The 66,548-nt window shown below is 45.7% G+C and overlaps 1 protein-coding gene across 1 annotated transcript; it reads left to right on the top strand.

The window, feature by feature from the left end:
- The first annotated feature begins 12,489 nt into the window (after positions 1-12,489).
- On the top strand, positions 12,490-60,661 carry LHX4 (LIM homeobox 4). The gene is made up of 6 exons (XM_006876427.1): positions 12,490-12,792; positions 31,361-31,532; positions 52,864-53,066; positions 57,087-57,241; positions 57,524-57,695; positions 59,844-60,661. The coding sequence occupies exons 1-6, from the start codon at positions 12,717-12,719 to the stop codon at positions 60,236-60,238; spliced, it is 1,173 nt and encodes a 390-aa protein (XP_006876489.1). The 5' UTR covers positions 12,490-12,716; the 3' UTR covers positions 60,239-60,661.
- The last annotated feature ends 5,887 nt before the right edge of the window (positions 60,662-66,548 follow it).

Genomic DNA, 66,548 nt, shown 5'->3' on the forward strand with positions numbered 1-66,548 from the left:
CAGTAACATACCTAAGTTTACGTTTTCTAGTAGCCACATTAAACAAATGAAAAGAAACATAAAAATAAATTGTATTTGACCCAATAATATATACAAAACATTTTAATTTCAACATGTATCATTTTTTTAAATCTTAAGCAAACTATTTTTTAGAACAGTTTTAGATTTATATAAAAATGTCAAGATAGTATAGACAATTTCCATATACTCTTATTATTAATATCAGATTAGTTCATTAACTCTCAGGAGTCCTGTTGTAGAGCTGTGGGTTAATGGATGGACTGCAAAGTCATTTGAACTGCAAGGTCAGTGGTTCAAGCTCACTAGCTGCTCCTCGGAAACTCTACACAGGGTCACTATATGTTGGAATTAACTTGACGGCACTTAACAACAACAACCTGCTCTTAGTGCAGAACATTTGTTTCAATTAATAAAACAACATTGTGATATGTTGTTATTGTTAAAATTCTAACGAGATATCTTACATTCTTTTTTTTTTTCATTTATTTAAATAAGCCATGGAAATTCAGTGTGTCATTTGCATTTCTAGTACATCTTCACTCATTTCTTTGTTTTAAAAAAATATTTTATTATAGTTTGGGTAAAAGTTTACAGAGCAAATAAGTTTTCCATTCAACAATTTATACACATTTTGTTTCATGACATTAGTTGCAATTGTCTCAATATAACAGCACTCTACCTACCAGCCACATCTCAGGTGCTCAGCAATCACAAGTGGCTAGTGGCTGCTATGTTGGTCAGCATCAGCTGACCAGACTCCAGAGACATTGTAGCCACAGACCAGCAGCCTCCACATCAACTGGCAACTTGTTAGAAACAAAGACTATCAGGCCCCATCCGAATCTGAATCTGAATCTGTCTTTTAACAACCTCTGGGTGATGTATCTGCATAGTCACTTATGTCTGAGAAGTTTGTATACAGGGACAGGGACAAGAGTATCATTTATGGAGCATTTGCCTTAAGGTCCTTTCCATATTAGATCTCATGTGAGTCCCAGGTTCATAAAGCACAGATGTAGATTAGAGCCAGGATTTGCATCTTCACCAGAGGTTTTGAGGGAATTCTTTACCCCTGGTCCCCAAACTCTCAATATTTCTTGTTTGATCTTCAAAAGTGGCCCACAGTCCCAGGGTTCTGGTCCCTTCTCTGAAGGTCAATGTTACCAAGCAGAAAAATTTAATGGTTAAAGTCAGACCCTTTCCAAGTGAGCCAGTGTTGTAGAGAGAACAAACAAGCAGTTAGAGACCCAAAAGGCATGAGTTCTCCTCAGGACTTTGACCTAGTTCATTCTTGTTCCATCCTTTGCTGAAAAGTTGCATTTCCACCCCAGATAGATGGAATCTGAAACTACATTTGAACAACATGTATATATAAGAATCACCTGGGTATCTTATTAAGCTGTAATGTAGATTCAGAGTCATTCTATCTGGGGAGGGAAATTCAAATCCTCAGCAGGGGTGGAACAGGAATGAACTGGTTTGAAGCTCTGGTCCACTAAAAATCTTTCACCAACATGATGGCAGAGATGTTTTATATGAGGGTGAGTCAAAAATTATCCACACTCTCACTGTAGCGTTCATTTTAATCAACATTTAGAAAAGACAAATGCATAATTTTTGACATAATCTCCTTGCTTTTCAATACATTTTGTCCATCTGTCAATAAGCTTTCATATTCCCTTATTTAAAAATGTTTTAGGCTTAGCTGAGAGCCACAAATGCACTGCTGTCTTCACTTCTTCATCAGAGGGGAATCTTCAGCCTCAAAGGACTACTTTCAGGTGACCAAACAGGTGAAAGTCCGATGGAGCAAGATTAGGACTGTAGGGAGGATGCTTTAATACCTCAAAACGAAGTTTTGCAGAGTGTCAACATTGTGGGCAGAGGTGTGTGGACATGCATTGTCATATAAGATCACAAGTTCCTTGGATAGTAGTCTTCTACATCTAATCCGAAGTTTAGGCTTCAGTTCTTCAGTGAGTATCTCACTGTAATGAGCACTGTTGTTTGTTAGAACTTTTTTCCTGATAGTGTTCCAGTACTGGCCCTTGAGAATCCCAGGAAACTGTAAGCATCAATTTTCTGGCTGATGGTTGACTTTTGAACTTTTTCTTGGTTGGCGATTGAGGATGTTTCCATTCCACATTCTGCCATTTACTCTCAGGCTCATAGTGATGAATCCATGTCTCATCACTAGTAACAATTTTTTTTTGAAGAAACTTTTACCTTCCTTCAAGTATTGGTCCAATTTTTTTTTTTTTTTTTGTTGTTGCAGATGTCCAAACACTTCTGTTTATGCTCTTTGGTGAGTTTTTTCTATACCCATCTCGCATGAACTTTTTAAAACTCAGTCTGTCATGGATTATTTCATAGGCAGAATCATGGCTGAATTGCCACATAATCAATGTCACTTGTCTGTTCAACAGAATCATTTACCATGCACACTCAATGTTGTCATTAGCTGTGGACATGCATGTTGTTGTTGTTGTTAAGTGCCTTCGAGTCGGTTCCGACCCATAGCGACCCTGTACAGGGTTTCCGAGGGTGTAAATCTTTACAGGAGTAGAAAGCCTCATCTTTCTCCCACGGAGCAGCTAGTAGTTTCGAACCGCTGACCTTAAGGTTCGCAGCCCAACTCATAACCACTACGCTATCAGAGCTCCTTGTGGACATGCATGAGCGTTTTAAAATAACCAGAGTGCGTACAATTTTTGACTCACCAAAGATTAACTTTGACACCTGAGAGGCAGCATAGACTTTCTACCCTTAACCTTTCCCATTTGTAGCCTCATTTTTTAGAATCTGTAAAAATGGACCATCCAGTTAGGAGCTCTGAGATTGAGTCCTTGTATGGTAGTTCTGAATTTCAATTTCCTCATCAGTAAAGATGGTCACTATATAATATGCCTTCCCTAGCCTGTGAGGCTTAGGTGAGAACAGGTATGGGAAGGTACTTAAAATATAAAACCAGTTGCTATAGAATTGATTCTAACTTATAGCAACTCCACGAGTATCAGAGTAGAAGTGGGTTTTTGGTTGAATTCCACCCCCCCCCCGCCCCCCGCCGAAGTAGATCACCAGGTCTTTCTTTTGAGGCACATCAGGTGAACTGGAAACTCCAACCTTTTTAACAGCTGAGTGTGTTCACCATTTGCACTACTCAGGGCTCCTGAACAAAGTATAAAGCACTTTAAAAATGTTTGTTAAGGTCATTATGAGAATTAAAGATACCTCTGCATGTGTGGGGATGGCAGGGAAGATGGGGAAGAAGGATCAGCATCTGCAATGTAGTACCTGAAAGCCAGCTTCTTTCTTTTGTGCAAACAAACACAAAGATTAAGCCAAATTAAAAGCAAAACGTCAAAGGGCCTAATTGCAAGGCTATATGATACAGAGTGGCTTTCAAAGAGAAGGTACAGGATTCAGTACCTGAGTATGCCTTGGAGAGACTGTTTAGTAGGTAGAAGGTGTTGCTACTGAGGTTATCATTAACCACGACCACTATGACAGCTATGGCCCAGGCTGTGTTTCTGATGTAGATGCATTGTCCCTCATGCAACAACCACCCTACAATATGAGCAGCTGGCAGTTTTGAACTGCTGACTCTGCGGTTCACAGCCCGATTCGTAACCACTACACTACCAGAGCTCCCTACAATGTAGGGGTAGGCAAGAGTAAATCACTTGGTCTAGGTGTCAGGGCTGGAGTTTGAGCCTCATTGGCTCTGACTTCTTGTACCACAAGGATATTTACAGGAAAACCTCTCTCAAATGCCACTTAGCTGTATCTCCTGTTAGCCTCCTGTCAAGCAAAGGTTTCCTTGCTGGAGTGGAGCTTTTCACAAGTCTGCTAACATTTTAAACAAGGAGTTATTTTAGCACATTGACTTCAGCTTGGGACTGAAACAAATTATAGAAACAAAGTCTCCGTCATCAAAGGGAAGAAATAAAGAATAATCCATGACCACAGGCTTCCCTCTATCTCATCTGCATTTATAGGAAAGAAGAGCTCTGAAGTTTAAGTCCTTGTGTGAAAACATCCAAGAGAGTTTCTTGTCTCCTGCAGAAAAAATGAAACAGGCAAAATACTACAGAACCAAACCCACTGCCATCAAGTTGATTCTGACTAATAATGACCCTATAGAGGAGGTACAATAATGATAACAATCAACATTTACTATGTCCTTTAGCTGACAATTGGTGGGTCCTATTGTTATTGCCATTTAGCTGTTAAAAAAAAAAAAAAAGCTTGCCAAAGGTTACACTAATTAGAATGTATCTAAACTGGGATTTGACACAGGTACTTTGGACCTAGAATGCAAATGTTTGCTAATCCAATTCCCTGACTTCCCCTCAGTACCAGGAAGACAAATGTACATGGAGAACTTTGCTGACACTATTTCACAGGAATGCTGGGAGTCACTGGAGCAAAGAAAGCTATGGACTGTCTGCATTTGGCACTCCAAGTCAGTTGCCTTCCAGGGTCTAACATAGAGCTTAATGAAGTGCTTAATGAATGCATGAATTAAGAAATGGTCTACAGTACTGTAGACTTTTGACAGGAGAAAAAGAGAGAAAAACCCTGTGTTTTAGGTCGGGTTTTCTAGAGAAGCAAAACCAGTGAAACATATATTTGTATGAGTCCCAGGTCCCCAGCCGAAGAGAGAGAGAGAGTCCCTCTGGTGTGTCCATTATGTTGGGAGGAGGCCACACCCCCAAGGACACATCCCTTTAATTGATTGGCTGTTCATAGCTACTCACATCAGAGTCTAACCATGTTTGCATTAGGTTTCATCACCATGGGAATAAGCCTATCACAACTGCTAAACCTCCAGAAATCCTGGCCTAGTCGAGTTGACACAAAACCCTAACCATCACACCCTGAAGTTAGAACAGAACCAAATTCTATAATTCATTCTCTAGTCCCCCTACCCCTTCACACAAAACATTGGGTGTGAAGGCTACACAGAAGAATCCCAGAGGATTTGGCCTGGCTGCTTAATGTCCATTTGACTATGCCCAACCAAAAAACCAAGTCCACTGCCACTGACTCAAATCTTATTCATAGTGACCCCATAGGACAGAGTAGAACTTCTCCATAGGGTTTCTAAAACTATAGCTCTATGTGGGAGTATACTGCCTCATCCTGTTCTGTGGTGTGGCTGGTGGGTTCTAACCGCTGACCTTTTAGTTTGCAGCCTAATGGTTAATCCACGGTACCACCAGGGATCCTTTGGCTTAGCCCAGAGACCTCCACATTAAGAATCATTTGATGATGCTGGTGATGTTGGCAGAGGCAGATAGAGCTAGGCTACTTGTGACCATATCCTGGCTCCATTACTTACTACCTACTACTTAGTGCTTCTGTAAATAACCTTGGACACATGACTTTACCTCTCTGCACCTCAGTTTCCTCATTTGTACATTGGGGATAATAATAGTACCTTCATCAAAAGAAGTGTGAGGATTAAATAAATTAATGCATAAGGGACACTTAGGACAATGCTTGGCAACGTAGGTGTTAGCTGTTGCTACTTTCCTTCTTCCTCTAAGAGTCCCACAGCCCTTTTTGGCACACAAATGATCTTGCCCTATTTCTCAGCCACATAATGAATCAGAATCTGATCTTGACAGTCAGATATCCAGTTGCAGGACTGTCTGTTTTCCATGCCTCTTACATTCATGTATCAAGGACATGGGGCAGGTTTAAGATGAGCAATACGTTCTTTCTGATCAGCATCCTGGTGGGAGAGATCCCTGGAAGGTTCTGGGAAGAGTAGACAAATGACAAAGTGATGGGCTCATGCAAGGGGCCCATGACAAATGACTGGAGGGACTGGGTGGACAGATGGAGAAGAGCAAAGGCCCCTGTCCTTTTATTGGAGAACTCCTTGTGGCTCCCTGAACAAGACAGTGGCTCCCAAGGGGCTGGGTTGAGGGTTGGTCTGCTTGGTTCTCTCTGCTGGGATGAGTAATATGGACCAGGGCAGAGGGTCTATATCACTCTAGCCCAGCAGAAAAATGAATGAAAATTGAATCCCCAGGGAGAATCAGGGAGCTGTTATCTAGACAGAGATAAATCAAAGGATGCCACAGAGATGGGCGAGAGCAGGTTTCTAACAGCAGGAGAATAATTAAGGAAAACAGTTTCAAAATGCAAATGATGAAAGAGGGCTTGAGAGGAATGAAGACAAGGAAAAGATGATTACAGATGGGGTGACGGGAGCAGGGACAGTGGGATTTGTCCCTGAGTAGAAGAAAGAAGCTGGGTATTCAATAGTGAACTTGCCCACTCTGTGAACCTCTTAAAATGTAAGGGTTAGAAGACACAGACCCCTGTGGCCAACTGGAAAGAGCACACCAGATTGAGAGTCAAGAGTCTGGATTTAATTTCCAGTTAGCTGTGTGACCTTAGGCAAGCCACTTAACCTCACAGTTTCCTGATAATCATATCCAAGCCCAGACATAATTATGAAGATCAAATGAGGTAACATGTGGAGGAAGTTTGTGAAAAGTCAAGTGTTGGAGAAATGCAAGCTGTAATTATTTTCCTAAATTCGATCTCTGGAAATTCTTTCTTTAGAATTGGGTCCATTTATAATGTGTGTTTGGTTCTCAGGATTGCAATAGGTGTCTAGAAAGTACTAGATACTTTCAATCAGCTATTGACCAACTGCCGTGATAGATAGAACTTGTTGTTGTTAAGTGCTGTCAAGTTGGTTCTGACTCACAGTGACTCTGTATAGGGTTTTTGAGGAGTGGCTGGTGTGTTTGAACCTCCGACCTTGCAGTTCAAACTGACCTTATAGTCCAGTTCTTATCCTATAGTGCCAAACCAGGACTCCTTGTTGTTGTTGTTGTTAGGTGCCATCGAGTCAGTACCAACTCATAGCAACCCTATGCACAACAGAATGAAACACGGCCTGGTCCTGGGCCAACTTCACAATTGTTGCCATGCTTGAGCCCACTGATGCTGCCACTTGGGCAATCCATCTCACTGGGTGTCTTCCTCTTTTTCTCTGACCCTCCACCTTACCAAACATGATATCCTTCTCTAGCAACTGGTCCCTCCTGACAATATGTCCTAAGTATGAGAGATGACGTTTGGCCATCCTGGCCTCCAAGGAGCACTCTGGCTGCACTTCTTCCAACACAGATCTGTTTGTTCTTTTGGCAGCCCATGGCACTTTCAATATTCTCCTCCAACACCGTAACTCAAAAGCACCAATTCTTCTACGGTCTTTCGCATGCATATGAGGTGGTTGAAAATACCATGGCTTGGGTCAGGCACACCTTAGTCTTCAAGTTGATATCTTTGCTGTTCAACATTTTCAGAAGGTCTTGTGCAGCAGATTTACCTAATGCAATACATCATTTGATTTCTTGACTGCTGCTTCCATGAGTGTTGTTGGTTGATCCAAGAAGAATGAAGTCCTTAACAACTTCAGTCTTTTCACCGTTGATAAGAATGTTGTTTATTGGTTAAGTGGTGAGGATTTTTGCTTTCTTTACATTGAGATGCAATCCATACCGAAGGCTGTGCTCTTTGATCTTCATCAGTAAATACTTTAAGTCCTCTTCACTTTCAGCAATCAAGGTCGTATCATCTGCATATCGCAGGTTGTTAATGAGAGGACTCCTTAGACCTAGGGAAAGACACACATCATCAGTGGTAGTGCCCACCCTTCAACCAGGTAGTAGCCCAAGAAAGAGGTCTGAGGTCAGCTTTGAGGACTGTTGCTCTTGGAGGACACCTGCCAGCCCTGGTTGTCATTGGTTAAAAAGCCACACTCACTTCATAAGCTTGGAAATTTAAACTCAAACTTTGTCCCACTTTAAGGGTCTTCCTAGACCATTCTACAGCAACATCTGTGGGATTCAACCATCTCTCATTTTCTGGGGATAAAGATATAACGTAGCCTTTGTTTTTGTTGTTAGCCTAAGTCTTTTTCATACTATAATAATGTTGTTGTTGTTGTTAAGTGCCATCGAGTCGGATCCGACCCATAGCGACCCTGTACAGGGTTTCCGAGGCTGTAAATCTTTACGGGAGCAGAACGCCTCATCTTTCTCCCGCGGAGCGGCTGGTAGTTTCGAACTGCTGGCCTTAAGGTTTGCAGCCCGATTCGTAACCACTACGCTACCAGAGCTCCTTTAATAATACTAATTATTAAATTTTTGTGATAAATAGCTGAAATAACATAGGTAGAAGCATGTAACTTGGTGCCTAATATAGTTGCAAACTTTCAATACATGTTAGTGGTTCTTACTGTTATCACCATATTATATTGTTGTTACTATCAGTAGATGAGAAAGCTGAGGTCCTAGCAGGGAAATGAAATGACATGGTATAAATGTTAGTGGAGGACTTTGGGAATGGAACCTAGTTCATACCAGGGGGCAAATAACTTCAGAAAAGTCTCAACATGTGGAAAGGGCATTTATCAACTGAGCTGCATTGTATATATGTGGGTTCGGGAGCAGAGGGGTACTGGGGAACTGCTGTCTACACATTCAAGAACAGAGAGTCAAAGGTCTTCCCAGAACTCTTCTGCCATTGGGTGGAGGTGAAAGTTTTCATTGTCATCTCCCATTGAGTTGGTTTGGACTCTTAGTGACCCTGTATAGTGTTTCCAAGGAATGACTTATTGGTGAGTTTGAACTGCAGACCTTGTGGTTAGCAGTCCTGTGCTTCTTCTACAATGCCACACCAGGAGGTAAAAGTATCATCTCCTGAATCAGTCCCCACCACAGTAATGTTGCCCCTGTCCCCTAGTGACAGGCTAGTGACATGCAATGGGAGGAGGGCAGGGGAACAAGAGCTGCAGAGAGCATTTTAAAAATCTAATTATAAATTATAAACCAATCACCACATTTGCTTCACATTTCACTGCATGTAAGTATCTCATCTTTTATTAATCCTCTCTAAAAAAATAACCACTTTACAGAAAACCTGAAAAAAGAGGAAAATATTTCATAGTGTTGCTGTTGTTATGTGCTGTGGAGTTGGTTCTAATTCATAGCGACCCTGTACAGGGTTTCTGAGGCTGTAAATCTTTACGGGAGCAGAAAGCCTCATCTTTCTCCCGCGGGAACAGCTGGTAGTTTCGAACTGCTGACCTGAAGGTTCACAGCCTGATTCTAACCACTACACTGCCAGAGCTCCTTATCTCCCAAAAGTCCTTTTGCAGCACTTCCCATAGAGTCTATCAGTTAGAATTCCTGGTTTTCACTCAGGTAGCCTGGGTTCAACTCCTGGTATGAAAAAGTTGTGACTTTTTTTGAATCATAGTGTGGTGCTGTTGGATAAGCACTGGACTGCTAACCACAAGGGTGGCAGTTCAAACCTACCAGCCGCTCCTTGGAAAACCTATACAGGGTCACTATGAGTCAGAATTGACTCAATGACATTAACAACAAAATACTTTTGAATGCTATGTTCATCTGTCTCCTCCCAGTCTTTCCCAATGTTAAAGAACACTTTTCATTAGTTTTGTTTTGGGGTGGAGGTTGCTTTATAAACTATTGTGCTCATTGAGAAAACAAAAAAAGAAGAAAATAAAAATGCTCACTGTATAGGTAGCCACTTTTACAGTTTTGGATATTTTTTTCAAAATAATGTAATCTTTTTTTTTTTTTTTTTTAAATGTGATCCTAAAATTCATACTTGCTTCATATCCTTGTTTTTTCCACTTGCTAACAAATCTCAAACACCTTTCTCCACCATTAAATATACTTCTGTTGTATTCTTTCAGTGCCTTCAAGAATATTCCGTTTATTAGAATTTATTGAATAATCCCCTATTGTTGTACATGTAGGTTATTCTCTTAAAAAAAAAAAAATATATATATATATATATATAAACATGTCGGGGACTGGCCTCGACATAAACATCCTTGCAACTACATCTTTACTAATGTGATTATTTTCACAGGGTACATTTCTAGATTAATTGTTGGGCCCAAGGGAGTACACATTTTTAGGTTATTTAAATGTCCCCAGAAGACAATGTCCCTTTTCCATCCCCACCAAAAAATTGTGTTCACATTTCCCCACACTATAGCCAACAATGGGTATTATCACTACTTTGATCTTTGTCTAACATGTTTACATTCTTTTAAGTATACAATATTGCAGCCTGTGTTAAAAAAAAGTATTTCACAAGCATTTCCATGCTTCTAGAGCTCATAATTTCATTAATTGTATGATATACTAACAAGTAAATTTAGTATACTTCACTAGATCATTTTTCTATTGCTAGATATCTAGTTTATTTTTCTCAAAACATGCTGTAATAAACATCTTCACACATGAAACTTTCCCCAAAATTTAGATTAATTCCATGGAACTGATACTCAGAATGGAATTACATGAGTAAGGTGTATGAACAATTTTATGGGTTTTGATATATATTGCCAAATTGCTTTCCAAACGGATGTAAGAGTTTATAAGCTCACCAGCAATATTTATGAGAATATCAATTTCTTAGCAGCTTCACTAGCAAAGAATTCTAGGATTCCCGCCCCCTCCCCAGTTCATCATTAGCAGGCATAATGAGGTACTGTTGTTTAGTTTTACATGTGTTTGATTGCTAAACACAGGCATTTCCCCTGTGTTTGTTTACTAGTCACATTTCTCTAAAAACCATTTTGGTAAACACTGGAATTATCACCAGGTTCCTCGCCTTTTTTTCTAGCATATATTTTCTGTTTCGTGCACTGAAGCCACCTTGCAGGTAAACAGGGGAAGAGATAGTGTTGATTCTATATCAAGACACCTAGAAGTCACCGTGACCTCACTGGAGAGAAATTCTGAGCTCCAACAGCCAAGACATTTTTCTCTACTCGTGTACGTCCCTCAGTAACTCTAGAAGGTGGGCAGGGACACTTTGGGGTGCATTCCGTCTTTTTAGGAAGCGACCTAGAAGGATAGGGAAAGCAAACTATGTCCCTTCTCACTTAGGACCCCACTAGGCTGGGAGGCAGGGGCGGATTACCTAATAAGCAAGGTAAATACGGGTTCACTTGTGTCTATTTACTAATCCGTAGTGAACAATTCTATATTCACTTGTGTGAAATTGTTCATTACAGCCTAATAAGTAAGCCCGTGTTTACCTTGCTTATTGAACAATCTGACATTGCTGGAAAGACGTGCCTGCCCTCACCCGAGTTACGAAATTCCGGGGTGGGGATGGTGCAGGGACTGGGATCCCCAGGAAGGCCGGTCTTGGGGTGGCAGGGTGGGCTTCCTGCGCCTGCAAGCGGGTGGCATCAAGTATCTGAGGAAGCGCCTTTGGGGGCGTAAGAGGCCTCTATGGAAAACTCACCCCACGACTGGGCCTTGTTTATTCCCACGTGGAACTCTCCTTTGAGGAGAATTTGTTTTAAGTGTTTTTGCGTGTCTTGTAAATACAACCCTTTCGCTGGTTTACATGGAGGTCCGAGTGCGCCGGCGATCGGAAAAGGTTCAAAGCGCCAGTAGTCGAAGCCTGCGTGGCAGAACTGTCTCAGAGGTTTGAGGGCAGGACGGAGGTGGGCAGACTCGGGCGGAGGGGCAGGTGAGGCCCCGCGAAGAGACGCAGAGCCCCTATGGAACTAGGGGTAGGGTGGGGATGCGAACTCCGAGCTTCAGGCCTCAGTGCTCGGGGGTAAGCGTGAGGGGCCAGTGCGCCGCCACCTCCGCTAATGACCCTGGCAGCCTTCACCTCTCTGCCCGTCGCCAGCTGCGTGACTCGCGCGTCCCGGACTGAGTACGGGCTGTCCCTGGCTCAGCCTCAGCCAGACGCGGGAGGAGAGAGCCAGGACTGGGGAAGTGCCGGCGGGAAAATGCTTGGCCAGAGGAAAGGAGGAGGAAGGATGGAGTCACCGGTTACTTAGCACTCTCGGCCTGGCGAAGAGAAGTCGGAAACGAGAGCACGCTAGGGGAAGACACAGCCAGGCGGCCCCTGGCCTCTGAGAGGGTCTGCATCTACAGGGTCTGGCCCGCTTCGACACTTTGTCCGATCGTCTCCGGGGCCCGGAACCCCCGCAAGACGCGTGGAAAGCCAGGAGCCTCTGTGCTCCGCGGTGGACCACCTGCTGGTGCTGACAACCAGCCGCAGTATTTATACCTCCGGTGCGAGCCCACAAGGCGGGGCTCGGGGGCTACCCACTAGGCCCCGCCCCGCCCCATGCAGCCCCGCCCCCCTGCGGTCCGGTCTTCCTTGGGGCGACCCGACCCCTACTCCGGCCAGGGTCGGCCGTCTGCCTCCGGGTAGCCGTTTCGACTGAAGGGCGGGCCTCCCTGCGGAAAGCTACGTCACGGCCGCTCCTGCAGTGTGAATGAATCAAAATGCCTTGGTGACCGCGGCCTCCCAGGCGGCCGGCACGCGAAGGGTGGAAGGGGAGGGGGAGGGGAGAGGGCGGGGGAGGGAGGAGGGGAAAAAAGCCAGAGCTGCAGCAACAGCGTCTTCTCAACCCGGGATGTGCTTCAACCCCGGAGAGCCAGATCAAAGGGATTTGAAACAGACTGAAGACTGGCTGGGGGAGGGGGCTGGCCAGTCTGTGGAGTCCTCCCAGAGACGTGGAGAGCCGGGCTTTGCCCGTGACTTCGGCAGCTTCGTTGGGATTTTATTATTATTTTCAAATTTCTGAATCCAGCTGGAGCGAGAGAACAAGACATCTCCGTAGACTGCGACTTACTGGCTCTCGCTCCGATATGATGCAGAGCGCAGCTGTCCCCGCCGAGGGAGCTGTCAAGGGGCTCCCGGAGATGCTCGGTGTGCCAATGCAACGTAAGATACCCTTTCTCTTTGGTTTAATTTCCTAACACGGCAGCTAGCAGCCTCAGCCGGTGCGGGCCGGGCCGGGCCGGGCCGGGTGCCGTGAGAAGCAAGGGCGGAGGGACCGGGCGGGGCAAGGAGCCGGCGACCAGGGAGCAGAGGCGGTCATAGGGCAGGGGTATTGGCCAGGGTGCGTTTGAAGCTCTAACTTCCTGGCTTTTGAGATTGAATGTGGAAATCTCTCAAGCCATGTTCGAGTCGAGTCGAGGAGACCGAATCCTGCATCCCCAGTCTATGGCTTTTCTGGGAACGTTTGAGAGAATGTTGTTTGCCGACATTAGTGGAGTGTGCGGCAGGCCAGGCCTGAGGGGAGAGGGTGGGCCTTTAAAATCGCCCTCCCCCAGGACGACAGTCAAAGCTTGCGTGCAGCTAGTGCAACTTTACCCTAGCTGGCGAGAAGTTGGAGCGTGCGCCTGCTGCCCCCCAGATCCGGCTGCGCAGAGAGGCCGGGGCCACACGCTCGGTCCCGGCGATCTGCGTGCAGAGCGTGCGCGCCTCGTGCGTCCTCGGCCACTGCCGCCCGCGGCGCCCGCCTGAGGACCAACTGCTTCAAGTGAGGGAATCTGTTCACCACATTCCAGCTAGCAGAGGAATGCAGGGAAAGGAAAGGCAGCGGAAAGAAGTTGCGAACTCTGGGTTGAACCTTTGCGCAGGCGAGGGCAGGAGCCCAGGTGGCTCGGACTTGGAAGTGAAGAGGCTAGGGTCTTGTGGGCGCTTTGCTTGCCTGCAGAGTCTGAAATTAACAAGGCAGCCGTAACTCCAGCAGTGTTTGTTCACAGGTCTATGTATGTGTAAGGTGCGTGCGCAGTGACTTTCTTGGAGGATGCTTGGCTCTGTCCCTCACTCTCAAGTGGAGAGTTACGATGGAGAATCTTTGCGGAGCCTAAACAGATTCTAGGGCGCCGCGCGCGCGCTCTCGTGATGGGTTCCGCGTGAGTCCTTCCCCGCAGGCTCGCGCGCTCTGCAGGACCCCTCAGGGCACTGTGAAGACGCCGAGGATTCCCTCACTTCTCTTGCCAAGATTTTGTGCTTCCGACAGCGGCTTCTTTAGTGGTGCCATTGCTATGTTCTCGTAGTTTGTTTTAAGTAAGTTTTTGGCCGCTTTATCCACGGACGGTACCTATCTACAAACCAAGCACGCCTTCCTGCGCCCAGGTTATCCACCGCAGGGTTTTTGTCTTCGCCTTACCTCAAAGGGCAGGCGGATTCCTTTTGAGAAGGAGCTAGAAGATAGCTTCACTCAAACCTACTTCGGTTGTTCTGTATCCTACAGTTATCCTTTGTCTCTTTTTTGTGTCAGTTGTTGGCAAACAGTTCCACGTTTGTGCTGTCCCTTGGGGAGTTTAATGATAACTGAAATATATCTGTAGAAAGTGCTGGGGGTTTGCTGCCCTCGTTATTGCCCCTCACTCCACCACAGTCTCCTGAATAAATAGAAACACAAACCCTAGTAAAAGTACTACTCCAAATCCTTAATCTGATTGTAGTTTATGTAGAGTGTAGGGAGTATGTGTGACTCGAGTCCGTATTATCGGGCACATATGTGCTCTAATAGCTAAAGTCGGTAGGTGGCCTGCCTGTTAAGACAGCAAAGAAAAACGGAGGTGGACTCATCTCTGACAGCTTTTCTTGGGTTGCACAACTCTTTTTCTCAAACGGCCCCACTTTTTGTTGATCTTACTCAGAAACAGCTCTGATGTTCCATGTCAAGAGCTGCTTTTCTTAAATGACCGGGATTTGCCTCCAGAGCTACAGTGTGTGCCCCCGCCCCCCATGGCCTGAATCTGGGTACAAACTGGAAAACTTTAAAAAGTACAGAAAAAGACTCTCATCCCAGGACAGCCCTACATGGCATGGCAGTGCCAAGCCCGGAGGGGGTGGTCTGCCCTTCCTTTTGTTTTGACACAATGCTGAGGCACCAACCCAAACTGAGAGGCCCAATCCCTGAAGACTTTCTCTTGGGATGTGTGTGTGGATTATACTACCCCCCTTGAACCTTGGGGATGCGCAGGCTGTGAGCCTCTCACACATACACAAAAATTCCTGTTCCTTAGTCTTGGGGCCCAGTGGCTGGGGTCTCCAGTCTTTCATCCTGGAGGGAGGGAATGTTGACGACAAACCCTTGGGCACTAGGGAACCAGAAAGAGAATCCTTCAAGCAGTAGGTTCTCAACCCCTGGGGAAAGGGAGAGAACAGAAGGCTCACCCAACCAAGTCCCTCTAACCTGATAACTAGGTTTGGTTAACCCCCTCATATACACCCATACACACATATTTCACTGTATCATCCAAATGGTCACAAATGGAGCACATGGGGGGGACAGGTCTACGGATCCCCTAAACTGGACCTTTCCAATGCTTTCACTTTTAGGGGAGCTTCATCAGAAAGTTTAATTCAGCTGGCTTCCACAGCAGTCGGAATATTTTTTTGTTGTTGCTTATTTTGGGTGTGGGTGAGGTGCATTCTCTTTAGGAAAACGTTCCCAAGTAATGTAACAATTCATCTTTCTACGTGAGTCCATTACCCTCTTCCTTACCCCTCTACTCCTGCCTCCCGCCTCTGCTCGCTCCTGGGCGCGCTGATCCTCAGCACTATCTCCCTCCTCCTGCTCCTCGGTTCCGAGGTCCTGTGCCCGGGTGCCTCGCCGCTGAGGCAGGCCCAGGACGGCGCTTTCGTACTGGCGCACGATGTGGACTTCTCGGGATAATCTCCGACGTCGTCAACCGAGGAACCACGTGCTGGAGAAGGCTAGGAGCGATTTGTAGAGCAGTTTGGTGTGGAAAAGTAGACCTTGCCCTTTAATCTCATCTGGGGCAGCCTTACTCCCGCCTCTGGTTAGTTGTTTTCTAAGAAACTCAGAACATCAGCCTGAGGGTCTGGGCTCCCTCTGGCAGGAAGTGGCTCCCTCCAGCACGCGCCGAGGGATCTTTTCAAAGGACTCGATGTCTTTTTGTGTGGTTGGACGAGGAGGATGGGTTCAGATAGGAACCTTGTCCTAAACTGACGGTCCTGGCTACTTAGACCCGCGCTTTAGTAGGTCTAGAGTCTCTTTCTCACCCCTGAGCACAACCCACCTAGGTCTGCCGCCACCGTTGGGGCTGAAATGCCCGTCTAGTTCTTACATAGCTGGATCCCTGGGCACCTCCCGAGCCCTCGAATTTCTGCTCCCCAAATTCAACGTAGCCCACAGACACAGTCATCTGGATGCTGGTGCCCGCGCTCTCCCTCCTATAGGCAGGTGGACCATTTCACCCGCCCCTTGCCCTTGTTTTTTGACCCATTTCCCATGTAGTCCCCACCGCTTGGAGGAAGGAGCGACCCGCACCTCCTTGGCTGAGGATGGTAGAGCGGGAGCAGTCTGGAGACGTTTCCTGTTTCTTGCCGCTCTGCCTGTTCTCCTTAAAATTTCTGCTTCCTGCAGTTCTTGCGAACCCCAAAGTGTGGGAAAAGGATATTTCAGTTTGTACTTGGTAAGATCTGATGGACTTCTCCAAGATGTGCCATTACCATTTCTTCCCTTCCCTGGGAGACACGTGGTGTGTAGGGTGAATGAATCTGCCTTCACAGGTCGCACCACGAATCCTTGTCAAGACATTGTGTATCACCCTCGTTCTAGGCTATTTCTTAACAGGTAGAGTAGTCTCACTTCCCGGGCTAGCAGGCTCTCAAACTTAAGGGCAGGTTCACTTTCCAAGCCTACCTCTTCTGATAGGGGAGGGGAAGACAGTGTAGATAGGTAACCAGATTGTGATACAGAAAGTCAGACAGCACCGCAGACTTCCCTCCCGGTTTCACAAAAATATTCTCAAATGCGAGCCAAATTTTAAAGGGTAGCCGGCGGCGGGGACAGCCGATTAGTGCATTCAGGGTTGAGGGTCGCATTCTGCAGCAGCGAGTCTGCTGAGGTCTCCAGTCTTGTCTCAGGTCACAGCTGTGCAACATCAAGAAGAGACTTTGGGAAAACCCGGGTGACCGCGGTGCCCTTCACTTGGGGTAGCGGGTGGCACAGATTGCCCGAAGGGTCGGAGGACTAGACCTCTTCTTTCCCTTGGCCTCCAAGGGTGAGGACGTTGGGAGCGGAAGTGGGCTTGGGAAACTGCGACGGATGAGGCGCGAAGATCTACAATGGGGTGGAAGCAAAGTCAGGACTGAAGGGCAGGCAGGCATTCACTCAAGTCTGTTATTCGCTTGCCCGCGGTCCTGACTTACGAGTCAGAAAACCAGCATCGGCGCCCTCGGGTCCGGGACCTGTGTGGCCTCATTGTGCCCCGGGCTGAGTCACGGGCAGTCAACGGCCTGGGTGGCCCAGGGAAATGGGGAAAAATTCATTCGAGGAGCATTTGTTGCTCCTCTGTGGATAGCGCTCGGTCCTGGGCGCTTGCTTGACCTCGCTGGTGCGGAGATGACAGCTCTTCAGAGAGAGCTGACTTGGCGCACACCGGGTCACGCTGCCCAGGGTTGAGGTTCGAGCCGCGAAGGGGACAAGGGAGAAACGGCCTAGGTGTCCTCCGCACGCTGCATTCAGCATTCCTGCGCTCTGGCCATTACCCCCTAGCCACAGCATCCTGCCTGCACTGTTCCTTTTTCAGGCTAATTCTCCCGCGCGTCCCCGAGACCAAGCCTGGGGCCCGGCCCCTGCCCCTTGGAGCGACAGTAGGGACTTTCCGCATGGAGAGGTGCGGCGATTAGAAGAGTGGACGGCACACCCAGTGCGGGGAAGCTGGGCTGAATTCTCTGTCCCTCCCCTAATCCATTTCTTTCCATGTCTTTGGAAAGGCAAAACTAATCGCCATTGCCGATGGCCCGAGTCTTTGTGACCTTGGAAAGCGGGAGTCCCTTTTGGGGCGCGGCTCCTGCTGCACGGGGCTCCGCTAGCCCCGCTGAGTCCTGCCTGGCGTTCGAGCCACGGCTCCGCGCTCTGCTCCTCGCGTTTAGTGTTGGTGAGCACTTAACGCGGCAAAGCTCAAGAGATACGAGATCTCAACCAGAGCAGCCGTCGATGTAAATAAAATTCGACCTGGGAAGGGAGTTAGAAACACTACTCCGGAAAAGCGAGATGGTGTGGCGGGTCTTCACTCTGTGGCGCTCAGGGGGCCGTCTTGATCCTGGTTGGAACTTTTTGGCTCCTTTTAGTGGGCAAATCGAATGTCTAAAGGGGTCTGAAAGGTAAGGCTAATCAGGAAGGAGAGGAATTACTTAGCAAAGCCCGGGCGGGATGTAAGCCTGAGCAGCAGGAAGTTAACAGTGGACGACTGAAGCCCGTGTACCTCCCTCCTGACACGCCAAAAACAATGCGGGGCTCAGGCAAGAATGTAGCCTGAATGCTCTGGGGATTAGAGCAAGTGAGTCCTCTTTAAAACCATCTAGGAAAACGCCTACACCACTACAAATACCAGGGTCGAATTTTAAAAATCAAGACCTCCTGGAAGCAAATTGGTGGAAGGGGGTGGGTAGAAGTAGGGAGCCTGGCAAAGCATTTTTTTTTTTTTTCTCTCCCCATTAAGCAGACAAAATACGGCTCACAGGGGTGTTTTGTGTTTTGAACAGTGACCTGATGACCTCGCTGACCAGGTGTAGACAGCCTCAAGTCCTAAATATTTCCTTTCCCTAACTTCCCATTTGCCTCCTCGGATTTTCGAGCCCTTTCACTCTGCATGAAGTCAATTAGTAATTACTTAGTACCGGCCTTAGCAGACCGAACCCAGAGAGGCATCAGCGTTAGGCAGGGGACTTGGAGAGAAAAGGATGGGAGGGTCTTACTTGGAAGCAGTTGCAGAGATGGAAAATGGTTAGCAGTGACTGACCATTCTTTATATCATGTTATTAAGGAAATTTCTTTTCAGCCTCTTGTTTTGGTCTAGAAAGGTGGATTTCTGGTGTTTTTTTCTGGCGGGGAAACTTGCTTCCTCCTCCAAATCGAAGGGCTATGGATGGGGGATGGGAGGTGGAATTGGATGGAGGGACCTTGTGTCATTTCTTTCAATTATGGAAATTTATCAGGGTTAGAGCTGGGGAGCTTTGGAACACACAGCGACTTGGAACCAGCTTAGCTGATGGGAAGATGAAAGGGACAATATTACTCACTTGGGAAGCCCAAGGTTGGAGACACACCGAAGCTGCAGTTTGCCAGGCAGCAGCAGATTCATTGCTGCCTGGCTACTGGCTTTGGAGATGACTTGGTGTGGGATTTACTTTGGTTATGATTTGGAGGGTCTTTTCTCACTTCCTGAAATGAGCAAACAGGGTCTACTTATTGTCTGTAGTAATATTTCAGTCCCTTGACTGTGTTCCTTTTGTCTGAAAGTCTGAATATCTCTTCCGTTTTTTCCCTTTTTTCTTTCCCTCCTTCTATTGTGAAATGTTTGCAGGGAAGAAAGTGGGTTTGTGCATGAACCCACAGCACATGTATCCAGCAAGCTGCAGGGTAATGAGATATCCATCTCTCAGAACCTTCCTAGGAGTCCTGGGGGAAGAGGGGCAGGTGCTGGACTCAGGACAAAAGTCGCCTGGAGGTAGACTCCTGTTACTGTTTGTGGTAAGAAGTCAGATGATAATAATGGTAGATGTCGCTGTGAGGTTTTACCCTTTTTAATCCTCAGTTTTATGGGAGTTCTGATCAAAATGGATCACAAACCAACCATTTTGAGATACTGCTGTTGTGGGAAGGTGAACAGGTTGGGTTTAATTGGCAAAGCTGAAATTGATACTGGCTGGAAAATGTACTTTAGGTTAACTCTATTAGTGGCTTTACTGGAACATCTTGGGAGGCAAGTCTTAACTCCTGTTGTTATTTTGGTAGATTTCTTTTCTTTGATCTTCTACCTCCCACCTCTCATACACACACCTCTGTTAATCTGGGTCTAATCACAGATGTTTTACTGCAATCGCTCACCCCCAAATGCCTTTCCAGTATAATTTGTTTTAATTATAATGTTAAGGGGTTAAGGGATTGGTTCCGGGAATGGTTTATAGAGACAAAACTTGCAGCCAAATTAATTGAAAGTTTTATTTTATGAGGGAGAGATTGCCAAACATATGGAATATTGCTACAGAATGAGACATCAGAAAAATACGTTGTGGTGATTTAGCAATGATTAGACATGAAAATGGAGCGGAAATAGAAATGTGCCCACAGCATTTCCATAGACTGTCATGGAATTGTTGGTGGAATTTTCTGTTATAGTTGCAGTTACTGAGAATATTCCCTGTTCTACTAAAGAAATACTAATTCCATGTCAATATATAATCTAGAAAATAATCCTAAACCTGTAAATACATATTTATGATTTGTGTTTCATTTACAACAGGACTCCTATTAAAATGTAATTCAGATTAGAGTTTGAAAGTGGTAGCATCAAAATTGCCTTAAAATACTTTTGAATTTGATTTTGGATGGACAAGATCACTGTTTTTGAGCACACTCCTCATGTGGCATTATCTGATAAGTACTGGACTGTAACCCACAAGGTTGCTGGTTCAAACCCACCAGCTGTTCCTTGGAAATCCTGTACAGGGTTACTAGGACTCAAAGGGCAACAACAAGAAGGACAAATGAGATTTTCAAAAGGACTCCAAACCACCAACTAAAACAAATAGGGCCCATGGAGGGAAGGATTGCAATAGAGGACAGTTTGGAGTGTGATCACTTTTGGTATAAGAAAGATTTTCTGAGTTGTTTCTAGTTGCTAGTTATTCCTTATGACAAACTAGGAAAAAAAAAAAAAAAGCTAGAAAACAGATAACAAAATGCATACAGATTGATGTATATTTTAAGTATGTAAGTAGCTATAATTATAATAGGGTATGAATTACTTTAAATCTGATGACAGAATATTCCCAATATTTTTGCAGCTGATCCAGCTCACCATGGTTAATGTTCTTGCCACCATCACAAAATATGTTCACTGTGACTTTTCTCCTTAAATTTTAAAGACTTAATATTAGCATTTTATCCTTTCAACTGTGGTGTTTATGAGAATATCCTTGCTAGTTTATGAAGATCCCATAAGAAGTTTTTGTAAAATATTTTTGGAAAATTATGTTATGGTCTCTTCAAGAGTCACTGTTATAGGAAGATGAAAAAATATTGAAAGGAAACTACTAACTTTAATAAAAATGAAATGCTTTTAATAGGGAAATGGCAAACAAAGAGCAAGGAGGGAGGGGAAAAAAAGACATCTAGTTATGATTGTCATTAAAACCCAGATTCTGGATAGCCGGCATGCTTTCTCAGTGTATGGACCAAGTGAATCAGTTCTCAGTCACAATTAGCAAGTGATTTAAATGGGATATATGACCAGAAAATGAGGTTTTATTGTCAGCAGTGATGGTAGCAATTTTGTATTGATTAATTTAATTTTATATATTAATCAAAAGCAGAAAGTAAATATTAATTTAACTATACTTCTGTTATAATGATTAGATTTGGATATTTCAGAACCTAGGTAGGACTTTAGGAACAAGTGCTGTAACTTGGTATGCCCTGTGGTATTACAGGAATACATTTTAGAATTAGCAGTTCTCTGAAGAAAGCAATGCACCTTCCTTCTCTCCTCTCTCCCCAACTGAAAGGATTTCCTAAACCTTTTACAAAACTCTTCTTCCTCTCTTACTTACTAGACAATTGGAGGCAATGGAGCATCCACGTCTGCCACTGATGATGGTTGTCATCTTCTTGTATGTGGGAAAGGAATGACGAATTCCAAGAAAAAGCTTTGCACAAATATTATTTCAACTTTGTATATGTTTCCTCAAAGCTCCCATTTGTCTTCTCCTTTCTGTTAGTAGTCAGTAAATAAGTTTAAATCGGTATTTTTTGAAACATACATTGGTCAAATATTATATAAGATGGAGTTTAAAAAACTACCTAATCCTGAAGTGAAACCTTCAGCAAAAGGTTTGGGATGAAAGTCCCAGATAGAGGTGACTGTTGAGCGCTGCCCAAGTAGGGGTTTTAGTTAGCCCCAAAATCTGTCCTGGTGTGGCGCTGTGGGTTAATGCGTCAGACTGCAAAGCCGTTTGATCTGCAAGGCTGGTGGTTCAAGCTCACCAGCTACTCCTTGGAAACCCTATACAGGGTCGCTATGGGTTGGAAATCGACTTGATGGCACTTGACAACAAGAAAAAAATCTGTCTGAAGAGGGCAAAGAAGCTTCTAGCCCCAGTTTGACCTCCAGTTGTACACCCTGAAAGAAACCCCTTATCCTCATTATGCCGGGTTTTATATATATATATATATGTTGTTGTTGTTAAGTGCCGTCGAGTCGGTTCCGACCCATAGCGACCCTGAACAGGGGTATATATATAATATTATATTATATTATATCGTGGTTTTGGTGAAAGTTTGTAGAGTAGATTAGTTTCCACTGATCATTTTATGTTTTAAAAATTCAACATTTTTTACACATTTTGTTTAGTCATATTAATTGCAGCCCCCTCAATGTAGTAACTCTCCTTTCTCTTTCTCCCTTGGATCCTTGTTTCTATTTGCCCATCTTTCCTGATCCTTCCTGTCTTCTGAACTTTGTTTTTGGAAAAATGCTGCCCTTTTTGTCTCATAGGTTTGACTCTTGTAATATGTAGACAATGTCTACTTCACAGGGTCACTGGGAGGAATAATAGGGCTCAGAAATTTGATGATGTTTGGCAAAGTTTAGAGAGCTGGCAATTTTGAGGTGTTTAGAGACGTGCACCACGGTTCCCATTTTACAGATGGAGCTGCCCTAAGTGATTGTTTCTGAATAGTCCAGAAGGGTAGCCAACCTGAGGTGGATTATTGTGAGGTCTGTAAACAGGTTGCCATGGAAGTGGCTCCCACGGACCCAACCTCCTTTTTCTGAAACTTTCGGGGAGGGTGGGGAGGAGGATGGACAGAGACCTTGTTCCAGCATTGAGCTGTCAACTCAAATTATTGTGAAACAAAAAAGGGCAATTCTTCTCTTCAAAAGGCTTTTAAGAAAGCAATGCCTCACAGAACTCCAAATTGACACCTCCGTGCTCAATTTTTATAAAATATTAATCTCATTCCAGAGCAAAATTAAATGAAGATTTTTTTCAATTAGTACAAATAACCTAGTTTTTAAAACATAAAAAGTAATTTATCAACATGATGATTCTAATAGCTGAAATTCTTATTCATTTCCCTTAAAAGGTGTATTTTCTTAAATACATTTTTTGGAGTAATTGTTAAGTGTTTTGGTTCTAGTTTTATTCTGTTTAGTAGAAATGTTTGTTTTCGTCTGTTTATCTTCTGTACCCAAAGAGATGTTGTTGTTGTTGTTGTTGTTAAGTGCCCTGAGTCATTTCCGACTCATTGGAACCCTGTCGAGGGTTTCTGAGGAGCAGCTGGTGGGTTTGAACCACCAACCTTGTGTTTCACAGTCCAGTGCTTATCTTTCAGCACCACACCAGGAGCCCAAAGAGATAGAAAGCACCATTTTTCAGTGAATTAAAATCGATCAAACAAGCAACCATATAACTGGGTCTGAAATGTTTTATGGTGGCCTCTGATTTTTTGAGAGTAGTTTCTTGGAAATGAAGAAACGTGAGTGGTGAATAAAAATGCTCATGACTTATTATATATCACCAAGGGGTGTGGACAATTTGGTCTGTACAGACCACCTCAGACCTTTTGGTCTCTTCCACTTCCCAGTTTTTGAAAACTTCACTAATGGAGGAATTTGAGGGATTTCGAGATGAGGTCTGCATTCTGCTACACCATTTGGAAAAAGAAATCCAGTGCTGTGCACAAGATGCCTTAAGGGCTGGATATCGTGTTGTGAGTTGTATAAGATTACTTGGTGAAGATGTAGATATTGCTACAGAGAAAAAGTGGGATATCAAATAAGAAATAGCCCCTTTTCCTTTGGGCATTGAGATGTCTCCACGAAAAACTGCAGGAACCTTGGATGTTTGGTTTGAATCAGTGAGTTCTTATCCAAATAGTCAAGTGGGGCCAGATGGGTGGTGGCCCCAAGCTCCCTGCTCTCACCGTCCACATGTGGGGAGGGAACCAAAGTCTGGAAAACTTGTGCAAAACTGGACTCTTGTTTTTTTAATTTCTAAACAAATTTAAGATCAAACCCTTGTAATAATTGCATTATTTACTGTTCATCCTTGACGGTTGTGTTGATTAGAAAGGAGTGCACCTCTCCCAGTGGCTTTAGAACTAGGGCAATGGAGGAGACTTTTGAGTGTTTTTTGGTGGGGGAGTGGGTGGGAAGGAAAACAGCTATAGTGAGGAATAATATAGAATGAAATAGTTTTGCTACTCTTTAAATAAATGAATGAATCTTTTTGAAAACCAGCCATGAGCATGGTAAAGGTGTTTTACACTCATTGAATGTGATCACACAGAAACCCTGGAAAACAGGCACACTTTTGTGCCATTTTACAGATAAGCAAACTAAGACTCACATAGGTTAAGGTATTTGCCTACGATCGCATACATGGTAGAATCAGACCTGAACCCAAGTCTGTTTGACTCTGGTCTAAAGATTTGAAGGTCTAAACCCTAACCAGAATGGAAAGCTCTCAGTAAAAACAAACAAAACCCAAGATCCCTCTCCAAAGAAATATTTTAATATTCTTCTCCTTTCCTGTTCCAGCTTTCTGTTTTGCTCCCTCTTCACTTTCTTGGACAGCTCCAGGGGTGAGCAGCTTCCTCACTCAGTGAGAACTTCTTTTTCACAGTCAGAGTTTGACTTGTGAAGAATTGGCTCTTTTGAGACTGGCAATAATTCTTCAGCCTCTATAGGAGGATGTGTGTGTATCAGTGGTATATGTGTGTGTTTGTATATATGTGAATATGTGTCTATGGAGTATATGTTTTTGTGTGTATATGGATGTGTGTACATATGTATACATACAGGACTGTTGCTATGTGTTTAAACCTACTCGATGGCACTTAACAACAACTATGAGTGGTGTGTGTATAAGTGTGTGCATGAATGTGTGTGTGTATGCCTCAGGGTATATCTTTGGATTGTTTTTGTTACTGTGTGGGCTTTTGAAAAACATTTTCTTGTGAATTGAATGAAGATTTACAGAACAGATTTTTTGCATTCAACAAATTATACCTTCATTCCATCTCAATGGTTGAGTGACCTCAGTGCAACATCCCTTATCCCACTTCCTCCCTGTGTTTTTAGTTTCCATTCCTTCTTTCCCAGCCCTCCTGAATTTTGTCCTTGAGTAAATGCTACCTTTTTATCTTGAATGATTGACCATTCTTCTGTGTGTATACTTCACTAGAGTTGTTGTCCCCACCTCCCAATATACTTATCTATTGCTTGGTATCAGACCTGAAGAGTGACCAAGGGCCATAGTATCAGGTTGCCACCAGTCTCTAACTGACCATAAGCCTGGTCTTTTTCTCATGATTTTGAGTTTTGTTCCACATTTTCTCCCACTCTATCCAGGGCCTTCTAATGTGATCCCTTTCAGAGCAATTGATAATGGGAGCTGGGTACCATCTAGTTCTCTGGTCTTAGGGTCATGGAGACTGATGTTCACGTGGTCCATTAGTCTACTGGACTATTTCATTCCAAGCATCTTCAATTTTCTTCACTTGTCTTGCATCTGGCCAGGGAGACACCAATAGTTGCACCTTAGATGGTCACTCATGAGCTTTTAAGATCCTACTCGCTACTCTATTATTTGGTTATTAATATATCTGTGTATATGTACAGGGTCCTGGTCATGCTATGTGTTCACTGCTAACTGCAAGGTAGCAGTTCAAACCACCAGCTGCTTGCTGGTGCTGTTACACTCTTGGAAACCCTACACAGGGTTGCTATGAGTAGGAATGAACCCAACGGCAGTGGTGTTTGTTTTGTTTGTGTGTGTGTATGTATGTTTCATGTGTGTATCTTTGTGACTATGTAAGAATATCAGTGTGTATGTGTGTATTGTGTACGTGACTATGTACGTGAGTGTATATGAGGGTGTCTGCATGGATAGTGTATGTGACTGTATGTGGGCTTAGATCTGTGCCTGGAGCTCTGTCACTCTGCAGGACACAGAAGACTCTGGTAGACAGGCTTTGCTGATGAGGGGAGCATGGCTGCCTTTTCACACCTACTCTACCCCCTGTAGAGCCCCAGCAAAGAGCACCACCACAGAATACAGACATGCAAATCAAATGGAAAGCTTTCATCTAAAAAGAAATGATTCCTCATATTGGAAAATGCCTTTACAGATCAAATTCCTTTTCAGTAACAGCAAGGGTCTGCTTAAATTCCATTTCTGAAGTAGAATTTTGTAATAAATGCATGAAATACATTGAGCTAATTAGGGTTTTAGAAATCATCTTGCCTCTTAGAAATTTTGGTTACATCTTTATTTCTGGTTGAAGACCTATATAACCTCTGCCCTGTTCAGGCTCTCCAAGTTGGGAGAGAAAATAATATAGGTAAAAAAAAAAAAGCTTCTACTGTTATTGTTTGAAAATTGTCTAGATAGTTTGCATTTCTCACTAATCTAAATAATTGCATGGGGCCATATAACCTGCAGTGTAGGACCTCCCAGGGTGGGAATGGGTCTGAACTTGACAGTGCCATCAAGAAATTGGCATCTGGCTTTGAATTGGAGGGGATCAGAGGGACAAGGGCTTCCTGCTTCCAGCCCTGCCATGGGCTTTTGATGTCCATCTGTGTAACACTTGAGGATCTACACTGTGCTTTAAACATCGACATTTACCCAACTCTGAGGGAGCACAAAAGGCCAGTGGCTCACCTATTCTTTTGTTACTGTAAATGAAATATCTTTGAGACTATCTCTCTGCCTTTGTCAACACCCCCACCTCCTTATAAAATGGCAGGGCATGTAGGTGATGTACTATCTCCGGTCAGTGGTCAGTCCATCAGTTAGGTTAGTCCATCCTACAGGAAGCAGCAGCACCAGCTGTTGGTTCAAATCCTGGTTCCCATTGTGGTTCCTTGGGTGTTTTGCAAGAACTCTCAGAGCTCAGCTTCCTCACCTGTAAAATGGGAATGATAATAAAACCTTCCTTGCTGAGTTGTGTGCATTATTAAGGCAATATATACTCCGAACCTAAAAGAGTTCAAAACTGTTTTTACAATTATTAGTAGTATATTGTGGATTTTAAAAACGGTTTCTACATTTGTTTTTAAAAATTCTTTTAAAAAATACACCATAAAATCAACAGTGGAAAAGATTATTATTATTATTATTATTTTAATTTAAAATATGCTGTTAGTATGTCTGTTACATTTTTGCCAGACCTGAGGATCTCTGTGTGGTCCCCAAACCTCAAAGTCTCAAAGCTGGTTTGGAGCCTGAGCCAGCAGGAAGCATCTCTTCCAAACTGAAGGCTGGAATGGCTGTCTTATCTGCTTTTAGTGCTCTTCCCTAACGTGATGTTGTCTCCGCTTACAAGCCTCTACAATTCCCCTGCCCAACGTTCCTGCATACATTAGCTCTAATGTATTCTCTCTTGAATACTCATCATATTAAGGCTCCTGGTAGATACCTTGCTCGAAATAAATTTTATGGGCATACATCCCTATGCATTTGTAACTAGGAGGAGAAATATAGCCTTATTTTTCCTAGGAGGGAAGGCCAAACACCAGTCGTCGCTTCTTGTCTAGGAGCCGGGCTCGATCCCGTGATGAGGCAGTCTAGGGCCAGCGAGGACCTTTATCCATCCACTTTCTCAAAGGGTTAATGTGCCTCTCTTGAGGCAGCTTCGCTTCCAGCCCGTTTGTGGCCTCTTAGAATCTATGCGTTTGTTCACACAAAGAACAAGCCCCGGCCGGGATTCTTGGATGAAGGGGAGGCATACCGCGCGCTCGAGCGCGTGCGTTACATGAGGGCGAGCCGCGCTCTGGAGCTGTCCCCAAAGCCCGCACGGTTGCATCAGAGCAACAGATAAAATCAGCAGTAAGTCTTTTTCCTAGGTTCCTGCAGGTTCTGTACTTCGATGTCCTTTAACCACGTCTGGGATCTGGGAGGACTTCTTGGTTAGTTCTTCCCTCTCCTCCCCTACCCTGCAGCATGAGGATGGAGCAATCTTACTCAGCACCACATCGCTCAGACCTTTCTTTTGCCCAGCCTTCTGCAAAGACACACAAGTACACAGAATAAACCTGAACTTCCCTGGGAGTCGGCTGTGGGATAAAGCAGTAGACCACAGGTTGGATTAAAACACAAGGTTGGGGTTCAAACTCACCAGCCGCTCCTTGAAAACCCTATGCTGGGTCACTATGAGTTGTAACCCCTCAACAACACAACAACAACCCTTGGGTCTTTTGGGCCATCTTTACCTGAGTTATCCCTCACTTTCCTCTGCCAGCTCTTTGTCACCATATGCCTCTGTTTATCCAGATCTCTTCTATCAGCCTATTGGCCACCTTTTCATGAAAACCTGCCCTGGTCACTCGGGGGAAGTGGTTCCTGGTAGGTCCTTGGAGAGAGGGTCAGGGTCTGACTGAATGAGTACCTAGTGGAGACAGACAGGCATTGCATGCTCAGGCCTGTCAAGTAGCATGGGACTGGACACTTGGTGTGCCTCCATCTGGAGATACATGTAGGGATTTCTGTGAGGGCACAGTAAGAGCTTGCCCAGGGAATGCCAGTTCTCCCTACGCTCAGCCATAGCAGCACCATGCTTAACAATCCTTAACTGCAGTTATTCTAGCGCCTTAACATAATAATAGTAAACCTCACCAGGCATCTGGCCTAAGAAATTTACATGTATAAATCTTCACTATAATCCTATGAGGCACTTTTATCATTATAATCCTCATTTTACAGGTGAGGAAACTGAGGCAAAAAGCTAAATGTGTCCAGTGTTGTTGTTGTTAAGTGCTGTAGAGTCGATTTCGACCCATAGCGACCCTGTATAAGGTTTCCAAGGAGCAGCTGATGAACTTGAATCACCACTTTGCAGTTCAAATGCATTATAGTGCTGGGTTAATGCGCCAGACTGCAAAGTCAGTTTAAACTGCAAGGTTGGTGGTTCAAGCTCACCAGTCGCTCCTCGGAAGCCCTATACAGGGTCACTATGGGTCAGAACCAACTTAACAACAACAACAAGGTTAAAGAGCAGAATCAGGTCTCAAAGCAGGTAGTATGTCTCCAGAATCTATGGTTCTAATCCTATGTCCTTCCTTCTTACTCCTATAGCCATCATATGCTTAGAACTTAGTCAGGCACGTGGAAAGTTGGTGTTTGATGGTTAAGCAATGTCTTTCTCAAGGAGAAAGTCTTTTGAGATAGAAAAAAGAATCCCATATGAAATAATGCAATTAGCAAGTTAGTGTTCAACCTGTATCAAGTTGAGTAGGTTTCATGGGGCATTTTGGTCTGAGAAAGGGGACCAAGTGCAGGACATCAAATGAGTCTAACTTTCAATGCTGGTGGCTACTGAGACTTGAAGAAATAGGCTGGGATTAGGGTTTAACTGACATGACCCAAGGGTGGTACTTGCGTGGACTGGCGTGGTGGTGGTGCTTGGTGAATGTTCCAATAAACCAAAAAACCGCAAACCCACTGCCATCAAGTCTGACTCATAGTGACCCAATAGGACTACTCCTTAGGGTTTCCAAGACTGTACATCTTTCTCATGGAACAGCTGGTGGATTTGAACCAATGACTTTGTAGTTAGCAACCCAACACCTGATCGACTACAACACCAAGGCCCTGAATGTTCCAATAGCCTGTCTATATGTTTTAGACACTAATGTCTTAATACTTGGGGAAGCTGTCTTTCTAGATAGGTTTAGCTGTGTTAAAAGAAATTTTCCCCTAGGGCTTTGAGACTAATTCACTTGTGTTAACACTTTTAAATTATATTACAACCAGCAAACATGATATGATTAGAGAAACACATATGATTTATGAGAGATTGGTTTCAATACTTTTGTGGGCATTTTCATGTGTCCAGGAGAAGCTAATGAAGAACTATTCCAAGGTGAACTTATTTGAGCTGATTAGATGATGTATTCAGTAGCAAACATCTGTGAAATGATCCTATTTTTAGGCGAACAGTGAAGATACAAAGCTGAGAAAGAAACACTGTTCTTGCCTCTTATGGACCTCACCTTCCAATGGGAAAAACAGGTGTATAGACAGACAATATGCTATATAACAGCAGAGGTGAGAACTGCAGGGCTGCCAGTCTCATGAGGTTACTATGTTGTTGTTGTGTGCCGTGGAGTCGGTTCCGACTCATAGCGACCCTGCACAGGGTTTCCGAGGCTGTTAATCTTTACGGGAGCAGAGCGTCTCATCTTTCTCCCACGGAGCAGCTGGTAGTTTCGAACTGCTGACCTTGCGGTTCGCAGCCTGATTCGTAACCACTACGCTACCAGAGCTCCTCTAACATGTCAAATGTACATTTTGATGTTGTTGTTCTTTATATTGGTTATCTTCCTTTATTTTGGAAAAGTACAGAGAAAAATAGCTAGAATACTTGCACTATTTGTTCCTTCATGGAAGCCTGGTCAGATTTGAAAACAAATCCAGTGAATAAAAATGTTCTCAAAACTCCAAACAATCTCTTTGTAAAGACGGGGTGATTAGAGAAACAAGCCTTGGATAGGAATTCACCCAGGGCAGGAACAAGGTGTGGAGTGGTTACTGTTCTGTTGCAGATGATAGAATCCACTTACACTGTTTAAGTGGAAGGTGACCCATTACCAGATAGTAGGTGGTTTTCAGTGCAGTGGGCTGGGCTGAGCTACCAGGAACAACTCCCAGCCCCCAAATTTCAGTCTTTGCTCTGATCAGAATAGACACCAAATTGAGAGATTCCAACCACAGGTCATAGCCTCTGTCACTGTCCACACCAGCACATTGGGAGCTGTAGATGTATTTAGTTCAGTTCTGAATTCAGGCCTCTCCTAAGTGTTCCAAATCAAGCTCTGAAGCCTCAAGTTTCTAGCTTTCCAGGCTTCAGTATTGGAAGGTACTTTAGGAGGGTTGTTGACTGAGTCAACGCATGGTCTCTGTTATAGTCCCTCAAAATACTATGATTCTGTCTCTATTTAGGGGTGCCTGGAACATTCTTAGGCCTAGACCTCTGGCCTCTGCCACTGCCCCATACAAATCATTTACTTTTTAGATGAGGTAGTCTCTCAGTCCATGTCTAGATGGGGTTCATTTTGGGATAAAAATGCCATGGAAACAGGGGAATGCTTTTAGGCCTTCCTGGTCTCTTGGCTGTGGAATTGCAGGTGGCATAAATGGGGTTGGCTGTTGCTGCTAGCTTTGTGGTGCTCATGTACAAATTAGAGACAGGTGACCCTTCTGGACCAAAGCTACCACAAGCCAGAGGACACAGCTGGACCAGCAAAGTGTGGGTTTGATTCCAGTCCCCACCTGCCCCCTTGACCAGTCACTTTTGTGCAATAGACAGCCGGTACCACTATCTACAGCAGCCCTGGGGCTTGGGCATGTCCACTCTCACCCAGTGCAGAATGGACATTCACAAAGGGCCTGGTTTGGGGAGCAAGGTTGTGTGGAAGACTCACCCTGCCTTTTTCTCCTCTTTCCACAGAGATTCCCCAGTGTGCTGGCTGCAACCAGCACATCCTAGACAAGTTCATCCTGAAGGTCCTGGACAGGCACTGGCATAGTTCCTGCCTCAAGTGTGCGGACTGCCAGATGCAGCTGGCTGACAGGTGCTTCTCCAGGGCCGGGAGTGTCTACTGCAAAGAAGACTTCTTCAAGTAAGTCAGCATGGGGGCATGGCCTCGGCTCCTAGTCTGTCTTGGCTTCCTCCCTTTGGTAGGCTTGCAGTGAACAAAGTCTGGAGGGAAAATTCTGGTGATGGGAGGAGCCTCCTCATTGAGGCCCCCTCTCATCATCTTCCCCATTGCTGTCTAGGCCTAGCATCTCAGTCTCACTTGAGCTTTGGGGAAGACAGAGTGGAGACCCCAGGAGGGCACAAAAGATCTTTACTAGTCCGAAAAGTAATTGCCCCCTATAGCGACTTGATGTCTCAGGGCACTTGGCTATGTCATTCCAGCTTTCAGATCGTGTGTTTTAGTCTATGCTTGCATCTCAAGGAGTCTCTGTGGCTGCATCAAGGGCTTTGTAGGCCAGAGAGAGTTCCTTCTGGTAGGAGTCAAAGGCTGGGCTAGTATCATCGGTTTCAACGGCGGCATGACCAAGAGACAGTTTTGTGTGTTTCAACCCACTGATCCAGTGTTCTCTAGGACAAGTTACTTAGCTTCCCTATGCCTCAGTCTCCTTATCTGTAAAATGGGCCTGATAATAGTTTCTACCTAATACTAGGGCTGTTATTAACTTTGAATGAGTCACCACCTGTAAAGTCCTTAAAACAATGACTGTTAGCTATTAAGACTGTCCTGGTATTTTCATTCTGGAATAGTTGTTGTTGTTAGGTGCCATCAACTTGGTTCTGACTCATAGCGACCTTATGCACAGCAGAACGAAACACTGCCTGATCCTGGGCCAACCTCACTATTGTTGCCATACTTGAGCCCATTGGTGCTGCCACGTGGCCAATCCATCTCGCTGGGGATCTTCCTCTTTTTCTGGAATTGGGTTCATCAAAAATACTGTTGAAGCTTCCGGTCAGATGGAGGGGACCGTTAAGAATCTCTTTTCTGTGACATTTAATCTGCTATTTCTCTCCCAGAATCTATTATTGGAGGTGGACCTGAGACAACCCTGGGTGGCCCCAGGGATAGCTAGGAGTGGGCTGAGACCTGAGAGCCTTTGACAGGAATGGTGGTCTGCACTGCCTATGTGGGAGGAAGATGCTGCAGTTTGCTTTCACAAAGATCACTGCCTTGGAAACCCTATGGGGCAGTGATGTTTTCTCCTTAGGAGTCAGAATCAATTCGATGACAATGGGCTTGGGATTCGTTTGTTTGTTTGAGGATGTATAAACTAGGACCGAGGAGGAAAAATGGATAGAAATGTCATATCTCAAATAGAAAACACTGTTTCTCCCCAATCTTCTCAAAGGTTTGCCTATAGGGAATACATAAAGCCTATGAGGAATAGAATTTCTGAGAACTCTCAAATTCCTTTGGTTTAATGAGTTGAAAACCGTGTTAAAGATAGGCTTGCTAACTGCTGAACTGACTCCTTGGCTGTGTTCAGAAGGCTTACACATCACATTTTTGTCAAATACACGTTGTATTTTATGTGGGTGCGTGTGCGCTGCATAAAGGCAGGGGCAGTAGCTAACTCAGGCATACCCAAAAAATCCTTGGTGATTCAAATCTAGGGGCTTTTGTATTCTTCCTCTAAGCCTTTCTTATAGTGCTCTTCCTCCTTCTAATTTTCCTTTTGCTTTCTTCATCTGACTTTAAAATAAAGTTTCCTTTATTCTAACATTCACACAGTTCTCTCCCCTCCACCCACATCCTTTGTAGGGAGCAAGAAGAGTTTGCCTCCACTTGAATCTGGCAGACCTCCACCTTTGGTACTGCCCTGGCTAAACCCGTGGCAGCTCCTGAGAAAAGCTGGATTGGGTATATACATGTGGGTGTGCTTGTATGCACATGAGGGCATGAATGTATGTGAGGAGGGCAAGGGGAAGCGGATGGATAGGAGGGCCTGGCTTTGGGAAGTGAGTGAGTGAGTGGCTCTTGCCTCTGTGGTCAGGGTCCCCTCCCCTACAACCCTACACCCTTGGAAAGCCTCTGTGTGCTAGGTATGCCAGACAAGAGGCCACATCTCCTTGCCCATCTGGAGTCAGGGCAGGTGCTGAAGTGTTTCTGTGTCGGTCAGTCTTCAGGGCCCATAGGAATCAACTGATCTAGCCATCTAGCCTGGCAGGTCAGGACAGCCAAGGGGTGTAGGCAATGCTGTCAGGGTCTAGGACCCAGAGACTGGTCACCAGGAAAGTCCCCTTGGCCTCAGGTGTTTGGGCCCTGACTAGCTGACTCTGGGTTTGGGAAAGGGAGGGGCTGAGAGGGAGGCAACAGTAGCTCAGCTATAGGGCTGGGTTGGGAGAAGTAGCCAGAAGGAACCACATAGAACCAGGAGAGGCCCAAGGAAGGTGGGGGCTGGGCAGACCCAGGAGCAGTACATCTAGGGTCAGAAGTAACAATGTAACTTAGGCAGGGTCATTACTCGGCCTAGCTGTGGTCCCTGTCATCATGGTCCTGTTGCACCGGCACCTATGCCCAGCTCTCATACACGCCCTTCTGACTGATCCTCTGCTGCCTGACTTCTCACCAGCTCTCTCCACACTAGCTGTGTGCTGAACAAGGCCAGATGCATCAGCACTGTCAGAACCTTTCCCAAGGTAGCCAGTCTTCCTTCCTGTCCTCCCTCACTGCTTTCTTGGGGGTACCCTTATTGTTACCAGCTGTAGAGTTGATCCCTAGGCTTATGGCGATTTTATTGCAGTAGAAGAGACGCTTCTGTGTCAGCTTCATGAAAGGATGGGATCATTGTGATCCATTGGGTTTTCACTGACTGATTTTCAGAAGTGGATCACCACGCCTTTCTTCCTACTCTGTCTCAATCTAAAAACTCCATTAAGACATGTTTAAGGAGCTCTGGTAGCATAGTGGTTACGAATCAGTCTGCGAACCGCAAGGTCAGCAGTTCGAAACTACCAGCTGTTCTGCGGGAGAAAGATGAGTCTTTCTGCTCCCGTAAAGATTTACAGCCTTGGAAACCCTGTATAGGCTCGCTATGGGTCGGAACTGACTCTTACAATACTTAACAACAAGACATGTTTATCAGAGCACACACAACGCCTACACTCATCAGAGATGACGCTCCCACCTCCACACCCTGGTACACATTATTTTTTCCTCCAGGGATGCTGCTCTCTCCACTTCCACCCCCACCTTTTCAGGCTCTCCCCATCCTTCCAAGGTTACTCAGAGCCCAGTACCCAGTGGGTAGACAGGCTGGGAGTAATGTCAGATTACACAACAAGCAAAGTAAGCCATGCTTACTAATCTGTAGTGAACAATTTCCCGTTTTTTTTCACCACATCAGAGATTCTGCTTCTAGGTGTGGCTGGCATCTGCCTCTCTCCCAACCCCACCTTTCTGTAGAATCGAAGCCTTTTTTCAAATTTACAACCACCAACAGGGATGGAGTACTTGGTAAGCAAGGTAAGCACAGTCTTTTTCACTGCCTGTTCACTACAGATTAGTAAGTAAGCCCAAGGAATCCCTAAAGCACCTGGCCTGTGTAGTGCCCCTAGACTGGCTGGCTTTGGTGCAGCAAAAACATTACACAGTGAATTTCTGATGATCAGTTTCTTCTTGACCTTCTGGACCTGTCAGGGAAGTTCTGGCTTCCTCCAAACATATAGGTCCATCATTTAGCCAAATTCTCCTCTGTCCCTTGGGACTTCTCCACTCTAAAGGTGGAATCCCTTTGTAAAGCAGAGCAACAGCCACCCCATGAGCTCTGTGTGGACAGAAATTCAGAGCTGAAGTATCTCCCCCATTGCCAATGGAGGGTCCATCAGCCATGGAGATGGGGTGGCTCTCAAGTCCTGAGTGAGCAGGGGTAAAGATACTGCAGTGACAGGCATCCCCACCCCTAGCTCTTCAGGACATGGCTGTTTGTCACCCAGGAAGGTCCTGCTGCTGTCTTGCGCTGGGAGAGGTGCAGTGAGGGGCAGGCTGCTCAGGGTCACAAATGCTGGTTCCCATTTGGGACTCAGGCTGTGACTTGGCTGCAGAGTGGGGCATCCTGGCCCTCAGTACAGGTCATTAACCATCACCAGGCACCTGTTTGCAGACAGCAAACCAGATACAAATAGGGAAGGGCAAAGGGAGAGGGAACATGAGGCAGGGTGGGAGGAGGCACCCTGTCCTGTTCTCACATTGGCTGCAGAAGTCATACCTGTGGTGGCCTTGTGAGCTGTACAAACAGGGATTGTGCACTTGGATTTGCCCTGTATTCACCTGCCAGACCTCAGGATGCTTTTAGCTGAGGGGTTTGGAAGATGCCCAAAACCAAGGAGGAGCCCTTTTTGTGCTTCTTGGGGAGAATAAAAAGCAAAAAATCTGCTCTTTTCTGCTACCTGCCCCATAGCCCTGTTCAGAAGCAAGGGAAGGATTCATTGCTCTCTTTCATTCTGGAGCAAAGTGGTTCTAAATTCCAGGATCAATATTTTAATCTCTTTGCCCATAACAAGGGGCAGGTCCACTGCTCTGTACAATTCCACCGGGCATCCCTCATGTACCATTTTGTGAGTCAAGAATGCAATGTGAAGAGATCCCCTGGAAATATGTAATACGCAGAAGTGAGGGCAGCTTCAGGGCAAAGTGGAAGGTCAGAACTTCCCAGCTTGTAAGATACAGTAGTACTGATAACCAACAGCAGAGGGCAATGCTGGCATATACATAGAGGAAGAAAGAAGTATTGCTGGGAGGTTGTACTCTGTGGTTGTTGCATTTTTCTCTGTTGGAGCTGTTACGTTTGTCTTGCTCAGCAACACTGGTTGATTTTTGCTGTAGTTTGTTAGTTTTCTCTCTTGGGTCCTTGGCTCTCTTTTCGTTAAAGGAAAGAAAATTCAGAGGTCCAAGAAAAAACAACAGATATAATGAATGATGCATAGTGAGGCTGTGGTGTGTTTTGAGTCCAGCGGGGGCTCTAGACCTGGAGAGCCTTCAGCACATGCAGAGGATGTTCCAAGACTTAGTGCACTTTGAATTGCAAGTTGAGCAGACACCTAGTGTTGCACTGCCAAGCAGGTCCTTTCCAGACCACATGTCCAGCATGTCACCAGTGCCATGTCTCCTTGCAAAGGTACTAAGGTCTGGGATGAGTAGGGGTCTGGAAGCAGGGTTTCTGAGTTCCCCTCACCACTGACGCTGCCCTGGGAGGAACAGCTCCCTTCTCTGAAGCACTGAAGACAGGACAGACCTCTGCTCCTGGAGTTGGGTTCAAGTGCCGCCTTTGTCAGTGGCCAGCTGGGTGCCCCTTAGGTAAGTTCTTTAACATCTCTGACCTTCAGCTTCCTCTTCAGGAAAAATGAGAGAAGAGTTCCTGCTTTAGTGGAGACCTGGTACACAAGGAACATTTTGCAAAGAAGGTTTAATTTATCATATGAGTGGAGTGCTTTGGTAAACATAAATAGAGCTTAGTTGAATTCCTGTTGTGTCTTTTACTAGCTGTTTGTCAGTGAACAAGTTATGAAGCTTTTCTGAACCTTATTCTCTTGTCTGTGAAGCTGTTGTTGTTAAGTGCTGTTGAGTCAGTTCCAACTCATAGCAACCCAGTATAGGATTTCTAAGGAACGGCTGGTGAACTTGAACTGCTAACCTTGCAGTCCAGCGCATTAACCTGCAGCACCACACAAGGACTCCTATCATGTAGAGCTCCTCAAAGGTGTGGGGTGGGAAACCCTGGCAATGAGCAGGGTACAAGGCAGAGTGCCAGGGGATAAACCACAGGATCAACATGCCATGCTGATCTACTTGAAGATTTGAGAAACAAACCAACAATTATTGTATTAATACAAACATTGTCATAAGGCACAAGCTTGTGGAGGCTTTATGATGCGCCCCAGACACCTGAGGCTTGTACTCACAATTCCCTTTAGTGGAGGATGTGGGAGGGGCACAGTCTTAAGTGTCTGGGGTTGACCTGGCTGCTGAAGTTTCCTGTCTAAGATTTCCTGCTTCTCTGGGGTGGTTCTCTGCCCCTGAGACACTCACCCTGCCCAGAGTGGAGATGGACAGAGGCAGGAGGTCCCAGTATTGAGAAGTTTTGCTGCTGGGCCCTGGGCCAGGCTTTTACTCAGTCCCTCACAGTGTCCCCTCCCCCAGTCAGTCCATCTCCAGCAGTCAGAGAAACTGCCAGCCAAGGGCAGGTAAGCAGCGTCCTTGGGAGCCGAGAGGCTCTGATTTATCCCCTCAGTCCTGAACAGTGTGTTTCAGCTCCAGCACTCTGCATTTGGCTGAGCTGTAGGATGGTTTCTCTGGCTCCAGACAGGTCTTTACTGGTGACCTTGGCCCAGTCACTTCAGTGACCAGGGCCTACACTCCTCATCTGGGCCATGGGAAAGGTGTGCAGGGCTCCAGTGAATTTGAGGACAGTGGTTGGCCTTCTCAGTGTGGTGGATTTCACGAATGGTTTGAGTCCAGGCTGAGTGGGAACTTGAGGCCATTAGACCTCTCTGAGACTCAGTTTCTGAACTCTAAAGTGGAAATTAAAAAACAAACAAATACGATTTTCCTGAGCTACTATGAAGATGAGCATGAAGCAAGGAAAGTGTTTGTTGCTATTGTTCGTTACCATCACGTCGACTCTGACACACAGCAGCCCCATGTGTGCAGATTAGAGCTGTGCTTCAGAGGATTTTCAAGGCTCTGACCTTTTAGAAGCAGATTGCCAGGTCTTACTTCCGAGGCATTGTGTGTGCATGTGTGTGTGGGGGGGAGGGGGGGTTCAAACTGCCAATGTTTCAACTAGTAGTCGAGTGCTTAATTGTTTGAGCCACTCAGGAAAGAACCTAGAAATGTGCTTTGCATTCATCATGATTAGTAGCTATTACTATTGAGATTGTGTTGGTGTGTCTGTGCTGGGAGGTGGGAGAAGAGGGAAAGAGGATCCTGGGGCAGAGGTGACTGGTGTGGTTTTGAAAGGCCAGATGGGGTCCTGGGCTAGTGGTGAGTCCAGTGTGTGCATTTCCCTGTTTAAGTGGCAATTGTAGGTCAGGCACTTTGGAATAACTGCCTAGTGCGTGTGTGTGTGTGTGTGTGTGTGTGTGTGTGTGTGTGTAGAGGCAGCATGCTGTTCCCGTGTCCTCTGCTCTTAAGCTTAGTCTCAGCAACTGCAGGGCTCATTGAGGCTCCTGGCTCTGGCAGGAGGAGCCAACCCATGGCTGTAGGGCCTCCTTGAGCTCTCGCTCTAAGTAGACATGATTTTGGTTCTGGGGTTGGTTGTGAGTCTCATCTGGGGCCAGATTCATCCTGAGCCACTTGATAGTCCTGATTACTATACACCTGTTATTCACATGACCGTGTACACACACACAAACACTCACACATACACAAATGCTCTAGCAAAATGTGCTTCAGGCACCACAGGGGGAAGGTCTTTTCGACGTGTGACTTTCCATAATTTCTGAGTAGTTTATAGTCTAATTCCCCCTCTAAGCAAATTAAACCTTTTAAGGTAACGATCAGACAGTCCAGATAGTGGTTGTGTGTGTGGACATTTGTAAGCCTCAAACGCACTGGTGGGACCAGGCCCACAGTCATTTGTGAAGGCCTGTAATCAAGGCAGAAGCAATTACTTAGCGGAGCAGCACCCCCTGGGAGCCGAGGCCATACATCAAGCGGTGATGAGCTCTCAGATGATCAGCCCATCGCCCTGAAGCTCTCTGACTCAGCTGCTGCCCAGGCCGCCCTCCCTTAGCTGACCACCTCTGTGAAACCTTCATTTCTGGGACTTTTCTGGCTTGGGGGAATCTGGTTGGGAACCAAATAATTGCAAATCAACCTGAAAGTCAGAGGCCCTCTGTGTATGGAAACAAGTTCCAAAGCAAAGAAGGATCTGGGTGATGTGAAGCGGAGGATGTGGGCAGTGTTTCAATCCTGGCACAACACACCAGCCAGTGACATGGAGTCTCTGCTCCTCTGTCTCCTTCACCAGCCCAGCCCACCCCTGGCCATTCAGATACCAAATAAGTCATGGAAACCCCACCTCCAAAACACCCTTTCTTCCCGTTCCTACTGTCCTTTGCACTGTGGGAAGCTTTCCTTATGGTCCCCCCAATTCCTCCCCTTTCCCATGAGGCCCATCTCAGGCCACACCACTCCCATTGTCCCCTGAACTCTGCATCCAGTGTTCAAGAGCCCACTGGGGATGTAGTTAAGGCCTGTCTCTGGTTGCCACTTTGGTTTCCAGAGATCTTTCTGTATTCCGGGAGGCCTCACTTTGAGGGTGAAACTCCAGATTAGGGTTTGGTTCTGTATACAGTGTTATGAGTGAGTTAGAAGCACATTAGCTGGAGGGATGGTGCCAGTGAGGACTACATGGGGCCTGTCACTGTGCCTGCCATGCCACCCTTAGGAATAAGGTCTTAGAGCTTGAGAGACTTTGGGATTCAGAATCATCCTGTAAATGCTCCAGCAGGGCTAACAGACGTTCTCACAGGGTGGTCCATGCAACAGTGGCACTGGAGCCACCCAGGTGGTGGGGAGAGGGCATGTTAAAAATGTGGGTTCTGAGTCCAGAGCCAGGAACCAGGGATGGGGTTTCTGCTTTTAAACAAACGTCCTAAGTGAGTCTGCATGGGTCATCGTGAACTGGAATTGATTTGATGGCAGTGGACTTGGTTGGAGGTGGGAAATTCACCACCTATCTGTAAGTGGAAATTTGCATATTTCTATGATGCTGAACAGGTTTCACTGGAGCGTCATTATTCAGTTAGACTAGGAAGTAAGGCTTGGCAATCTGACTCTGAAAATCCATCAATGAGAACTCTATGGATCACATGGTTCCATTGGTGATGGTCATGGGAAGGGTGCAGGACTGAGTAGCAGTTCATTCTGCTGTTGATGGGGTTGCCATGAGTGAGGGTTCACTCCAGAGCAATAAACACAGGAGGTCAGATTAGGTGCTCTGGGTACGTAAGGGTGGTAAGCTAGTTGTAAGTGCACTAGGGTGGGCTATAACACCCTTACCACAGCCCTGACTCTGCGTAAGGGGAGTTTCCCTGGGTGTGGCCTGTATTGCCTTTGATCTTACATGCAATCAAAGGAGAGAGAACACAGTACCACCAAGAAAGAAGAGCCTTTTGGACTCAGGGTCCCTGCTCTGAGAAGCTCCCGGATACAGGGAAGACTAAGGCCGACACATGGAAAACTCCAAGAATACTTCATTGTTGTTAAGTGCTGTGGAGTTGGTTCCAACTCACAGTGACCCTGTATAGGGTTTCCGAGGAGCGGCTAGTGGATTGGAACTGCCAACTTTGTGGTTAGCAGTCCAGTGCTTATCCCACAGCATCACAACAGGACTCCCCAAGGGACACTAGGCCCACAGAGTTTTGAAAGAGACAAGGACCTATCCCCAGAGCCTCAGAGAAAGGCTCTACCTATAGCTGACTCCCTGGATTTGAACTTCTAACAAGTTGGGCTGCTAACTGCAAGGCTGGCACCCAATCTACCAACCACTCCTCAGGAGAAAGATGAAGCTTTCTGCTCCTGTAAATCTGTACCATCTTGGTAACCCTATACAAGGTTGCTATGAGTAGGAACCAACTAGTCAGTACATAGCCACCAACCACCAAACTGTGACATAATTCATTTCTGTTTGTGGTATTTCTGTGATAGCAGCACTAGATAATTAAGATACTGTTTAAAAATGAAAATATTACATGTTGTGCTGTTTTTAGATGCCAGTGAATTGATTCCAACTCAGCAACCCTATGTGACAGAGAAGAACTGCTCCATAGGGTTGTTTTTTTTTTTGCATATAATCTTTATGGGACCAGGTAGTCAGGTCTTTCTCCTATGGAGACCACCTGAGTGAGTTTGAACCACCAACATATGGTTAGCAGTCCAACACTTAACTCTTTGCACTACCGGGGCTCCTTAAACATTATATAAAACCACAACTCCCACTGTGCCCTCCCTTCAAAAAAAAAGAAGGAAAAAAAACCCCAGAGCACAGTGCTGTTGTTATTGCTGTTGCTAAGTGCCGTCAAGCGGTTTGTACTCATACCGACCCTATGTAGGGTTTCCGAGGAGCGGCTGGTAGGTTTGAACTGACAACTTTGTGGTTCACAGTCCAGTGCTGATCCTACAGCGCCACAACAGGAATCACTATGGGGTAGTTTAAATGGAGCTAGGAGGCTTATGTGTGAGCGTGCGTTGCGTGTGTGACTGTGTCCCCACCCTGCAAAACCCAACCATTTCCTGGTGTCAGGAATAGTTGAGCTCCAAAAATGGCGTCCGGCTATGTGTGGAGAAGGCTGCCAGTTTGGGCAGAATTTGATGCTTCTGTGGCATGGCCGTGGCCCTAGAGTGGGCAGTGATATATGTTGGAAATATTGGTACATACAGTAACAGTAAATATCAGCAACTTACCTGTCAAGTGTGGTGATAGATAAAAGAAATACATGTAGGGAAGTGTCAGCTGAGAAAAAAATATATGGCCTGCAGTAAATCACCACCAAGCAATTAAAGCATAAAATCAGGTTGTGCAGTATACTGTTTCCTTGGATGGAGCACCACGTTATGGTAGCTCTCCCACACAGGGACGCTGACAGGGTCATAGGCTGGCCCCCACTAACTGTCTTCCAATGGAAGGCCTACGTCTGTGCCAAGAGTAGGAGAGGCATCATTGAGGAAGAACACTGGGTTCAAATCCTAGCTCAATCATTAAGGGCTGTGAGGGCTTGGGCTGGTCACTTAACTTCTCTGAACTACTGTTTCCTTGTCTACAAAATAGTGGAACATATGTTAGCACATACTATAGAAGCAAGTCATTTATTTATTCAGCAAATATTCGTTGAACATATATCATGGACCAGACACTGAATTTACCAGTGAACAAAACAGATAAAGTCCCTGCCATCACAGAGCTTGCTTTCTAGACAGTAAGAAAGGCAATAAACAATACCAACCAACCAACAAACACCAACATAAAGTTCATCTGCCAGCTAGTTTCCACTCATGGTGACCCTATATACTTCAGAGTACAACTGTGCTCTACAGGGTTTTTTGTTTTCTAACTTTTTATTACGAATTAAAAAAATTTTTTTTTTTAAATTATGAATTGGGAGTTCTGGTGGGGCACTGTAGGATAAGCACTGGACCATAAGGTTGGCAATTCAAACTCAATAGCCTCTTCTCGGAAACCCTATACAGGGCTGCTATGGGTCGGAATTGACTTGATGACACTCAACAACAGCATGAATTGAGTGAAGGTTTACAGATAAGATCATCAGTTTTACATTCAACAAATCCTACACTTTGTTTCATCTCAGTGTTTGCAATTCCCTCCATGCAGCAACAGTTATCCCACTTCCTCTCTGTGGTTCCTACCTCCATTTCACCCTCCTTCCCATTCCTTCTCAACTTTGTCCTTCAGTACAGGTTTCACTCTTGATTTTGAATGATTGAACATATATTACAATGGTTGTTGGCCCCCCTATATACCTATTTACTGCTTGGCTGCCATGAGGGTGAGTTCCTTTCCATACCTGAAGGGTGATCGAGGGCCATAGTCTCTGGTTTCTCCAGTCTCTTTCTGACCAGCAAGCCCAGACTTTCTTCTTCTTTTTTTTATGACTTTGCATTTTGTTTCATATTTTCTTCCATTCTATTTGGGACCCTCTAATGTGATTCCTTTCAGAGTAGTTGGCAGTGGTAGCCAGGCACCATCTAGTTCTTCTGGTCTCAGAGTCGCCTCCACAGAATTTTTGATGGTTGATTTTTCTGAAGCAGATCGCCAGGGCTTTCTTCCAAGATGATTCTGGGTAGAGCTAAGCTTTCAGTTGTAGGTCAAGCACAGTAACCATTTGTGTCATCCTGGGACTCCACAAATAAATACATAGTACATATATTGGAGATGAATGCTCTGGAGAGGGAAAGAAAGTGCTGGGAGGGGCCACAGAAGGCATCTCCAAGAAGGTGACATTTGAGCAGAGAGCTATAGGACATGCAGGGAATCTTGCAGGTATCTGAAAAAAAGAGTGCCCAAGTAGAAGAACCTGGAGGAGGCCAGTGTGGCTGGGAGCCAAATGGTTTACAAACAGTCTTGTAATTCATTAAAGCAACCTTGATTTCACTCTGAGTGACATGGGGGCACTGGAAGGTTCTGAAGGGTTGTGAGAGGTCTGACTTCAGTTGTAATAGGATCGTTTTGGCTAACTGTGTGGAGGATAGACTGTGAAGGGTCAGGACTAATGCCAGGAGACTGCTGTAGACTATGGTTGCTTGGATGAGGGTGGTTGCAGTGGAGAGGGTGAGAAGCGGTCTTATTTGGGGCACAGTCAGTCAATAGTATTTGTTGGCAGATCTGATGGGGCATGAGAGAGACAAAAAGGAGTCAGGAGATGCCAAGAAATTTTTGGCCTGAGCTATTGAAAGGGTAAAATGGTCATCCAAGACCACAGCAGTAGATTCAAGGTCAGAAGTGAGGCTCTAGGCATACACATGAAGGTGCTATGGAGACCGTGGTTGCAACAGTGTGGAGTTTGGGGAGAAGTCTGGGCTGGAGTTAGAAGTGCAATCACTGGAGAGTGGTGGAGGTCAACAGAACTCTGGGAGATGGATGTGAGCTGCCAATAGGGGTAGCAGAGCCAGGGAGCTGCTCCGGAGACCAAGTGATCAAAGTGGTCTAAGGAAGAAAGACAGAGGTCAGGGAAGATGAAAACTGACCACATAGCAACATCTGGGTCATGATGACCATGTCAAGTGATGTTCTGATTGCTTAGTGGGGCAGCATGTTTGGAGACGATTCCAGGGAAGACCAGAATCTACTAGTGTCGGGGCAACAGAGACCCTGGACACAGACCCTTCTTCTGAGGAGATTTGTTCTAAAGCCAGCAGAGAAATATGGAGGGAGGGAGATGTGTGGTCAAGGGAGGATTTTTTTTTTTTAAAGCATGGGAGAAATAATAGCATGCTTGTCTGCTGACGGGAATGATCTAGTAGCGAAGGAAAATTAATGATGTGGGAGACAAAGGGACAGTTGCTGGAGGAGTGTTCTTGATTAGGGGAGAAGGTGTGGACGCTGTGTCCAGGTCAAGGGCTGGCTTGAACAGGAGTATGGACAGAAGGCAGGCACAGTAACCCACACAGGGCAGATGGGATGGTCGGGGCAATGGAAGGTCTTTTCTGAGAGCATTTCTTTTCTCTGAAATTAAGAAGCAGGTCACCAGCTGAGGTTGAAGCTGAGGGGTTTTAGAGAGCAAAGATATCTTTGGAGGGTAGGTGAGAGAATGCATGAGGGAAGTTGATTATGCACTGGATTGAAAGATTAGATTGAATCACAAGATTGGTAGTTCAAACTCCTTGGACACCCTACACAGGGTTGCTATAAATTGGAACCGACTCGATGACACTTAACAACAACAAGTCCTCTTGAAGCCTAGTGGATTACAAGCTGGGCTTCTAACTGAAAGGTCAGCAGTTTGAATCTACTAGACGCTCTGAGGGAGAAGAGGCTTTCTGCTCCTGTAAAGATTTACAGCCTTGGAAACCCCTGTGCAGGGTCACTATGAGCACACAACCACCACCACACAGGCTCTCTTGAGGTGCAGGTCACAATTTTTTTTTTTTTTTTTTGTAAATTAAGTGAAAGTTTGCAGACAAGAATATCAGTCTTAAATTTAACAAATCACACACTTTGCTTCATCTCAATGATTGCACTCCCCTCCATGTAACAACAGTTATTCTGCTTCCTCCCTGTTGTGGTTGTTAAGTGCTGTGGAGTCAGTTCCAACTCATAAAAAGTGTTTCTGAGGAACTGCTGCTGTATTTGAACTGCTGACCTTATGGTTCACACTCCAGTGCTGATCCTACAGCACCACGCCAAGAGTCCCATGTATAAATATCTTCTTTCAAACTCTTATATATTTGTGGGATATATATATAAGGAGCTCTGGTAGCGTAGTGGTTACGAATCGGGCTGCGAACCTTAAGGTCAGCAGTTCGAAACTACCAGCCGCTCCGCGGGAGAAAGATGAGGCTTTCTACTCCCGTAAAGATTTACACCCTCGGAAACCCTGTACAGGGTCGCTATGGGTCGGAACCGACTCGACGGCACTTAACAACAACAACAACATATATATATATGTATATGTATATGTATATTTATATATCCCACTCTTCCTCCCATATTCATTCAGCCCATATCTCTGTCCATGTATCCACACAGAACACTGGTGTTCCAAGGTTGTTCATATATCACTATTTACCTCTGTCTCCTTTGTTGTTGTTGTTAAGTACTGTGGAATTGATTCTGGCTCACAGTGACCCTGCACAGGATTTCCGAGGCTATAAATCTTTACGGGAGCAGAAAGCCTCATCTTTCTCCTACAGAACGGCTGGTAGTTTTGAACTGCCGACCTTGAGGTTAGAAACCTACCTCGTAACCACTATATTACCAGAGCTCCTTTAGCCCTTGCACATCTCCTTGTGTCTTCACCTTTCTTCATCATTCCTCTGCCAACCTTCCTCTTGTTGTATATTGCCCTCCCCCATCTTGTATAAGCCCTCCCAGAAACCTGTGTTCACCTGTCTACCCTCTAGCCAGTGAATTACTCTCCCTTCCTTCCCATCCCTGGCAACCATCAGAGAATGTTTCTTTTAGTATGAAAACCTTTTATTGAGCATTGATAATTGTGGTTGCATACAATATTTGTCCTTCTGTGATTGACTTATTTCACTCAGCATAATGTCCTCTAGGTTCATCCATGCTATGAGGTATTTTGCAGATTCATCATTATTCTTCAACATTGCATGGTATTCTAGTGTGTATATGCACCATAGTTTTTTAATCCACTCTTCCATTGATGGCCATTTCGGCTGTCTCCATCTTTTTGCTATTATGAGTAGTGCTGTGGTGAACATGGATGTGCATACATCTATTCATGTCCTGGATCTTATTTTTTATGGAGATAGCCCAAGTAGAGATTGCTGGGTCATAAGGTACTTCTATTTCTAGCTTTCTGAGGAAATATTGCACCATTTTCCACAGTGATTGAACCATTTTACAGTCCCACCAGCACTGTAGGAGACTCCATCCATCTCATCACACCCTCACCAGAATTTGTTGTTTTCTCTTTTCTTTTTGAGCTTTGCTATTAATGCTGGTGTGAGATGATATCTCATTGTTGTTTTGATTTACTTCTCTGTATGGATAAGCACTTGACTGCAAGATCAGTTTGAACTGCAAAGTCAGCTGTTCAGATTCACCAGCCACTCCTCAGAAACCCTATACAGGGTCCCTATGGGTTGGAACTGACTCAACAGCACTAAACAACAGTGGCTGATGATCGGGAACATTTCTTCACATGTTTGTTGGCTACCTGAATGTGCTCTTTGGTGGAGTGTCTGTTCATATTCTGTGCCTATTGTTTAATTGGGCTACTTGTCTTTTTCTTGTAGAAGTGTTGTCATTCTCTATAAATTTTAAAGATTAGTCCTTGTCTAATATGCTGTTGCAAAAACAATTTCCCAGCCTATTGGCTCCCTTCATTCTTTTGATGCACTTAAGTGTCTAACTTTTAGGAGGTCCCAGTCTAGGCTTTACATTTAGGTCTTTAATCCACGTTGACTTCATTTTGTATATGGTGTGAGATATGGGTCTTGTTTCATTCTTCTGAAAATGGATTTCCATGTTTTTCCAGCACCATTTGTTGAAGAGACTATCTTTTCCCCATTTAATGTGTTTTCGTTCTTTGTCAAAGATCAGCTGACTGTATGTGAATGGATTTACTTTTGGGTTCTCAATTCTGTTTCACTGATCTATGCATCTTTCATTGTACCAGTACCAGGCTGTTTTGACCACTGTGATTGTGTAGTAAATTTTGAGATCAAAGGGTGAGAGGCCTCCAATTTGTTATTCTTCTTAAGCAGTGCTTTCCTTTCCATATAAAGTTAGTAATCATGTGTTTCATCTCTTTAACGAATGATGTTGGAATCTGGATTGGGATTGCATTATATCTATATATTGCTTTGGGTAGTGTTGACATTTTCACAATGTTAAGTCTTCCTATCCTTGAAGATGGTATATTCTTCCATTTTTGTAAGTCTCATTTGGCTTCTCTTAGTAGTGTTTTGTAATTTTCTTCGTATAAGTCTTTTGCTTCTCTGATTAGATTTATTCCTAAATATATAATCTTTTGTATTGATGTCTTTATTAGTCTGTAGAAATCTGATTGGTTTTTGTATGTTGATCTAGTACCCTGCCAGTTGGCTGAATCTTTCAATGAGTTCAAATAATTTTCTTGCTGAGTCTTTGGAATTTTCTGTGTATAGGATCATATCAGTAGATCACACATTTAAGGTGAGTCCAGTCAGCAAGATGGTGTGTCCCTCCCCGACACTCTTCAGGTATCCAGTGCTGGGACAGAGGCGGCTGAGGGTTGAGGGTGTCTGCAGGCAGGAAACTAGTAAGATGGACTGTGGAGTTGTTGCTGGATAAGGAGAGATGTCTGGCCATGAGGGGAGTGAGGGATGGTAAGAAGGACAGTCAGTGGACTGTCGGCTCTGGGAGGGTCACAGAGCTGTCAGCGAGGGAGTGAGCTGGAAGGATCGGAGGCAGTGGCCATGAGTGGAAACATAGGAAAAAAATCTTGGAAATGTTGCAGTTACTGATAACAACAAGGCCAAGGGTAGACCAAGGGAGTGGGTGGCTGAGAAGGCATATGGGTGGAGGTCATGGTCTTGGGGGAAGAGGCCCAAGACTTGAGCAAACAGGGGCAGGAAGGATTGTCTGTGTGGCTGTTGAAGTCACCAAGAATTATGACAGAAGGGCCGATGAATGATGGTGAGACTGGAGCTAAATTCCCCAAGGAATGTAGGATCTGGGGGCGGCCTCAAGGAGGGGTAGCAGGGGCTGTTTGCTGAGGGCCTGCTGGAGTAATGAGATTAAATATGCACAGCGCCAGAGAGGACAGGGCGCACGATGAGTGCCTGGCAGATGGACACTGCTTTTATCAGTAATGTTTCTGTGACCAAAGTATGGCACCTGGACCTGATCACAGGACAGAATATAAAACCAGGAATGCCCCAGAAAATCTGTGGTACAGGATTTAAGATCACCTGGTCCTAGAAGGTAGGTGCCTACAGGGCTCTTGTGCTGGGCCTGTCTGTTGCTCTCTTTCTGCAGGGACCAGACATCCTTAGGTTTGCCCCTGTGCTGTCCAACAGTCCAGCCATGCCAGTCAAGAACAACAGGGGTGGACAGATGGGTCCTCAGGATGACCACTGGAGTAGAGGGTGAGACCAAGGGCACATCTGCCCCCACTGTTGGGGTTTGAAGGTGGTCAGCAGGGCTAGTTAAGGATGTGGCTCTGAGGTGCACTGCAGGCTGAGAGCCTCATACCTTGTGGTTCAAAGTCAGGGGTCCCAAAGTCTACAGAGCTGGGGCTGCTGAGGTGTCAGGGTCCCTCTACCTCAGCCCCAGGTCCAGTGTACATGCTCCAAGGCTGACTTCTCAGTAGATGTTGGTTGACTCTGGCAGCCCTGTGAGCCAGCTGTGTTGTCAGGAGCCTTGAGTTCAAACCCTGGTCTCCACTGTTGTCAGTGTGAGCATTGACTGACCTCTTTAAGCCTCAGTTTCTCACCTGTTAAAAGGTACCATACCTGTCTTTCATGCCAAACATTCTGGAGCCGGACCCATCTGTGTGAGGCACATGATGGGATGGCTCTGGACTGCATGTTCTAGAGAGGGAGTGAACCATGGCCTCCTTTCAGTGAGGTCCAAATCCCTTCTTAGGAGCTGCAGTTGTCATGTTGAGTGCTATCTCTCCCAGGCTGCTTCAGGCACAAGTTTTGAGGAGCAGTCCATTCATTCATTTGATTGGTCAGTTTGTCAGTGCATCTTTGTTGCTTGCTTACTGTGTACTGGGCAGGGATAAGAGAGAGTTGCTAATGGTGCTGGTCAGAGGAGGATCATAACATGGGCCATCAACCCAGAGTCCTTCTTTGCATTTTCTTTGTCATGTTGGGCCAGTTCCAAATGCTTTCCTTGGGGAGTCCCCAGAGAACTGGCCAAGCAGTACAAACAAGATGGCTTGTCTTTCTGGGGAGTTAGAACAGTGGGGTTTGCCCCTGAGCAGACAGGGCCCTGCACACTGTAGGTGCTCAGCTATAGATGTTATGGGGAGTTCTGGTGTGGAGCTGTAGGTTAAGCACTGCAAAGACAGTTTGAACCGCAAGGCCAGCAGTTCAAATTCACCAGCCACTTCTTGGAAATGCTATACAGGGTCACTATGAGTTGGAACCGACTCCATGACACTTAACAACCACTTTGCCTAGAAAATCCCTACCTTCAAGTTTGGTCAGGTCAGCTGGACTCCTGGTTCTTGGTGTAGCAGCCCAGCCCGTACTTTTACCTTGTTCTGGACAAGGGGATTTGAACCATGGCCTTGTGTCTTACTACTGCCCCTCACAGGACAAGGCATGCAGCTTTCTAAGCTGTGACTGGACAGTTGGAGATCTGGGAAGTCGATACAGTGTCTTCATCACACACATACCCCCACAGGACGGTACATTATCGGGGACCCACTGACTCTGACCGGAGTGGAGTGGGGTGGTGGGTGCCCTGAAGGACTGTGCTGTGTGCAGGGGAGCCCTGTGGATGGACCCTTTGGTGAGGGTCCCCGTTGGCTATGTTCCAGGGCAGAAAGGTAATGAGAAGCCACTTCCACTTACCATCGGTATAAATCCCACAATCAGGAAAATTGCTTCAATTGCTAAAAAACGCTGGTGGGAAAGTCCATTTATTTTTCATTTTTCTTGTGCACTTGCCACCCTCATGCATGAATCACTGTCGGGATGTAGATTAAATTTATACTCCCGTTATCTTTCATGTCTCTGGTGCTCTGGTGTCAACTGGGCCTCTGGTTTCTGAAAGCCGTGGCCTGCTTTTTAGTGGTGATGGAGAGGTGGCTTCTCCCTGGGAGGGGCAGCTGAATGAAGGGTCCTTGCTCTGTCCTGGGTCCCTCACCCCCGAAGTCCTTCCTGCTCTCCCTATCTTCTCCCCTGAAGTTGGTCACAAAGATAGGACTTTCTTTGGGGAAAGGAGGAGTTCTCAGGAGTTGCTTCTGCTCCAGCCTCTGCAGCAAAGAATTTAGCCAAAGGCCCTTAATTCTTGGTGGTTTATTTGGGAGGGTTTGCAATGCAGGAAGGCATGCTTTCATTTTTAATGCCTGCTTTGTGAAGTGGCCTAACTCAAAATAAAAAGTGCAGGTATTTTGAAAACATAAACTAGTAACAATACACACACACACGCCCCCCCCCACACACCTGCCTTTCATCTTCAGCATGGTCCATGTGGTTGGACAGCATTTGGGAAGAAGGTGTTTCTCACCTGTACGTTATCTACCATTTGTCCTTCATCCTTAGGTGTGCCTATCCTCTAAGAGCATGGTTTTGACTCACTGATTGATTTATTCAACAAATATTTTGAACTCTATTTTTCTGGGTCCTAGACCATTCTGAAAATTGCTGCAAGTCCAGACCCCCACCCCACCCGATGCACAATTTGGAACGATTCTGGAGGTGGGGGGCTTACAGATCCCTCCCAGCCCATGGTGAACATCAGGCTGAGAACTCTTGCTCCACAGAGACCTGGCCCACATGCTCTCCCCTCAAAACTAAGAGGCAGTTCAGAAATTCAAAAGTCTGCAGTCCCTCCAAGTCCAGTATTTTAGCCCTTCATTCTCCAACACCCAGAAGATCAGTCCCCTGGACCACACTCCTAGCTCTTTTGGGGTTGCTCACCTAGATTTAGAGAACCGCCCCCGCACTTCTCTGTGACCTGTGACAAGGGGCTGCTTCGGAAGCCTCACTGGCCACGCCTGCTCCAGGCCCCCGCAGCCCCCTTAGCAGGTATCATTATGGCATAAGAGACCCATCATTCTGCATTAATCTGGGATTCATCATGATGGCTGTGACCATAATGAATTTATTTGGTATTAATGTGGATGAAATATGTACTGTCCTTTCAGGGGAAATCAGGCTGCCTATAAGCATTAGTTAAAAGGACCATTAAAATCAAACCTTCCCCAGATCCATTAGGCGAAGTCTTTCATCCTGAAGAAGATAAAGTTCTGCTGTGTGAAATGTCATGAATAATTAGGTTGATTGCTGTTTTAAACTCTGCCCCTGCTTCCCCTAACCCCTCCCGCTCCTTTCTGAAGTGGGGGAAGGCTCACCTGCCACCAAGAAGCACCCCTTACCCTGCTCTGGTCCACACTGGCCCGGACAGTTCTGTGTAGCCTTCTACAACCACTGGTGTGGCTCAGAATGGGGAGAGGAGACTTCAGAGAACCCACTGGACTCTATTTTAAATGTGTCCATTTCTCTTCCCTTTCCAGCCCCAACTTCAGCACAGGGTAGCCGTTGGGGGCTTCTTCCTTCCTCAGTGAAGCCCAGGGAGAGGTCTGAAGTGGCATTTTCCACAGAGGTCTGCAGACACCCTGCCCCAGCATGTCATCCAATCTATAGCCATTTGGTCCATTCAAACAATAGCAACCCCTATGTAGAGTTTCAGAGGTTTCATGGGAGCAGACAGCCTCATTTTTCTCCTGTGGAGTGGCTGGTGGTTTGGAACTCTGACCTTGCAATTAGCAGCCCAATGCCTACCCCACAGCGCCACCAGGGCTCCTCAACATATTACAGGGGTTTGAAAATGCAAATTTCTGGGCACAGCACAGCCCACACATCTGAGAGGCTGTGCCCAGGAAGGAGGTGGGCACTGGCACGGAGGAAGGGCCAGGCTGCAGGGAGCCTTGGGTGCTGCCGAAGTGCATTTTCTTAGGACCTCCAGTGTGGACTTGGCAAGCTTCCTCCTTGCTGGGGAGCCGGGGAGGCAGGTTTTGCTGGATACACAGTGGCCCTGGGAGACCAGTCCTCTTGGCCTCACCATGAAGGTAAGGAAACCAGGAGGCTGAGCTGCTAGAGGGGGGACTTAGAAACTCCTCCTGCTGCTCAGGTTAATTGTGGGCTGTTATTCAGGCCTGAAGACTCCTGATGTGGCACTGTAGGATAAGCATTGCACTGTTAACCACAAGGTTGGCGGTTAAAACCAACTAACCCTTCCTCAGAAAACCTATAAAAAACCGACTCAACAGCACTTAACAACAACATTCAAGCAGTATGGAGCCCTGGGATGTCAGCCTTGGAAGAGGCCTTGGAGACTTGGGTTCTGATCCACCCCCTTCATTTTGTGGTTGAAGGGTCCAGGACACAAAGCAGTGAAGCTAATTGGAGGTCCAGGAGGACTGTGGGAGGCTCCTGAAGCTGGGAGTTTACAAAAGGACTCACCCAGTGGTGGGTGGGAGAGGGGTGGGGGTGTGCTCAGGGAGCCAGGCACCCATGTGTCCTAATCCTTCTCTGCTGTCCCCGACAGGCGCTTCGGCACAAAATGCACAGCCTGCCAGCAGGGCATCCCCCCAACCCAGGTGGTCCGCAAAGCCCAGGATTTCGTCTACCACCTGCACTGCTTCGCCTGCATCATCTGTAACCGGCAGCTCGCCACAGGGGATGAGTTCTACCTCATGGAGGATGGGAGACTGGTGTGCAAGGAGGACTATGAGACAGCCAAGCAAAATGGTAACCGGCATCACCCTGCGTGGCCACATTCCCACACACCCTTGGTTCTGGCTGTGCTCTTGGTCTGAGATACCTGGGGTCTGAGGTGCCTTGGGTTGGCTTTTCGGTTAGTAGTCAAGGGATTTAACCACTGTGCCACCAGAGGTCCGTATAAAGTATTATAAAAACTTGATTAATACAAACTAGTTTTTCACTTAATGAATGTTGTTTGATATAAGGGGTTTATGATGATGAAGAGGCGGGGCTGAGCTGGTTGGAGCCCTGGCCGGTGGTGGAGTCTTTCAGGGGCCTCGGCTCTGAAAACCTCTATTTGCCACACCCACAGCTAGCTCTGGCCTTCAGAAATGAACAGAGGCTTTTGGTCTGCTTCCTCCAGGGACCCAGAGCCTCTCCATGCCCAGCTTCCAAGGATCTTTGCCTTAATGTATTAATCTATATGGGTTACTTAAAACTCCCTCGATGCTGTTGCTTTTGAATCAATTATGATGTCACAGAAGATTAGGGTGTCTTGTCAGGGATAAACCATCAAAGCAGATAGACTTAGAGATACCAAGACGCCTTTGGAACTCTGATGCCCTTCTCAGGGAGAATAGGAATGTGGGGCCTCTCTTTGCGGGTTGCAGACCCTGCAAACTCACTATCCATCTGGCTGTGGGGGTCCAGGGGAGGGGAAGACAAACATAGGCTGGTGGAAACCTAGCTGGGTAGGCAAGGACACACATAGGCTAATCTTTTTTACTGAGGAATGTTTGTATCGTGGCAGACCTCTATAGGACAATGGCAAGACACAGGAATTGGCATCAGAGGTTAGATAGGCATCTCTGCTTGGCACTTTCTGACTTGGGGCCCTCTGGCTAGTTGTGTAACTGGCCGACTGCAGCCGTCAGTAGAGGATACTATCACCTGCTATACTGAACTGTTTCTGCAGCCTAAATAGAATAAACACACTCACGCGTATAAAAAAACCACCGAGTCGATCATGACTCACAGCAACCCTGTATAGGGTTTCTGAGGCTATAAATCTTTCCTGGCGCAGAAAGCCTCATCCTTCTTCCACAGAGCACCTGGTGGGTTTGAACTGATGCACTTGTGGTTAACAGTTCAGTGCTTAGTCTACAGTGCCACCAGGACTCCTACATACTCCCCCCATATATATATATATATATATATATATATGCAAGTTGGTGTAAAGTAAAGTTGGCCCTGACTTACAAGCTGTTCCATGTGTGTCAAAGTATAGCATGTTTATGTAATGGGAAAGAAATGCAAACCAAGAGGTGAGGCTGCTTTAGATTTTAAAGAGATGAGTTTCCTCCTGCCTCTTGCTGCCATTGTTCATTCCTGTACAATCCAGTCCACTCTAATACAGAGAGGAAATTTCATCTGCTGTGGTATATTGGCTTCCTTATTTAAGGTTGTTTTTATTCCTCTTTGGGAGTTTCTCAGCGGTACCAATGATTAATACACTTGGCTGCCGACTGAAAGGTTGGAGGTTCAAATCCACCCAGAGGAGCCTCAAAGAAATGGTTGGTGATCTTTGTTGTTGTGTGTGCCATTGAGTCAATTCAGATACATCATGACCCTGAAACTCTAAATCTTTATGGGAGAAGAAAATCTCATCCTTCTCCTATGGAACAGCTGGTGAATTTGAACTACTGACCTTGTGGTTTGAGGTTCAGTGCTTATTCCACAGCGCCACACCAGGGCTCACGTGGTGAACTCTTTCTGAAGAATCCACCATGGAAAACCCTGGAGCACAGTTCTACTCTGACACACATGGGTTGTCATGTGTCTGAATCCACTTGAAAGTAACTGGTTAGTAACCTCCCTTGAGCTAGCTAATGGAACTCAGAGCAGTGCTTTGTGCTCTAGTATGAATGTTTTTGTTAGTTTGTTACATATCCCTGGGTATTTGCATTTTTCAATATAATGAGGAACAAGTTCTGGGAGACCCTGCATAATTCAAAACTCACATTCGAAGACTCATTTTCCCTTAGGAACTGAAGTAAAAAGTTGTGGAGGTAGGGGAGGTAATCTGGAAACACGTAAGTCCATAACTGGTGAAATGTATCTTTACCTTAACGTTACTTCTTATTTTCTCACCATGATCTCTAAGACCTCACAGGATGCTCTCTCCTAAATTATCAGCTGGGTCTATCATGGTCTTGCTTGGCTTTCTTCACAGCATTTTATCACATTTAACTTCCGGACCAAAGTTATTGATTTTTGGATACATTTTTCAGCATGAACATTACCACCATACTTAATGAATACTTGGATGACATTGTTATAGGATATAAAAAAGATTTTAAATTATAATAACAGTGAATGTTAAAATAACAGCATCATTGTCCCCATAATTGCAAGAAGAAAACTGCGCATGTAAATAGCAGTACAGAACTTGTGACAACAATTTCTCATTCACTAGACCAGCCTACTTTGAAATTAAGTGAATCGTCATGAATGAAAAGTTATTGTTGTTAAATGCCATCGAGTTGGTTCTCTTATCAACTCTGTATAGGGTTTCTGAGGAGAGGCTAGTGGGTTTGAACCGCCGACTTTGTGGTTAGCAGTCCAGTGCTGATTCTACAGAGCCACACCAGGACTGGTCTCATTATTTCAAATTGTATGAAAAAGTAATGCTGTCTGTATTATTATTTTTTTTTTTTTAAATGCACAATTTCAAGTTTGTATAATTTTTATTTGTGTTCAACATATCATGCTGCCATCTATAACTATAGGAAGAAGGGATTTAAAGTAGATAATTTTGGAGGGTTCCTGGCCTTTAAAGAGCCCTGGTGGAGCAGTAGTTAAAGCACTTGGCTGATAATGATAAGGTTAGCAGTTCAAACCTACTGTGTGCTCTGTTTGAGAAAGATGTGGCAGCCTTGGAAACCCTACAAAGTAGTTCTCCTCTGTCCTCTAGGGGCGCTGTGAGTCACAGTGGACTCCGCAGCTCTGGGTTTGGGTTCTATCCTTTGGGATTAGAACCTAAACGTGCAGTCTCCTGGGGTTTGGGACTGAATGCAGAAGTAACACTGGCTCTCCTCTTTGGTCAAGAAAATGACTCAAGGAGAAGGGGAACTGTGGGGGCCTTGGCCACACTGCTGTGGTGTGGGTAGGGTCCCCTCGGCTCAATGTCTAGAATGTGCTCCTTCCCGGAGGCAGGTGGAATTGCTCCCCAACTTTCAGAGGGTGAAGTCCAAGTCATTTGCCCAAGTCACTCAGCTCAGTAGGATGGTGGCAATGCCAGTCTTGAACCAGGATCGTCTGACTTCAAACGAAACCTCTTAAGAGTTGTTAGAAAAAGTGCTTAGACCAACACCAGGCACAAAGTAGTGCTCAGTGAATATGAGCTGTTGTCATTGTTGTTTCTAAAAGAGGGATTTCTTCAATGGAAAGAGAGGAGAAAAGAAAGGGAGGGATGTAAGGAACACAGAGAACTAGGAAAGGTAAGAGCAAGCGAGAGACCCTGGCCTCTTTGCTGCCTCCAGCACTGTGCAGAGAGGAACCCTGAGTGAGAGCAAGCTGGCCGACCTTTCACTAACAGAACTTAGACTTTGTGTTCATCAGTCAGTGGATCACTCTGAACATGCTTCAGACCAGGGTTTTAAGATTTTTTAAAAAAAAAAACTATGATTCACAGTAAGCAACTCACTTTACATTTTGACTTAGTACTCATTCATACAAGAAAACGAAACAAGTTTCCAGAAACAGTACTTGCCGGATGGCTATTCTATTCTAATTCTATCCTATCTTAGCCTATCCTAGCCATCTTATTTCATTTATTAGCTTTCGGCCCCTAAATTGATTTAGAAACCCACTAGTGGCATAGCTTATAAACATTTCTTAGCAGTGAATGCATATGAATACTTGTGAACCAAGGGTGTCAAAGTCAACATGGCTGTGGGCCCGGCTGAAGGAAATGGAGTCTCCTGATGAGCAAGAAACTTGAGAAATGGAAGGGAAGGAGGGAGATGGGGAGAGGCTGAAGCAGATAAGAAATGGTTTTCATTGCAGATGACTCAGAGGCTGGAGCTAAACGGCCTCGGACCACCATCACAGCGAAGCAGCTGGAGACATTGAAGAATGCTTACAAGAACTCCCCTAAACCTGCCCGGCATGTGAGGGAACAACTCTCCTCAGAGACAGGCCTGGACATGAGGGTGGTGCAGGTGAGACCCAGCTGTCACGCCCCCAGGACTGCCTACTGCTGGGGCCTGGGGCAGAGGTGGCAGATGTCCTGAGCTGAGCCAGTTGTGACATGGTCCTGTGGGGAGCCGGGTGAATTTGGCACATCTGGAGACAGAGCTTTGTGCCCGGCAGAGGGAGCAGCAGCCACACCACAATGGTCCTGTTCTTTACAGAAGCTTCAGTGTGTTTCCAAACACCTGTCCTGGGAGATTCTGGAATGTTCGTGGACAGTCCCTGAGTGTGTCTCTTTGCTTGTGTGGCAGGTTTGGTTTCAGAACCGAAGAGCCAAGGAGAAACGACTGAAGAAGGATGCAGGGCGGCATCGCTGGGGGCAATTCTACAAGAGTGTCAAGAGGAGCCGAGGAGGCAGCAAGCAGGAGAAGGAGAGCTCTGCTGAGGACTGTGGGGTTAGTGACAGTGAGCTGAGCTTCCGAGGTGAGCAGGGCTGGAGGGGCGAGGTGGAGGCCTTAGGACAGTCAAACAGTAGTCAGGCAAACAGTAATCCCTGGCACCAAGAGGGCTCTTATGAGGCCTTGGCAAGTCCCTCTTGAATAGTGGAGTTTGCCCATGACTTGCAGTAAAGGGTAGGGGGCAAGGTTCGTGGCCCTTTAAGATGGGACAAGGAGTAGAGAACCAGAAAGCATTGCTACTAAGATGTGAACCCTGGTTTCCTGGGACCTGGCCAGGCCCTGACCCGTGGGCCCAAGACCTCCCCTCCTTTCCTGCTAACTGGGTGCTCTCTCCCTCACCCCTGCCCCCATGCACTATGAATTGATAGCTGGCTCTCAGCGTTGTGCCCCGTCCCTCTTCCACATTTCTCTCCTGTGCTGAAACCCCTAGGCCCACCCCTTCCTCCTGCCCTAGTGGGGAAGACATGCTCAACAGGCGCTTTTCCTGGGAAATCAGTACTGTGAGTGCATGTGCCATGGGAACCAGCCTCATTCAGAAATCCCTTCCCTGACTGCTCACTCCATCCTCTCCCCATACACAAGCTTTGCAGCATGTGCTATTTCAAATCTGTGCACAGTAAAATTGCAGAGGACTGCATGTGTGGGTCCTCGGGTTTGTTTGTAAGTAGCCATACCAGAGAAGAATCCTCAAATGTGGAAAGTCTTCTGTGTGGGAGGAAAGAGTAGTTGCGCTAGTGATCAGAAACTTGGTTTCTGGCTGTGGCTCTGTCAAATCAGTGCCTTTCTTTTGAGCCTCAGTTTCCTCATCTGTAAATGGGGAATAACTACCTTCTAGCTCATCTACTGTGGGGCTCAATGAAGAAGACAACTGATTATGGATGTACTTGGGGAAAGCTAAGCACAGTTTTACACATCAAAGGCATGGCTGTCCTCACACCTGAGTCTGGGATTCCCGCAGACGACTTTGGTCCACAGGGCGTGGCAGAAGCGAAAGGCTTTGCCTTTTGACCTCTTGCCAGTGGAGCTGAGCCTTTAAAGAGAATGGGCTCCCCCTTTCCTTGTTTTCCTTTTCAGAGGTAGATGGGGGCAGGACTCAGAAGGGATGAGGTGCTGGGGTCTAGCCTGGGAAAGATGCTATGTAGGAACTACAGTAGCCAGCACAGTGCTCAGAGAAGCTTGTAGCTCAGCTTGCCTTGATTTTTGACACCTAAAACAGCTCTGGTAGCATAATGATTAAGCACTTGGCTGTTAACCAGAAGGTTGGTGGTTGGAACCCACCAGCAGCTTCATGGGAGAAAGACCTGACCATCTGCTTCCATAAAGATTACAGTTTTACTCCGTCACATGGGGTCTCTATGAGTTGAAATCAACCAATGGCACACTACAACAAAATGGCTCACCTATTGGAGAAATGAATTCTTTCAAGTAGCAAAAGATTCTATTGTTGTTAAGTGCCATTGAGTCAGTTCCAACTCAGGGTTTCTGAGGAACATCTGGTGGGTTTGAACCACCAACCTTGTAGTTAGCAGTCCAGTGCTTATCTAATGCCACACCAGTACTCCAAGATTTTATTAGAGTCCCTTGAATAAAATTCTTCAAGAAACAAGAACATCCATTTGCCATAAATCACATCAGTATTTTGTCCCCTGTGCAGTTTATTTGATACAAGGCGAAACCAAGACTTTTGGTGTTGAATCTCTTTTCCAGGTAGACTGGAATGATTCTGTACACAAATCTAACAGTGGTCCTCAACTGCTTATCACATAGACTGCTTGTTTCCCAACCAACTCAACCAAGTACTTTTCTAAGCTTCCAGAATAAATGTTGTTGGCACCTAGTTTCCTATTGTGATGTGCGTAGCATGTGACCCACAAAACCTCAGTTAGTCATACTCCTTAGTGTAGCCATAGAATCTCAGGGACTTGCCCCACGTAGGACCAATCAGCTCACCACACTTGTCCAGTCTTCAGGGACCTAGGATTTTCATCTTGGCAGGTGTTTCTTCTCTTTCCCCTTGGCACAGGTCAGCCTCTAATGCTGATGTCTGGCCTATGCTTGGTGGGAAGGCAGCTGACCTTCTTGGGCTTCTCTCCTGGTGTTCCTAGGTTGTGAAGAGCAAGGGACCACTGGGGTCCTGGCGACTGACAATAAATCTCCATTCTTTTGTCCACAGAGGATCAGATTCTCTCAGAACTTGGCCACACCAATAGGATTTATGGCAACATGGGGGACGTTACAGGTGGACAGTTAATGAACGGGAGCTTCTCCATGGATGGGACAGGACAATCCTATCAGGACTTGAGGGATGGGAGCCCCTATGGGATCCCCCAGTCTCCATCTTCCATATCGTCCCTGCCATCCCACGCTCCTTTGCTCAATGGGCTGGATTACACGGTGGACAGTAACTTGGGCCTCATTGCGCATGCAGGGCAGGGAGTGAGCCAGACGCTGAGAGCCATGGCTGGGGGACCCACCTCTGACATCTCCACAGGAAGCAGTGTAGGCTATCCCGACTTTCCAACCAGCCCAGCCTCTTGGCTCGATGAGATGGATCATCCTCCTTTTTAAACATCTCTCCTCCCTACCCTTCCTCTGGCCTGAGAGAATACCTACAAGGATCAAAAGAGACTTGACTTTTAAGGATCTAATATGCACCGATGTGAATTTCCATTATTTTCAATGGAAGTCATCTACTGACTCCTAGAAAGTTCGGAGACCATTCTAGGGCTCCGTTTTCTTGGGGGAGGTGGTGGGAGAGCAGCCCCCTCTCAGAATGCAGCACAGCGATATGTAGCCTAAAGCTCTAGGGAACGCTGGCTTGTTGGCTCTCTCCCCTCCTGTCTTGCTTAGAGGCTTTGGCTGCTCAGTGCTTTGGTGGCATGAGGTGACTGGGACAGGCCACTGTGGCCTCTAGGAACTCTGCTCTGACAGGTGGATTTCACACAATGCCTCCCAAATCACCTCTCTCACCAGAGCAGAGATTCCTGAGGTCATGGCATAGTGCTCCTCAGTGGCTTCTGAACCACGCTATTAAATTCTTAATTTAAAAAAAAAAAAAATCTGTGATTCAAGGTCAGTGAAAATACAGATGGCCACATTTGATATTAAAAACGTGTCCCTCCTGGTTTTTTGTTTTTTTTTTTTCCATGAAAATATGACTTCATCCGCAAACTGGAGTACAAACCTGAGAGTACTTGTCAGTTTGTGGTGTTTAAGAAATCTCACATATGTCACTGGATCCCTGATGGTCAGAAGGTTTCTCCCTGCAGATGACTCCGAGGCTGAGGCTGAGTAGCCCTGGGCATCATCATGGCCACTGTGTGCCGTGTCTCCTCTGTGCACAATGTGCCTTTTTAATTTGCTCATCTCACTTATTCCACAAGACAGGCTGTGGGTTACAAAATGTTCAAAGCTAAAATATGGAGCGAACAGAACGACAATCAGTGAAGACATTTGTAGACATGTGGATTCCATAAGCATAGTCTGTTTATCCATATTGGCTAGTCTCCCAGAGTTCCATCCTTCTAGGGAGAATTGATAGTTGAGAGGCTGTGTTGGAGGGAGTTGATACGGATGAGCTTGCAAGGCTACCCTCGCTCGCAGCGAGACCTCCCTCCCCAACAAAAGCTTTCTCTGCTTTGCTAGCTGGCTCAGTTGAAGGGCAGTCATAGTCTCTTGCAGGTATGAAAGATGCTGTTTAACCCATCTTGGATGGAAGGAATAACTAGGGAGCAGGTCTAACCTTGCCCAAAGGGTTCCCATCTCTCTGGGTTGCTGGCTGGACTCTTGCCATGCCCTGGGCTCTGGCCCTGCACTCAGAAAGGCCACCCCCTCCTGCAGCTGGCAGTGCAGAAACTCTCCGTGTGAGGTTTGCATAATAGCACAGTACTAACAGCACGAAGCCCAAGCAAGGGCAAGTCCAACCTCGGCTTTCCAAACTGCACAACAGACTGCACCTCTACGGGGAACGCCAACATGGATGTGCTACATAAACCACACACTATGGGTCAGGGCTCTATGGGCACCCTGCAAGTTGGCCAGGTGGAATTTACCTGGTCCCCTTAGGAAATGGTGGTTTGCTTATTCAAGCCTCCTGTTCTCTTACATGAGGTCAGTAGAGGAGTAAAGGAAGAGAAAGCTTGGCCCCTTTCCCACATGAAGTGATGGGGGCAAAGACCCCCAAGGACTGTCCCTTCTGCAAATCGTTTTGAGGACCACAAAGATTGAGACATGTGGTAGGCAGACTAAAGGAAGAGCTACGTTTTTCTTGGGCTTCTTCACCCTTCCCAGGACTAAACTAAGTTCGGTTAACTTTCTTTAAGACAGTCAGTACATTCCTGGGAACCTTCAGACCATCTTTTTTTCTGATCAGTTTCATAATGTGCTCTCATTTTTGTGTGTGCTGCCGTTGTAATCATTTTTGCTTCAGAAGTCTGCAAATGCAGATTCTCTCCTTGATGCTCCATGTTTACAGATGATGGTGTGTTAAGCCTATGCAACTTTGTGCTGTTGGGAACTCCCCATAATGTGAACCTTGGGTGGGGGGTGATGGAGACATAAATACATGAGATATCTTAAATACAGTGTTCTGAGCAGGTTGCTCACAACATTTGAGATAAAGGTCATATTGGGCAATGGCCCAATTGAAAAGCTATTCCACCCACCCAAGCTTATTATTTGGCTCAGCATCTTCTGGGATTACAAAGGCACGCCATAGTTTTGGTAAGTATTGTGTGGGGAGAAAAGGTTTTTTAAAAGAGGGCTGCTCCACTCTGTGGAGCATTGCTTTTTGGAATTGATTAATACATCTTAGGAAGTTGAATAGGTTTTCTTTTTGTTTTGGTATGAGAGCTAATCATGATGGAAGAATGGGTGGCCTTCCTCATTCAGTGTAGGGGATATTGGTAGGAGCTTCTTTGGTTTCAGTGGGGTAGGCTAGATGGAAAAGTTCTGGTCAGGAAGCCAAGAGAGCTTTATTTGAGTTCCCCAGAGGCACCTCCTCAAAAAGCAGCAAAGCATACACTGGTGCCCCCATTAGAAGCACAGCCACAATGGCTCCCCGACTTGAAATCTATCGCCTTGCAAGTGGGGTTAGCATATGGATGGGCTGGCGCCACTAATGACCACCGCAGCCTGAGCCGCTCCATGGCTCTGTGTGGTTTGGAGATGGAGAAGAAAAGAACATTACCTTTAGATTCTCTATTGCTCAGTAGCCCGTCACTGAGGCCTAGGTGCTACAAGGCAGCTGTTTCCCCACATGTGAACGTGACATGGATGAATTTAAAAAAAAAAACAACAAAAAACTGAGACCTTCTAGAAGCATTTACAGTATTTGAACCTGTCTTTGCATCCAAGAGTGCAATTAACTAGCAACTGTTTTCTGCAGCGTCTGCTTGATAGACTTTAGAGTAGGGAGCTTCTGAATCTAGGAACAGATTAATCAAAAGCCCCCAAGTTTCCAGTGATAGCTGATCTAAGTGCAAATGGAAACTGGGACTATGGAGGAATCTACTGTTGATGAAAATGAGTAAAACCATAGAGGAAATACTGAATCTAAAGGCTCAGCTGGTCCAATGGATAAACCCACTTTGTTGGAGGCTTGGTCCCTGGTCTCTCAAGGACTTGCTGGGCAACCTGAGGCACATTCCTTTTAGTCCTTGTGCTTTTCACTTTCTTGCCTCATCAGAGTTATGAATGCAATGGAAAATGAAAAATGGCTATCTTGAAAACATTGTTCCTGCAGATTAATTCAGTGAAACGTCTGGGAAAGAGGTGAAATTAAGACATAACAACATCTGGCAGTATTACCCTCATTCCCATCCCATAGGAGCTATTAGATCTTAGTAAGTTTACTTTGCAAGGAAGTCTAAGGACTCTGTAGAAGGGAAGGCATTACCACCTCTGAAGTGCAAACTAGTTATTTTGAAAGAACAACCTCCTTGCAGGAGGTGGCTCAAGGTTTCAAATCAGCAAAAAGTTGTGTGTTGGAGGCCGTCTACTCTGGCATCTACACTCCACACCCCCTGCCCACACGCCCCGAATGACAACCTAGTTATGGCCATGGAAATAATGACCATACCTCCTCAGCCAGCAGGGTCTGGAAGAAGTGAGGAGACTCATTTTAAAACATTGCACTTTAAAAATTGGAAACCGTGAGATATGAAGAACAATTCAATTAAGCGGAAATGAGTTTTGTTTTATTGCCTGCTACTGAAGGGCCCTGGGCATGCTGAAAGCTAAATCAAAAGCACATCACTGGCTCTCTCTTCCTTGTATTGGTCAATTGGCCCTTTTTGCAATAGTTGCTCCAACTGCTCTCATGTAATGACTGGAGCCAAAAAGAGAGAGTTCAACAAAGTCATCCCATCCATACTCGGCTTGGTAGGACCACATTGAAAGCACAGTTTCATGCTGCTAGCTCTGGTGAGGAGACAGCTGCAGGTTTGGGAGGTGCGCCAAGCACTCCCTTGCTTAGGGAGGCAGAGCACAGGTGGACAGAGGAAGGACAGCCCCGCGCTCATCTGCTGCCCACCGAGAGGCAGGCATCATGTACGTTCCCACCTGAGGACTGTGTTCAACCAAACAAGCAGGCTCAGGGCTTCAGACCTCAAAGCCCCAGGACCCCTAAGCTCGGGATTGTTGCCCTCACCCTTTACAGTGTAAATTTTGTACAGTTAAAAAATAAATGAAGTCTTGTTTCCTGGGGGAAAAAAAAAAGACCCACTCATCCTTATTTATTGCCATGTGACTTTGGAAAACAGAAGCTGGTGAGTTTGTTTGTATATGCCTTCTGTGTGTTGGCATGAGATGTGTATGGTAACACTATGTAAAATAAATATGGAATTCTTTAGAAGCGATGTGTCTTGGTTTTCATTTGGTTCTCTGGAAGGCGGAGCTAACGTTGGATTCTTTTATCACCAGAATGTACTTACAGCCGTGAAATACCCAGGCTACTCAGTTCTGGGTTGATTAGAGGAAGTTCTTCATTTTCCCTAGCAGTAATCTTCTATGGCCCTGTTCTCTGTTCCCAGTCTGAGGGAATGGGTGGAACAAATACGCTGACCACCTCATTTTAAATTACTGTTTATTCTGCTGCATATTTAATGTTCTTCACATGCATACATTTCCTCCCTAGAAAAGAATGTATTTCTAAATTGGGAGGTGGGCAGAGTGGTAGGAAGATCTCATCAGAGTCCCCAGGGCTCCTGGACAAGTTTTCCTAGGAAATATCCCTCCAGGGTTTTCTCTGCAGCAGGTTTTATTAAGTTGCAAGGCTTGATGTTTAGCTAGAATGCAAAGAGCAAGTGACTCATTTAAAATGAATTCAAAACAACAGAAACTCAACATTTATTTAGCGCTGGGGTCCCATCTTGGAAAAACATGTTAAGTGTCATTGAGTCAGTTCTGACTCACAGTGACCCTTTATGGGGTTTCTGAGGAGCAGCTAGTGGGTTTGAACTGTAGACACTGCTGTTAGCAGTCCAGTGCTTATCCTATTGCCATGCCAGGACTCCTTTTTCTATGGGTAATTAAAAGATCCAGAGTTGCACTATCCAATATGGTGTCTGGCTAATTAAATTACGTTAATTAAGCTAAAACTACAGGTGTAGTTCCTCAGCCACATTAACTACAATTCAAGCGTTCCATGTGTTGAAACCAAAACCAAGCCCACTGCCACTGAGTCGATTCTAAATCTATAGGGTTTCTGAGGCTGTAAATCTTTATGCCAGATCTTTCTCCTGAGGAGTGGCTGGTGAGCTAGAACTGCTGACCTTGTGGCTAGTAGTCCAGTACTACCAGGGCTCTTTTCAACGTGGTTGTTGTTCAGTGCCCTCGAGTCTGTTTTCATTAATAGCGACTCTTGTTGCTATAGGGTTTCTGAGGAGTGGCTGGTGAATGTGAACCACGGTTCAAACAGACCTTATGGTCCAATGCTTATCCTGACCTTATGGTCCAATGCTTATCCTACAGGGTCACACCAGGACTACCATATTTGGGCAGCACAGATAACTTTCCCATTACTATTAGACAGTGCTGATAAAGTCTGACTTAGGAGAATGGGTAGAGAAAGCTCACTCATCACACAGTGTTTAGCTACTAGTCATCTTGGAATATTTGTTGAAGTATTCTGAGATTTCTTAGTAGCAACTTTTCTGCCATCTTACTTTATAAGTGACATGTTTCGTCTTCATTCTGTCTCTTACTCTCTTTTCCTGGGCTGACACAAATTGTTGTTAGGTGCCTTCGGTCCAGTGCTTATCCTACAGTGTGTCACGGACTAAAAAAGCACCACACACAATTTGTATAAATACAGTGCAGGAGGTAGGCTATGTGTCTCTGCGTTCTTAGCTACCAGGTTACTGTGATTCTATCTAAACCCTGGTGTGGTGCTGTAGGATAAACACTGGACTGCTAATCGCGAAGTCAGCGGCTCAAAACCACCAGCTGCTCTTTATCAAGAAATCTAAGTCCTATGGCTATTTTGTGCCCAGAATCCACTATTCTCCAGGCAGTATGCCCAGTAAGATTCTCAGAGAGCCGAAAGGACCTTTGGTGTAGACTCACAGCTCTTGTTATCAAGGAGAGGAATTGTGGTCCATGGCCAAAGTCACTCGTCTGGTAGATACTGAATAAGGTGAGAGGAACAAAAGACCTTACTGGGCTGTGTATCAAGGAAGGGGTAAGATGTGAGAGCATCAGATAGGAGGGGTGGGTGTGGGTAGTGAGTACAGAGGTGCTTACATAAGGACTTTTCCCCCTTTGCTAGCCTAGTCCCTTGAGTGGCTGTTAGGGAAACACACAAAGTGGCTAGGAAGGGCTCTGTTGCTCCTAAATCCATTACTCATTCAAGTATTCTGGAGGCACTGATAAAGAAAGG

This window comes from Chrysochloris asiatica, unplaced genomic scaffold, assembly GCF_000296735.1.
Source record: "Chrysochloris asiatica unplaced genomic scaffold, ChrAsi1.0 scaffold00379, whole genome shotgun sequence".
NCBI classification, from domain to species: Eukaryota; Metazoa; Chordata; class Mammalia; order Afrosoricida; family Chrysochloridae; genus Chrysochloris; species Chrysochloris asiatica.

Coding starts and splice junctions, on each gene's coding strand:
- LHX4 (XM_006876427.1), top strand. CDS start 12,717: ATGATGCAGAGCGCAGCTGTCCCCGCCGAGGGAGCTGTCAAGGGGCTC. Junction 31,533..52,863: donor TGCAAAGAAGACTTCTTCAA/GTAAGTCAGCAT, acceptor TGTCCCCGACAG/GCGCTTCGGCACAAAATGCA. Junction 53,067..57,086: donor TGAGACAGCCAAGCAAAATG/GTAACCGGCATC, acceptor TTTTCATTGCAG/ATGACTCAGAGGCTGGAGCT.